The following is a 72089-nucleotide window of genomic DNA, read 5'->3' on the forward strand; positions in this document are numbered from 1 at the left end:
CCAGTCACACCCGATCAAAACTTTCACTGCCATTTTGTGCAACTAAACAACCTTCTCCAAAAGCCAAAATGGCACTTTTAACTCTGAGTTAGTTTTATCAACCCAGGAGTTGTAGATTGTCAAGGCAAAAAAATATAGATTTGAAATGTGGCACTGAAAATTTGGCATTTTTTTGTTTTCTCCACCGGACAGACTGTTGCAACGCTGCATTGTGAACCTGTGTATTACCTATATTGTGATAGTTATTATATATATTTTTATAAAAGTTTTGAACGAAAGGTCAAAGTTGAAAGCCCCGCCAGCATCTCGCGGTGCATGAGGTTGGAGTGTGTGGACTTTTTCTTCATTTCTGTAGCTTCTAAAACGGTTTTATCTGTGAAGGTAGATGCGGTTTCGATCTGGATGTGTTACAAGAACTGGAGGTGGGATTCCAAAATGGATGAAATTTGTTCCCATTTTCATCAATAAAGAATATTGCATTTTGCCATTTGATTTGTGTGTTTAGTTAAGAATAAAACTAGAATTCACTAATGGCAATTCAGTGGTTAAAGTGGAACTAAACACTTACTTAACTTTTTTTGCTACTAAACTGTGTATATGGTGTTTTAATAGCACTGTCTACTGTTCCTAGTCTTTTATGACAATTTTAGTAAACAAGCAAACTAGGTATATATTTGCAGCTTTCTGGTCAAAAATGTCTAAAAATGGGTGCGTCCTGGTTCCCATGGCCACTGCAATTTGAAGTACTATGTGACATAATGCAGGACCACCCTGATTACAGCCGGATGTTTCCGATTACAACCACCTTAGTCCTCCAGATACTGCCCAGTTTAACAACTCAATTTGAAATGTGGTTTCGGGTGTTGGGAGTTTAGGTGTTTAGTACTCCTTTAACCTCTAATTGAATTGCTGTATATTTATCAAGTAAATATTTCACATTTTAGGTATTTTTTTTTGCATTATTGGGAATAAATTAGCAAATTCAAAAAAAAAAAAAAAAGAAAGATAACTGGTGTCTTTTTCTAGCATTCTTGGTGCATACTTTTTACATTTACATTCAAGATGTGCCAGGTTCCAGAACTGAAAAGTATGTGGTATTTTGCATTCTCCAGTTTTTGTAACACATCTCTTGTATTTTAAAGCGGTCAAATCTCAGTCTGGACTCTGAGATTTCTCCCCTTTTTTGGCGGCTCCCCAGCCCCTCTCTTGCCCCATCTCCTGTGTCGTCAGTCGGGCCCTGTAGTGGAAACGGAGGCCTGGGGACCCTCTCCGTAGCCACCTCCTCCTCCATTGCCGTTGCCCCCCTCTGGCTCATCCTGGCTGGGAGAGGCCTCGTCGCTGGGGCCCCCTCTGGAGGTCACCATGGTTGTCTCCGGAGATGCGCTCTGGGCCTCCTGCGGGGCACAGCCGGGGTGGTTCTTACGGAAGTGCTGGTTCAAGATGGCCTGAGTGAAAGGAAGAAACATGATGTTTAAGGATAATTTGGTACAGCCGAAAAAATGTGAATAGTTTAAGTTGCTTTCATGGTATACAAAGTCATTTAAAAACAAGGAACACATGCAATTCACACTCCTACATGTCAGCTTTCATTGTAAAGATTGACAAGTGATTTTGTTAGTCTTTTTATCAAAAATAGTCACAAGAGAGGCCTGAAAGCCAATGAGTTGGTCACAGATTTACATGTGACTCTGCTTGAGAGCAGTTTTTACATTACAGACAATAAAAAACACACATTTATTTCATTGACCATCCAGTATGTTTGCCCATTACCTGGAGTGTGGGCGTGTACCCAAGAAGAAATGTGTACCACAGAGAGGGCATGTACTAAAATGGGCGTGTACGGCCACTCCATGTACATGTCCATATTAAGTATATAACCCCTTATATACCTTATATGGGCATGTGCATGGAGTGGGCGTGCACACAGGAGGGGTTCGGTACCGCATACACGTAGTGTGGCTGTGTACCCAGGAGAGGGTCCATACCTAAAATGGGTGAGTACCTGAAGTGTAGCGAGTACTGAAGAGGGGGTATACCTAATATGGTCATGTGCCCATAGGTCTTTTTACCTGGAAGGGGAAGCTCTTGCCGCACACATGGCAATGGAAGGGCTTGTTGCCCGTGTGCTTGCGGATGTGGTACTCCAGCTGGTCTTTGCGCGTGTACTTCTTCCCACAGATGCGGCAAACGAAGGGTGTGATGCCCATGTGCAGGCGCATATGGCGGTCCAGACTGCCCTTTTGGTTGAAGGACTTGCAGCAGTAGATACAGGTGAGTCTGGGGTTGTACCTATACCAGCGGTCACCCACCTGCTCCCTCAGGTAATCCTCATATCCCCCCATATCAAAGGCTGCGTGCTCCTCTCCCTGAAAGAAACAAAGTTAAGATTTATTTCACATCTCAATGTGCATGAATGTATCTACTGTATTAGGGTAGACTGATAGGCTGGGTTCTCGTCTAAATTTGACGTCATAATTACCAATGTAGAGCAGGGGCCTATTTAACTATCGGAGATTCACTGTTTTTGAAAGAAATATCAACATTTCTGATTCACAAATTTGAGCCTTATTATTATTTGTTGTAATCTTTTTATGGCTTATAATCCTTTCAACTAACAAGAATCACATCTATGGGGTTGAATAATGGCAACACTTTCTGAAGATATTGTGAATAAAGTATTAATTCATTGACAGAGAAAATGCTGAACTTGGTGCCAGTTTGTGTTTCATATGTACAGGCCTCCAGCCCAACTATAGGGGTAACATATTTTAATGTTACGTGAGTACAACCTAATCTATGTCTTCTTGAGCATACATACATACACATACACACATATACATACACACATAAGTGTTGGGTACCTGAGAGCTGGGCTGCCTGAGCTCGTCTGCTCGGTTGGGGGACTCACTCTTGGCTCTCTGCCTGTCTGCCAGCACCACCACACTCCCCGTGGGACTGAACCTGGACACCACCATTATGTCATCAGAATCAACACACTAACACACTTCATTAAATGATTAACACAATCACAAAATCTTTATGGCCATTGACAGTGTACTGGGAATCTATGGCTATCTCACGATCCATTTTAGTGACTACTTTTTTTTAAATGTGCAGAGCTGCAGGATGAAGTAATGGCTTTTATTTAACACAATTGCTTTCTTTATATGGCTAATTGCATTGTTTTTTTCTGCGACAGTGATTAGTTTAGCAGGTGGGAGATATTGGCGTTATAACAGCACATCTACTACAGAGTAGCTGTTAGCAGCACTTCATGCCATCTATTTTGCTTCTATGCAGACTTTTATGAGAGAAACTACAACCCACACGCCTCTTTCTTTTGTAAGGACACAGCGTAGAGTTGCTTTAGAACTGTTTATCTACAAAGCCGTTTTGTTGAGTGCATAATAGGCATCTCGGACAGGGAAAAAAGTTTATGCCACAAGCTAATGGAGTGGTGTCGGGTGTGAACATCTTTTCCTGAAAATTCCTTCCTCAAGAAGATTTTTGAAATTCAAGACATTTTTTCACTAGAGTGACTATCCACCTCTAACAAAAAATAATTAAATAACTGCGGTCATTATATTATGAAAACAATAACTTAAATGTGCATAGATAATTAGTGGGCAATTCTCGTAAATGTGCATATTAATTAGCCTATACAATGCATACAATGCACATTCACCAGTCACGACTCGTTCACAGGCCATTCAGTCATCCAGCAAATGTGACAGTGGTGTATCAATGTTACTGATGTGATAACAGGAGCCACCTGCGGTAGCCTAAACATTCACAGAGGCCTACCTGATGGCTGATTATGAAAGAAAAAAAACAATCAAAAGCAGACCATGAGCTGATTCACCATGCTGTGCTAGTGTTGCTCAGATATACATCATTTATGTATTATATAAATCACAGCTTAATCCTGGCATGTCATGTCCAATATAGTAATAACTAAGTAATAGGCTATTTGAGTCCTCTCGCCATCTTTCCCAAAACAATTATCTTCTTGGGTTCTTCATGCATTGCCCAAGACTTTAGATAAACTTAAGATCTCTAACTTTCAATCTAATCTGAAAAGAGCCATTCAAATGTACCTCAGCAGCAGATATTTTGCTACTATAGATCAAGAAAACAAATGTAATAGTTTGAGAGGGATATTTAGGCGACTGTAAACACAAGCCCTGTTTCTAATAAAACTTATTATATTATTTAACATATTATATTATTTTCAATATAAATGTATGGGCTCTTGGGGGCCCTCTGGTGGCCTCGGGGTCCTAAGCACCTGCTTAGTTGGCATCAGTTCAGAATCATTTTATTTGAATCAGTGATGCATCTAAAAAACTAAAGAACAAAAATGCAAAGTGGCATTGCTTGGCATGGCATGACAAATACACTTAACTATAAAGCTTTTTCAATTTTTTTAAAGGACACATATTAGCTTCATTATTAGCTTCCCCTCATCAAAAACATATCTGGAGCTGTATTTTGCTATAACCACGTTTGTTTCCTTAATCCGTTACCCCAAAGTTGTTTGCATTTTGCCCGGATTTTTGTGTCATAGGTAAAATAAAGACTCAGTTTTTAATCCCATAATCCATCTCTGGGTTTGCTCTACAGTGAAATTTTGTTCACAATGATTGCATTGCACAGCATTCACATTTCCAGAGGCTTTTATTTGCTTTCTTTGCCATTGTTCATTCCCGTTGCTAACAGCAGATGGAGCTGCAATGCCTAAATACCACATTGGAAATAGAAGTGTAGTTAAATGTGTTCTCCAATTGTAGACATTATTCCAGTTAAAACACGTGAAATCTTTACCCAAAGGTGACCAAAAGCATCTTTAAAAGGGAATTAAAGCCAGAAGAATGCACCATATGTAAATGAGTAATATATATTCTGGGATTGGGTTCCTTTCCTTCCCTCTCCCTCACCTCTCTGTCTCGCTGAAGCTGCTTGACGGCTGGATGTTGCTGCGCGTCGCTATGGCCCCTACAGCTGTTGCCGTGACAACTGTGCTGCGCCCCGAGCTGTCAATCATCACGGTACCCTCCTCCATTGCCCCGCCCTCTTCCTGTTGAGACTCTGCCCCCATCCACTCCTCCAAGCGCTCCGTCTTAATATGGACTCGGTCCACTGTAAAAGGAATCAGAAAACTGTTGTTATTGATCTACAAACTATCAGAAAACAAGACCTACAAAAATAGCCGTCCAAGTCAAAATGTTATACATGACTTTGACAGATTTAAAAACCTATTTCCTCCTTTCAGGGGTGAAAATCAGGTAGAGCACCTTTACTTTGACAGTTCATATTTCAGTCTAGAGTCCTATTATTAAAACATAAATCGCAAATCTAATTGTAATGCTTGTTATTAGATTTTTTTCCCTATAGTCTAGTGACGGTTACATGATCACAAAATCTCTTTTTATTATCACAATCAAAATTTAAAGCCAAATCGCCCTTCTTGCTATGAAGCGAGAATGCTAGCTAGAAGTGACTATTTTATTACAAATTATGCTCCGAAACATTACAACTACCACACATACAGTTAAATCCCTAACTGAACAGCTGCAGTATCCAGTGAGTGGAAACATGAATGTTACTGTTAAAGGGAATGTACCAGATTGTGCTAAAAAATTCATGCATGACATCTAAAACCTCTTCAGGCATGAAGGAATAGCATAATAACATGGTAGAAAGCTTAAAAAAAATCTATTTTGCATATTACCCCCTCTTTAATACTAATAATACTAATACTACTAATACTACTAATACTACTACAACTAATAATAATAATAATATCATGCACTGTATGGTAAAAGCTGCTAAATAAGGAAAGAATGATGACTTTAAAACATAATCTATTCATTTTACATAGCATTGTCTCAGGTAATAACCAGTACAGAAGCTACTGACAGGGTCACCTCTTTTCATCCAAAAAGGTACATTTTTCACTCAAGAATTATGAGAAACCAACTACCTGACACTCTCCCAGACACTTGATTCTCTAGCATGGTGCATTATCAGCAGTGACTAAAAAAATTTAAGTAGGCAGAGAAAAGGAAAGCTGTATGCAAACAACCCCATCCCATGACACCATTGTTTCTGTGTCATGGTGCAAGATTCATGGTTCAGGTACAGGTACAGGCCATTTAAAGCAGAACTATTATGTAAAAAAAAAAAAAAAGTCTCTTGAAGTTGTATTTAGAGTGAGTCATGCATATTTAAGTAATCTTTATTCTCCTGTATTCAAGACATTATTGCTTCAATCTACCCCCGTTTTTACCACCAACAGAACACGCCCACTGCTCTGTACTTACTTTGTTCTCCAATTTTATTTTCTTTATCCATGGTAAATGTAGGATTCGCCAGTGTCACATAGTCATTTTGATGCAAATGAAAAAACAAATCTGCTACTTGCCAGCGTGATGTGCGTGATGCGTGACTGCCTGCAGAGTTTTGACCTCCGTGAAGTTGCCCCCCCATCAAACACACAAATACACAAAAACTATGTCAATCATTTGTGCTTTGCTTGTGCTGGTTTGCAAAAAGTCTGGTTTATGCTGCTTTAGTTTTTGAGATATTAACGATTCTTTTATAGGTCAATTTGGGGTCACTGAGCCGCCTAGGAAGCTTACTAATGCTCCACAGCACCCCAAAATGGTGTCAGTCATTTGATTTATATTTTATACTTTCAGTGTTGCTAATATGTGATCAAGCAAGTAGTATCTCTGACATGTGGCCAAACTATGGAAACAGTGCCCTTATGCTACACCTTAATGCAGATACAAACACATGTTCATTTTTCACTTAGTTTGTCCTGTTATAGTTTAGGTCATGTTGACTAGACCCCACTGTCATGAACATAGAAGTGAGTTGAATCAGCCAGTAAAATGTGTCAAATGATTGTGTCCAATCATGTAATTTGATTAATGTTTTTTTTTTTCTGTTTTGTCAAGGGACAATACACAGTTTGGATTCGCCACCTATAACTTTAGGGAAGTCTATTTACTTTTATAATATTCCTCAGATAGCCTACTATTTATGCAATTAACTGGTTTTGGATATAATGTTTGTTGTCCGTTACAGTTTCCACTTCACGCCCAGTCCTTTCCAGGTTTTAGATACAGGGAGACACATTAACAGAAGGCACACATAACTGCATTCTTCTTTGTGTTTTTCAGAACAAATCCTTAACCTGCAGTGAAGCTGGAGCTGTAGGAGAAGAGGATGCCACTTCACCCCAATTCATCACCTGAGGGTGGAGAATGTGTTTTAAACATCACTCTTCTGCTGGAGTCTTTGCTGCTCTTTGGATCTTCTGGTTATTCCTGATGTGCCAGAGGCCCTTAACTGTCTAAGCTTCTGACTGACTGCAGTGTGTGTTCACACTGTGTGGGTGAGGGTTCACAGGAGTTCTTGAACATGGGACTGAATGACTTGTCCTTGTGTGCAGTGAGGACTGTTTCACATAGTCTCACTGGCACATCATTTTTAAAGTTGGCATCTATGGATAATAGTTTTAAAGCATGAAATATATACATTAAGGTCAGGGTGGGTTGTAAAGGCTCCAAGGATGGACAAAGAAAAATCCTTGATCACTTATGTATTTTGAGACAGGTACACCAGCATAAATGTACTTAACTATTGTTAAGTACAAGTCTAATATTATTGGGCATTCTGTTACATCTTTCAGGACATGCAATGTTTCTGACAGAATCAGCTCCTACATTTGATCAACTGAAAGCATTTATTTGTAATAAAATTGACAAATCACAAATCACTTCATCCTGTTTGGCTCTAGTAATGATAACTGTATTATTATTATAACTCTACACTGTCCTCAAACTAACCTTAAAGTGAAAGGCTTTGTAAAATTTGCTTTGTAAAATTTGCCTAAAATTTGTTAAAATACTATTATTTTGTGCTTGATTGTCCCACCATAACAATATAAAATTTCAGATCAGAGCATTTATGCTTGAGATTATGGTAGATTTGGCAGCTTCTAAAGCAAGATCCAGCATTCATAACATATTTTACGGACTTTTGCAGGAGTCAAAAACTAAAGCAGCACAAACAAAACTTCTTGTAGCACAAACCAGCACAAGCAAAGCACAAATGATAGACATAGCAGACATAGCAGCACAATGTCTTTAAGCCCTGCTCCTCACCGTCCTGGCTGCAGTCGTCCACACTGGCGCTCCTCTCCGGCTCGCTGCTAGTCTCCACGTACCACTGTCCTGCACGGTTGATGCGGAGTACGGGTTCTTTGGCCCCACTGTGCTCCACTGGAGGAGGAGGACTGGGTGGCTCCTCTGGGGGGGTTTCGGCCTCCTCTGCCCTGGGTCCCAACAGACGCAGACTATGCCCAGAGCGGACCACGGACTCCAGAGAGCGAGCCCGTGCAGAGCCTGAGAGGACCAGCACAGACCACAAGGTGAAACATACTTGTGTTTTGTTTCAATCACTTTAATGCACAAATCCTGCATATTTAGGCTGAGTGCAAGTGTTCCATTGTTTTTAAACTCCATACACCTTCAGTAGAGAATTGCTAGTCCAGGGCTGAAATCATCCAAATGATTCTAGTGAAGTAAAGGTAAAAGGTAGCTGTTAACTTGAAAACTACTACTTGATGGTGGAACAGAGCATTTTGAGTTTTGAAGATGTAGACAATAATAAAAGGTTACTCAAACATGTGTGAATGAAACAAAACACAACTCCGAATATAGCTTTTACTGATGATGACTGTAATGTTGACAAAAACACTGGACCTGATGGCCCAGTTATTTGGTGTTTAGGTTCTTCTTGAGAGGTTCTCTGAAGCCTAACCCAATAACACCAAGCTACATACAGTTCCTTTAAGAAAGGTTTATTTAAGGTTTATTTTTTTGTCTATGTTCATATCCCTTATTATTATAAAAGCCATATTTTCTTGATTTGTATGAAAAAAAAAAAAATATCTGAATAAATCTTAATAGAATAATATAAAATCCCTGGTTCTGACCTGTGCGCGGCCCCTCCTCCCTCTGCTCCTCCTCCAGGTCTGCCAGGCTAATCTTCAGGTGAATGCCCTCCAGGATCTGAGTACACCGGTCGATGATGTGCTGCATTTGGAGGAAACTAGCTGCTGTCAGGTAGCTAATGATATCAGCTAGCTGCAGACAGAGCCGCCCGGTGTAGCAGAAAGACAGCAGCTGCTCAAACACACATGGATTCCGGATGACGGTAAGGGAGACAGTGCTCATCTGGCTTAGAGACATGTGGTCGCGGAAGTACGGCGAGCTAGCGGCTAACACCACCTTGTGTGCCCGGAAGCTCTGACCCTGTACGTGCACCACGATGTCGCAGAGCCGGCCCTGCACCCGGAGCTGGTTCAGGTGGGTCAGGACCGAGTTGCTGAAGTCTGGGATGTCCACCTGGATGCTGCCCGAGCGCTCCATCATCTGACCTGAAAGCGGCGGAGAGGGGAGAGGGAAAGGTTTACACAGGACTTTCTTTAATGCACTTTTTTATAGCGCATTAAATGAGAGAAATACTTTGAAACAATTGGATCTCGATTTGATTTACTGCACAGCCATAACCGATATGATTTTCAACTTAAGTTTTGGGTCTTTTTTAATGAAGAGGTCTACAGCCAACCCTCTGAACTCTGCTTATACTAACAAAGTTTAAATTTGAACTCTTTTTTCATGTTAAATGAGACAGCAAAAACAACTTCTTTTAGTGGTAGGGGAAATTGGAGCACCCAGAGGAAACCTATGCAGGCATGGGCAAAACATGCAAACTCCATGAAGAAAGGCCCCGCATACCCCAGAATTGAACCCAGGACCTTCTTGCTGTGAGGCGAGAGCACTAACCACTACCGTGCCGAACAAATATTTGCTCTTGGTAAATATACAGTGCTGTGGAAAAGTATTTGCCGGCCTCCTGATTTCTTATTTTTTTGCATGTGTGTCACACTTGTTTGTGTCACAACTGTTTCAAATCATCAAACAAATTTAAATATTAAACAAAGATAAACCAAGTAAACATAAAATGGAGCTTTTCTGTGAGGATTTTGTTAAGAGAAAAATACTATCCAAACCTACATGTTCCTGTGTGAAAAAGTAACTGCTCCCCTTGTTAAATGATGAGGTAACAAGTAATTTAACATGGGGAGCAATATGATTAATCATATTTTTGTGAAAAGTTGAGTTCAATTTCATATCCACAGCCAGGCCTGATTGCTGCCAGACCTTTCAAATCAAGACAAATTTAAATAGAACCTGTCTAACAAGGTGAAGTAGGCCATACTGAGCCAAAGACATCATGCTGTGATTCAAAGAAATTCAGGAGCAGATAAAAAGAAAAGTAATTGACATGTCTCAGACTGGAAAAGGTTACAAAGCCATTTCTAAACCTTTGGGACTCCAGTGAACCACAGTGAGAGCCATGATCCACAAATAAAGAAAGCATGGTATAGTGGTGAACCTTTCTAGAGTGGCTGGCCTACAAAAATTAAAAAAGAGCACAGCAACAACTGATGCAAGAGGTCACAAAGGAACCCAGAACAACATCTAAAGAACTGCAGGCCTCACTTGCCTCAGTAAAGGTCAGTGTTCATGACTCAACCATAAGAAAGACTAGGCAAAAATGGCATGCATGCCAGAGTTCCAAGGCGAAAGCCACTGCTGATAAAAAAGAACAAAAATGCTCCTCTCATTTTTGCCAAAAAACATCTTGATGATCCCCAAAGCTTTTGGGAAAATATTCAGTGGACTGATGAAACAAACGTTGAACTTTATGGGACCTGGGTATGACAAAAAATGAGTGCACCTCATTACATCTGGCATAAAATGAATGCAGCATTTGATAAGAAAAACATCATGCCAACAGTGAAACATGGTAATGGTAGTGTCATGGTTTGGGGCTGATTTGCTGTGATTGAAGAAACTCTGGTTTCTTCCAAGCTGCTTTCCAGAACTGAAGAAGCGGCTTGGATGAGAAGCGAAGCGTCTTCACTCTTACAACGATTTGTCCAGTTGACAGATTTAAATTTTGTCTTTTGCTATTGGATCAGACCTGGATGACTGAGGGATTACACAGACAACAAATCCTGAAGGAAAATGTCCAGCCATCAGTTTGTGACCTCAAGCTGAAGTGCACTTGGGTTCTGCAACAGGACAATGATCCAAAGTACACCAGCAAGTCCACTTCTGAATGGCTTAAAAAGCAAAATGAGGGTTTTAGAGTGGCCTAGTCACACTTCAGATCCCAACCCAATAGAGCTGCTGTGGCATGACCTTCAAAAGGCGGGTCTTGCTAGGAAACCTTCCAGTGTGGCTGATTTACAACAATTCTGCAAATAAGAGTGGGCCAAAATTCCTCCACAGCGATGTGAGTTATCCCAAAAGCTTGACTGCAGTTGTTGCTGCTAAGGGTGGTTCAACCAGTTATTAAGTATAGGGGGTAATTACTTTTTCACCTGGGCCATAGTGGTTCAGATGGCTTTTTTCCCTTAATAAATAAAATCTGCACATCAAACTGTATTTTGTGTTTACTTGTGAGTTATCTTTGTCTAATATTCAAGTTTGCTTGATCTGAAGTGCTAAGAGTGACAAAGGTCCAGAAAAAGTAAGAAATCAGTAAGGTCGGAAATACTTTTTCACAGCACTGTAAATATAGTGCTAAATATGGAGTTTCTAAATTTCACAGCCATTTTTCAAAACTAAAAATATGCTTGCTACAGTGAAATGTTAGTATGAAGAGGCTGGCATATCAGTTCTGCAGTTTTGAACAGATAGTCAATGGACCTGTTTCTATTATTGAGCCAGTTTAGATGAATATTGTGTAAAATGGTGATCTACTTACTATAATCTGCTTACTACAGTTCAATAATGTACTTGAAAAAGCACATTTTATTTCTGTTTTAAATTGTACTGACTGAAAGTCTGTTTTGTACTGACTGAAAGTCTGTATTGTTATAATAAGACAAATAAAATTTAATCAAAAATCATGACTGATAAAAATTATTTTTTGTCATACCCAGGTCTTGTCAAAGGCTGATCTCACCAGATCTCAGAAGCTAAGCAGAGCCAGGCCTGGTGAGTACTTGCATACAAGACCTCTGGGAATACCAGGTGCCACAGTGGGGCACCAGTGGGAAAAAAATAAAACAACTTCGTTGTTGTGTTCTTAGGCAAGAAACTGCCTAAGAACACAAGAAACTGTATGCCTAGTATGAGTTTGAATGTTGGTCCCCAACCCGAAGGTCGGAGGATCGAGTCCCGCTCGGACCAAGTTCTGTCATTGTGTCCTTAGGCAAGACATTTCACCCACATTGCCTAGTATGGCAGTGGTGTGCGTGCGAATGATAGGTGGTGGTCGGAGGGGCCGATGGCGCAGATTGGCAGCCTCGCTTCCGTCAGTCTGCCCCAGGGCAGCTGTGGCTACAATAGTAGCTTACCATCACAAAGTGTGAAAATGAATGAATAATGACTATAGTGTAGCGCTTTGAGAGGCTTTGAAAAAGCGCATTACAAGTGTAAGCCATTATTATTATTAGTATGAATGTGGTATTTGTGTGGTGATCAACAGCCACACTTCTGTCAGTTTGCCCCAGGTCAGCTGTGGCTACAATAGTAGCTAACCACCACCACCAAGTGTGGAGTGAATGAATAATGCACTGTGGGTGTCTTGAAAGGCACTATATAAATCCAATGATTAATTATTTAATATGGATGGATTCAACTAAATTACTTTTTCATTTAAGATATAAGATTAAGATGGCAAAGTAGGAGGCTGATCCCAAACAAATAACAATACAGTTTAAGATTTGTGGATCATGTATATGTATATTGTATATTTCTTTTGAAGCGAGTAAATATGATGACATCATCAAATTCTAGAATCTGCAATTTATTTGACAGTGTTTGGGACAAAGCCTCAAAAATCCTGCGTCAGTCCTGGTTTGATGCTGGCTTAGTTTTACTTAAATTTCATCAACTTGACTCATCTGTGTCCACAGACACAAGATAGACATGTTCAAATCAAATTTCTTTTACTGATAATAATTCCTATTCTATTCTTAATTAAACAAAAAAATTGGACATGACATGACATCCCATTAATATGTTAAAACGTGGTATTGTGGTTCTCAAGACGATTATCCAGTCAAAAAGAGCCTCACATGAGTCTCTCTCTGAACTGAACTATCACTACCTAAACCCCAGCACCTGCAGCCTATCATTAATCAGTGCTAGTGCAGCCTCTGCAGCTCAGAGAGTGAATTCTGGACGTTCTGACCTTTCACATGAGGCATGGCCTGTCCATATACTGAGAATGAGTAAAACTTGTATGTGTCATCTATCTGTAAGTTAAGGCACTAGCAACCGAGGTTCAGATGTGATTGTTGTACCTTCTTTAATAACAGTAAGAGTGCAGGCTACATACAGTTCCTTTAAGTTCTTGTCTAGCCTTTGTTTCATCTTGGTTTAACTACGGTTAAGTCCTGGTTCAGTCTTAGTTTAGTTTAATCTAGTCCTTGTTTAGACTTGCTTTTTTTCCCCATCAGAACCACTTTAAAAGTAAACAAAACTGTCATGCTGTTCATGTCTTACTTACAACTGGAATACACTATACTATCCTACCAAACCATGTCAAACAGCCACTTTCAGTATGTATTCAGACAACCTACTAATCTTAGCCATCAGCTTTAATGGTTTTCTATTGTCTATTGTTGGAGGATTTCATGACTGAATTCTGAGGAAAAACATTTGGCATTAGTCGGAGGTATATGAGTGAAAGAGCCGCAGCCACAGCACCTCCTCCTCCTCCTTTCCCCCCTCCTTCTCTTCTCCCTCCTCTTCTTCCTCTTCTTCCACTCCCTCCTCTTCCTCCACTCCCTCCTCTTCCTCCACTCCCTCCTCTTCCTCCACTCCCTCCTCTTCCTCTTCCTCTTTTCCTTCCTTTCCCTCCTCTTCCTCCTCCTCGCTCTGCAGCTGTTTGGCACCAGAGCTTTGCCAAATCTTCACACATTCTCCACTCTCAGCTCCACTGCTCAGTGTGTGGCCTAGACCTACATGTACTGTAGCTTCATTTAAAAAGAAAACTATAGGCTCTGTGATAGTGAGAAGACTCAGCAAAGAAAAACAACACCTATAGGCCTGGAATTGGAATCCTTTATAGCCTAGCGTAAACCAAGATAGGAAAACTCAGCTGTAACAACAAAAAACAAATAGCATTTCCCATTAATACAGGAGACTATGGTGGCCCCCCATAGCCTAACATTCTCCCCCATAGTCTAAAATAAATTGGACTATATACTGGCAGCATAAAATGTGTTGCTTATTATCAAAACTTATAAAAGAGACTACACTGGTCAAAAAATTACTAGTTAAATACAGGCAGTATGTGATAATTGACTGAAATTAAATTAGTGAAATCAAATAAAATTAATTTTGCCACCACAGTCTTAACCTATGAGAAACAATAAATAATAAATATATATATTAATAAATATTAATAAATAAGTAAATAAAAAATAAAAAATAAAAAAACAAAAACAAAACATACCACTAAAAATAAATAAATAAATAAATATGAACTAGCTGGATGATTTTGATTCATTCATTGATCCATTTGTGATCATTCATACTTTTTGACACAATAAATGCCTTTTTATAATCTTATTTTCAAAAATGTAGTATTGTTCCGATTGATTTAATTTCCTTGCAATATTGATGTACATTATGTTGTTATTTTTGAGACATATGTTCATGCAGTTCTATGAATAATATGTCTCACACATAATATAATAAATTACAAAACTGAATGATTGGCGACGGTAGCCTTAGTCTATAAGAACAACAGTAAACCTCCATGTAACTACCAGTCCTGGAATGCAACAAAGCAAAAGTAGTAAAGTACTGTACTTAAGATCAAATTTTAAGAATATGTACTTGACTCGATATGTTTTACTTTTACTTCACTACATTTGAAAGCAGGTATCTGTACTTTCTACCCCACTACATTTTTTTAATTGGACTGTAAAGTAAAAGCAGTTTTTATCATTTGAGACCTGCTGAGGGTTTTCAAGTTCATAAATTGAGCAAACAAAAATATAGACCTACAAAGCACAATTTTTATCAAAATAAATACATTTGAAACCATATAATACCACATAATATGCACAAAATACTTTTACTTTTTACTCTTACTCTAGTAACTGTACTTCTACTTAAGTAGGCTAACAAAATTGAGTAGGCTACTTCTTCCACCACTGGACATGTAGCATATTTAAACAAAAAAAAAAAAAAAAAAATCTAAATAAGTTCAAAGTCAATAATCGTTTTATATGTTTTCCTTTCACTTTCTATGACACTTGCATAAAATGTTTGAGAAACAGTTACATGGATAACATTGTAAATTGAGAAAAGGCTACATGGACATGAAAAGCATAGCCTGGTTATTAAAGCTATCACCCCAGTCCCTGTTAAAAAAAAAGTTGTACTTAACAAGTTACAATTTGATCTTGAATCATAGAGCTGAAATGGTGGGCTATGCAGATATGTCTTGGTTTATTGTGCTTTCTTTGCCAATACCAGTCGTATCAATCCACCTAACAAAAGACGGAGCTCACACGGCTCCATGCAACTGTCCCATTGCGGCACCACAGGCCCAGGTAAGCGGCACTCACCTGCGGCGGGGGGCGGGGGGAAGAGGGCTCTTGTTCGGCTGCTGTGACTGTGGATCCCGGGTCTACTGTCGGAGCATCGCCAGCGGGACGGGCCCAGAGGTGTAGTCCGTGTGACAGCGCTCCTCTCCGGCTCGGGACACTTCAGGACACCGTGGGGGCTTCGGCGGTGCGGCTGCGGGGCGACATGCCGGTGAGAGGGCCTCGGTCGCGGCTTCGGGCTCGGTTCGGAGTCGGTGTCCCGTCGGTTCACACGGCAGCAGCAGGGCCCAGACTGCAGGAAGCGAGCAGGAAGGGAGGAAACGCCGAGGCATCATGGTCAGTGTAGTTCAGAGTGGTTAGAGCGCTCACACTGTAAAGGATACACCGCGTAGATAAAGACGACATTACCCACAATGCAACGCGGAGCAGCGGTGCATCTTGGTTTTTGAAGTTTGATAAAATTATGTTCTAAGTATTTTCAGTCTAAAAGAGCGCATATACAAACAGTTTTACATTTTTGTCATATTAATAAATTAAATTGTTCAAATAATAATAATAATAATAATAATAATAATAATGGCTTACACTTATAATGCGCTTTACAGGCTTGTCAAAGCCTCTCAAAGCACTACACTATAGTCATTATTCATTCATTTCCACATTTGGTGATGGTAAGCTACTATTGTAGCCACAGCTGCCCTGGGGCAGACTGACGGAAGCGAGGCTGCCAATCTGCGCCATCGGCCCCCCTGACCATCACCTATCATTCACACACCACTTTCATACTAGGCAATGTCGGTGAAGTGTCTTGCCTAAGGACACAACGACAGAACCAACACTCTAACCACTGAGCCACTGTCGCAAATATAACTTATAAGTTAATAAACACAGCTATTTCTGTTTTCTTTAAAGCTTAGGCTGTTGACGTTTTTTTCCTCAGAGTTTGCCATGTCAAATCTTTTTTTTTTTTTTTTTACCAGATTGCATTTGGTTGATGTCTAAACCAACAACTCAATGCAAGTGTTCATGCCTACAGCACTACACATACATAGAGTCATAATTTATGGGGCTGAAACAAAGAAGTCTAAGTAGTTCAAAAATATAATAGTAATACCTTACATACACAAATAGCTGGAGTACATTCAAGGTTGAAAAGTCCTATATTACGCAAAATTGAATCTTGTGAACTTTAAGCCATATTATAATGTTGTTACCTCCTCAAAAACATACCTAGAGTTGTGTTTTGTGTCATTCACACATGAAGTAATCCTTTATTATTAGTCTGTTTACATCTCCAAAGCTCAAAATGCTCTGTTCCACCTTGTGATGTCATGGAGTAGTAGTTTTCAAGTTAACAGCTAAGTTTTACCTTCAGTTCAGTAAAGATTGGCAATTCTAGGGCTGAAATCACCCAAAGGATTCTACTGAAGGCGTATGGAGTTGAAAAACACAGTGGAGTGTTTTCCATATGTGAGAAGAAGCAAATATGCAGGGTCTGTGTGTTAAACATGTGTGAATGAAACAAAACAACAATTCCAGGTCTGTTTGTGATGAGGAAACAACATTATAATATAGATTAGGAAATAGCGTAATACGGGCCCTTTAATTGAATACAACGTGTAATGGAGGGCTCTTTTCCGGAGTTTCACTTGTTTTTGAGTTTAAAGAAGACATACTATGGTCTTTTGGGTATATGATACTAAACTATAGACAGACCCTTTAAAAATGTGTAAACAAAAACATTCTAAATTCCGAAATGGAGGCAGCTGGAGGCAAAGTGAAGTGGAACATAAAGCAATTTCAATGGAGGAACTGGAATTAACCACAGAATATCACAAAATATGAAACATCCAGAGCCTAGTTTAAAGACATATAAAATCATGTTTTATTTTATTTTTTTATTTTTTTAACAGGAAATAATGACACTAAGCATTTCTGATGAAAGAAAAAGACAATCACTAGACAATTACTTAAAAAGAAATGTTGAGTCTACTATAGTTTTTCACTTCATCTTCAGATTTATTGTAACCTTGCCCAGCAAGATGGATTCTTGAGATATTTGTGAGTTCACAAACTCATGAGAATCCATCTTGGCATGCCTCTGCTGTAAGGTTAATCGGGCAGGTGAATCAATCACTGAGCAGCATTGAGGTTTGTGCCGAAGCCCAACTAAACCAAAACAACACTGACAGATGTACTTCAGCCTATTTTAGCATCAATACAGACTATTTTGAGTGGAAGTTGTGCAAAAGGTAAGTGCTTTGTGAACAGAGAAGAGGTCTTTGTTTTTTATATATTTTATATTGTTGTTTCACTTTTGTGGCACTTCAACCAATCAGATTTAAATAACTGTCATGACATTCCATGTTTTCTGATCGCTTTCAGTGCAAGCCACCCAAGATTGATAATGAGTGAACTCAATTTAGGCTGCTACACAGATCAATCTGACACGAGCCAGGTAAGTTATATTGTACCATTTCAACATAAATTATACTTTTTGTGAAGCTCAAATACAATTTTGAGTCTTGAAAATGGTATTTTCCCCATACTTATTAATTAATTGTTAAACTGTGTTTGTTGTATCTGTCCCTATTCAAATAAAAAATAAAATACTTATTCATTATTTGTTATAAAGGCTTAAAACTATTAGCAGTTAGATTTCAGTCAGTTAATCACTGAAAACACTTTACGGTCTGCTTCATTTTACCTCCATTCTGGAATTTTCAACATTCTGATGACATGGCGTTATAAACGGTGTATAACACACATAGATCATAATCTAGCATTTTGTGAATCTACAACAGCTTGACAAGAAAAGACAAGTGGGTCTGGAACTGTATTCTTCCTCCCTGATTTGACTTGGACACACGTGATTGAGAGGCGAATTAACCAATCAGACTATGAGCTTCAAAAACAAAAGTGAAACTTATAAAACATGTTAATACACTGATTTCAGCAAATATAGCATTTCCAAAACAATGAAAATAATAATGGACTCAGACTTGAACTTTAACAGTCACATCAAATCAATAACATCTGCATCTAAAAACACCGCAAAAAGGTATACTGTCTAAACCAGACTTGAAGAGACTTATCCATACCTTTGCCTCCAGTAGGTTGGATTACTGCAACGGCCTGCACACTCCAAACAAGCTCCAGAACATCCAGAACGCTGCTGCTCGGTCTTGTGCTCAGGTCTCTGCACTGGCTCCTGTGGCTCAGAGAATAGACTTTAAAGCAGCTCTGCTTGTGACAAGTCTCTTCATGGCCTAGCACCAAAGTACATCTCTGACATGTTAGTGTCATATGAACCATCTCACACTGTGAGGACTTCAGGGACCAGCCTCCTGCTGGTGCCCAGAGTCAAGGCTAAACATGGGGAATCAGCGTTTCAGTTTTATGCAGCTAAAACATGGAACAGTCTTCCTGAAGATGTGAGACAGGCCTCTACTTTGACAGTGTTTAAATCCAGTCTCAAAAAAGCTGTGAATATGACTGAAAGGTTTTTGTTCTGCACTCTTCTCTTTTAATGTTAATATTATGATGATTGTGAGTTTAATGTCTCTTTTATTCTGTAAAGCACTTTGAATTACTTTGTGTATGAATTGTGCTAAACAAATAACCTTTCCTTGCTTTGAGGGGTAAGATGATGATCTAAATATGTTAAGTGTTAGCATGTCTTAGTACCCCGTAGAAGTATTCTTACATATTCCCTCTTTAAGTTAAAAAATAACACAGAGGACCGACGCTAGATTTATACGGCAATGTGAGTCCAGTATGTTCTTTCAGCGGGTTACTTGCAGATTGCCTGTTATGTCAACTACGACAACTGCAGTGAGAATTACCTAAAGCAATGCAGCTTCACATGGGTTCACGCGATAACACAAACCTAATGACCTTAAAACCAGACCACTGCAGTGTCTGGAGAAAATAGAGTTGTGGATTCTTTCTACAGACCTGCACCTTACCCTGACCCGCACTCTGCCGGGGTCAGTGTGGCAGGCTGCACTGATTTGAATGACTTTCTAAGTCTTACAGGACCCGCGCGAGTCCTGAACCACAATGCAGTTGCAGTCCGTGCACACCGGCTGTGAGAAACAGCATGAATTTGTGCAGAATCAACAATCAAAGCACCAACAGAATTTTCGAGAGGAGATGTTTTCTGCATTTGAGAGACATGTGACACAAATTTAGGACAGATGTGTGTCACTCTCTATGGTCCAATTCCAGACTATTCTAGATTCAAACAGAATGTAAAAGGGACTGGACTCACTGCACTGTTTAGTATTTACCTTTTTCACCGCTAGAGGGTGGTATTGTGTTACCTGTTTTCTCTTTGTTCAGAAGAAAGGAAAGGATTTTATCCAGAGGAGAATTATTTTTATATGGAATGTATTTATCGTTTATGAATGTAAAACTGAGCAAAGGATGCAGAGGAGAGGGTCAGGTGGAGCAGAGGAGAGGGTTAGGTGGAGAAGAAGATCAAGAGGAGATGGGCAGATGCACTAAAGGATCCAGAGGATAGGGTGAGATGGAGCAGAGGAGGGGGCAGATGGAGTAGAGGATGCAGAGGAGAGAGGCAGTTTGAGCAGAGAAGAGAGTTAGATGGAGCAGAGGATGCAGAGGATGCAGAGGAGAGAGTTAGATGGAGCAGAGGATGCAGAGGAGAGGGTTAGATGGAGCAGAGGAGAGGGGCAGATGGAGCAGTCATCATGTCCAATGCTTTTGTAATTAAAAAAGAGAAATTTGTCCTCTGTATTTGACTTAACCTTCAAATCAAACCCATAACCTTCTTGCTGTGAGGCAAGTACTAGCCACTCAGCCACTATGCCCAGAGACACTGAAGGATGGATGGGTCAGATGCGCCATGGGTCAAATCTCAACTCCTCTTCCTTTCTACAATGGGAAATTCCACCTTACTTGTTATTTGATGCTTGCAGGAAGTTGTGTGATTCATCTCCTGTTTGGGTTCTCTTTCCCCAGATCTCTTCCTCCCTCTCTCCCTTCTTCTTCCTCCTCCCGTCTTCTCCTCACCCCCTTCTACCCCTCGCTCTCCCCCCCTTTCTTCTCTCTCCCTCCCTCTCCTCCTTCCTCCCTCTACCTTCCTCTTTCCTCCCCTCTCCTCCTCTCTCTCTCTTCCCTCTTCTCTCTTTATCTCCTGTTTGGGTTCAGAGGTCACCACACTGTTGACCCCTTCGTGAGCCCAGTCTCTTCCTAATTTTCTCAGGTAAATATGCCTTTATCCACGTCATCGCTCTGGTATAAATCTTGGTCTTTCGGAGAGCTGGGGACAGATTTCTTCAGACACATTTGGGGGAGGGCTGAAACCATGGTGCGAGGTACGACGCTGCTGCTCATCGGCGCCTCGTGCTGGCTCCTGGGGGTACTGCGCTGCGAGGAGGTGATGGAGGAGCGATCGGCCGCAGAGGACGCACTGAAGGCACAAGAGGAGGCGCAACTGGTGAGAAATATGGGTGTATGTGTGTGTTAGATGCCCTTCCATTGATCGATATCTCTGTGTCAGATGCCCTTCCATTGTCTGATATTGTTTGTCTGCTACCAGCCTATCCTCCTATATCTCTGTGTGTCAGATGCCCTTCCATCCATCTATATCCCTGTAGTCTGTGTGTTTCTGTGTGTCATCTACTTATAACCATGTAAACAAATATCATGTTTAATGGAGATGGTGGAAGGTAAAATGTCTATAGTTAAGCTGCAGATTTTTTCTGACATGTCTTGCCCATAGATACAACAATATGATCTGGGCAGAGTGGGATTCGAACCACAAACCACAAAAAAGACTGGATGGTGTTGATGAAAGTCTTTCTTTCTGCTCCACAGATCGAGGCTCTACAGGAAGTTCTGGAGAAGTTAAAAGGCAAACAGCTGCCCTCCTCAGAGAAGAAACTGGGCTGGGTCCCCTTGGTAACAATAACCATTTATAATCAACCTGCCATTTAAACTGCATCTGACCACTCATTTCACTAAAACACAGACAGACAAAAAAAACAACAAAAAAAAACAACAACAAAAAACAACATTTTCTTTTTTTCTTTTTGGTGTTTATAATTGTTGTACTTCCCGGTTGGACACGAGCACCAGATGACAGACATAGAGGTAATTCCATAACTGTTACCAAGCAATCATAATGTACACCAGGGCCAAAGTTTATCTTACACAATATAGTTATGCTAATATATAGTTATGATTAGACTATATATAATAATCTAATAATGTCTTCCTTGTGAATTTCCACAAGCTGCAACTCAATTGATATAAATCTATGATAAATATTTAGCTCAGGTACTATCCCACCAAACCAAGTCATAATTAGAAAAACATGAAAACCATAAAGTACCAAACAAGTGCAACACTCTATTTGGTCCATTTAGGAACACTAGATGAGAACCATGCAGAAACAACTGCCTTGGTCCATCACAGACAGAGTGAAAGAAGGACTTAGAGGGTGGAGCTAACTGTTTAAACCATGCCATGTTTTTGTTTTATTTATTTGTTTATTTATTGCTTTATCTTCTTCTCATGTTTATCTAATGTCTAATAACATGTTTGTTTTTTAACTAGTGTCTAAAAATGCTCATGTGAAATCTCCCTCCTCCCTCTCCTCCTCCTCCTCCTCCCTGTCTCCTTACCTGTCCTCCTCAGTGCGATGCAGGAGAGCTGTGTGCAGTGCGTAAAGGCGCTCGCATTGGTAAACTGTGCGGCTGTCCCATTGGAACTCACTGTGACTTCAGTGTCCTCAAGTGTCTGTAGCTCTGCCCATGACCCCATCTCTGGAATAAAAGCACATTTTTAAAAACCCCGATGTTTCAATCTATAAATCAAAATGTGTTTGTTTGGCAGTGCACAACAACTAATCCTTAAGTCATTACTTGATGAATCTGTCATTGAATTATTAGTGGAATTGTTTTATTGACATAAATGGACCAAAGCAGAAAGGATTTTTTACCCAGTTGACTACAGCTTTACCAACAGAAAAGCAACATGAAATTAACACCGCAAGCAGTGATAAAGGGCGCTCAGAACCCTTACAACCGCAGAAAGGTACACTTAAGTGGGAGGGCTGCCTCTCAACTCTGGCTTGACATGTCATTCAATATTTCCAGTGTCACGTTGGAAAAGTAGTGTCCAGCGCTGGTTATTAGATAGGTTGACATAGGCCATAATGCATTGCGGGAGTCAGCAAAAAAACAGTGGACTGTGACTTTAAGTGGATATAACATGACAAAATGAAAGCACAAGTGCTGTTTTTTTGCAAGTGCAGTTTTTTTGCACTGCTGATTCTTAATTATGACTAAAACTCTTTTTAATAAACTGTTTCTGTGTAAGTTGCTAGCTTTAGCTGTTTACCATAGCTTGAGCTGTGAAAAGAGCGATAACTTCCAGATCTCAGACACAAAGCTGAAGGATCTAGTCCCTTTAGGTAAGATGAGAACCGGCTTGACAAAAACATGTATGGTTATTATTAGTCCATAAATACTTGCATGCCTGTTGAGATAGATAGAGCCTTAATGTGCATGTCATTACGTCCAGCTCAGAAATGTGTACACACGCAAAAATTACATTTTGTTGAAAATCACCATGACCACACCCAACATTTTATTTAAAAGTTATTTGATAACGTTTTATCGCACATGGGTTTTGCGTCTTTTAGCCAAGTTTGAAGAGTTTCTGATGAAAACTGAGGAGAGGTCAAAAGATTATGATGAGTGATTTTGTTAATCGTAGGTTTGATCCAATGTGGCTGACTTCCTGTAAGGTTTAGCGTGGGGCCATAATATCATTTTTTACATGTCCTGACATTACCTATTTCTGAAGCTAATTTTTCTGGGCCAGGCTCCCATTGAGGCAATTTAAATACATTTTTTAGATGGCGCTACTTAGCTGTTTTTCAATACCACTTAATTGTCTATACATTATTGTAATGCTTGATGTGGAATGTTCCACAGTATGGCATATAGATTATACTTATATATTTTGCATTTATTCATGTGCTGTTGTTCAAAAATACCTTAAAAAACATGCATTCTTTCAGTGGGGATACTTGCCTCTCCACAGATCTTACTGGCAAGTTACAGGTGGCATTGTTACCTGCTTGTCTCTATGGACATATAAATAACTTTAATGCCATGCTTTGGAACATTCAAGGCAAAGCAGATGGATCCTCCATCTTTAACTGGTACGAAGAACATGGGAGATGCCACTTGTAGAATGCTCTGACAATGGTGTCCAGTGTGAGAACCTTCATTTATTCAACACAAATCCTGTAGATCTTATCTTTCAATTAGATCCAGCCCTCACATGTACAAATGCCATATTGAAAAGAGCCCCATATGGTTGTGAACGGTCCTCTGGAGATGTGCACTTATCTCAATGAATCATAAGTGCTTTCATTCAACTATGACCTCCTCTGTCCATGACACGCCCCTCTCTGAAAATATGCTAATCTGATTTTTTCTTCTTCTTTTTTCCCTGATAATTGATATGCTATTTATTCAACCACACAGCAAGAGCTGCAAATTAACTATTGACTTTAGACCTCCTCCATCTCAGTTACACAATAAAGTGATATAGAACGATGGAAGGGCATCTGACACACAGGGATATAGGAGGATGGGAGGGCATCTGACACACAGGGATACAGGAGGATGGGAGGGCATCTGACACACAGGGATATAGGAGGATGGGAGGGCATCTGAAACATGGGACATGATGGGACCTGTCTGGTGGTCTGTTCCCATCACATAAACAGAAGGGTAAGCCCCGCCCCCTGGCTCCTCAGGGACTGCTCTGATTGGATGAGATAGATATCAGGTCGTTACAGCACCCATTAAATCAGAGATAGAATCCTAACAATAGACAGGGCAATGATATTTAACACATCTCAGCACTGACACTTGTGGAGGAGAGATAAGACTCAGGTGCTACTGATTCACACATTCTCCAAAAAACATTCTAGAAATTTAGAATTAAATATTTCTGGCACTGATATTGTCTATAGACTAAGCTGTGTTTTTGAAATAAATATACGTTGTTGTTTTTTTAAGTACAATACAACCATGCATAACAACAGGTTAGACAACTAATTTCCCAAAACATAGTTAACCTGATTATATTTAAGATTTTACTACAAAACGTGCTAGTTTTTAAGTTTATAATTTGACTTCCTGATTGGACATGAGCAGTAAAAATTATATGAGGTTATACCATATTTCATAGCTGTTACCTAGCAACTATATAATGTTAACAAGGGCCAAAACTTGTCTAACTTTCAACAGTGGTTATGAATAGAATAAAACACATAACACTTTCATGTTAAATGCAGTGTTTAAGGTGTCGACAAAAAAATGCCTTCCTTGTATGTAAATTGTCACTGCATTTCGGATGTAATTTTCCATGTTAATAACATAGACTGAGGGATTCTGTAGAACTCAGCGCTACTTCCTGTATTTTTGTCCTTGTCTCCACATACTGCCACTTACGTGATGTGAAACTATGATAAGTATTTACCACACGTACTAGTCCACCAAACCAAGTCATAACTAGAAACACATGAAAACTTGTCATATGCACTTTTCATATGCATGCTTGTTGTTGTTATCAGCCACTTGCTAAAATTTATTTATGAAAAAATCAATTACCTAATGACTCAATTAATTGAAACTTTAGTGTCCCAGGACTCATAAAGATGCGACTCTGCCCCGCCCCTGGTGCTTAGGGAGCTCTGCGTTTGGCTGAGATGGTTATCAGTCAGAGCCATCCTCAGTAGCAGTGCCATCTCTCTCTCCTCCTCTTGTCTCTCTCCACAGAGCCATTTAATCAATACATTCCCAAATTACCTCAGTTTTGACGGTGGGAACGTCTCAGATGCGCGTTCAGACAGACATCCACAAAATGTTATCTGGAAAAACATCAGGTGAATGAAAAGAGGCACTTCATTTGCAGCAAGGGGGTTCTGATAAGGAGGGGTTCACACGTATTTACAGAGACACTTACCACATTACTGCACTAATTAGTTCAGTTTATGAATTACATTGCCAAAGGTTGTAGAAAAACTAGTATTAATGTGGTTGTTTTGACACCACATAATTATTTGACAGGGTTATATTGACCTATACTTTTCGAAATGAAGATTGTTTAGAATTTAGCTTTTATTAATTAAAAATGCCATAATAAATAGCTCAATAGTCCTGCCCACTTCGAAGTCAGCTCTGGTACCATTCATTTTTCCCATAGACATTTTGAAAAAAATTCTAATATTTTGAGTTCAAAACATTGTGGCATCGAGGCTAATCAGCTACCTAGCAACTAATATGCATAACGCGGTCCTAAGATCACGTTTAAAAGTTTTTACATAAAATTAGGTCCTGTGGTCATTAGATACCATATAGCTGATTAGCCATGAGCTTTCAGACTTTGAATATGAATTGTTTTACTTCAGGAACTAGGGGGTGGATGGTCACTGTTGAGCTCCATTGGGAAAGAAGGCCTGCAAAAGTGCTCAACTGTGCAACCAATAAAATTTTAATCAAGAACAATATTCAGTTCCAATCAATGAAAACTGTTTTTGTGTGTGTCAAACAGCAATTATTAAAGCAATTATTATTTTAGCAAAAAAAAAAAAAAAAAAAAAAAAAAAAAAAAAAAAAAAAAAAAAAAAAATATATATATATATATATATATATATATATATATATATATATATATATATATATATATATATATTATATATATATATATATATATTAATATTTTTAACAAAATAAAATAAAATTGGAAATAAATCTATCAAAAGGGAAAAAGCTCTGTATTTGTCTTCAGCCACACAGCACGGACTCGCTAGCACTGATGCTTCACAGCAAGAAGATTAATATCAGTCTGGTCCCCATGCTCCCTGTTGCATCTCAAACCCAGTCAAACATGATCCTGCAATCAGAGTGGTTTTATTCATGATTGGCTGATCCACCTGTCAATCACATCCATCTGAAAACTGGGAGATTCACCAGTGACCAGACTCACATCTCCATTAATTATTGTGTATAAGTCTGTATTCTGGATCCCAGGTAACAAATGTTAATTTATTACAGAATTGTTGAATTTTAATCATGGCAAAGTGCAATAAAATATTTAATTTTGTAATGATTACATTTCTTGAAACTTACAGTTGCCTATGACCTAGTGAAGATTAACACCCAGTCTATAATGCTATATACTGTAATAAATTGTTTAGCCTGTTGTGAAATCAATTAGACACCGTTTTTGGTTAGCTAAAGCCTAGCTAGCATAGTTTAGCATTTAATTAATTTATTATTTATTTTGACATGTGTACTCTTTGTGTGGTATTTCAAAGTTATAAAAAAATGTAACTGCACTGGGAGAGGAACTAAAACTCCTTAAAGTTATCAAAAAGTGCCTCAAGGTGACTTTTATAAAAAGATACGGAACAAACCGTAACAGGCTGAGCTGTGGCTGCGTGAGGCCGGCCTGAGGGGCATGTTTTCCGGTGAACCAGTTCGTGAGGTGTCGGTGCTTTAGATCGTGACAGGACACAGGAAGCTAAGACCCAGGAAACACGACTGCATCTGCGAGACCTGGACCAGACCTCGGACTGGGGGGTGGGCCGTGGGCGTGGGCCTGGGATGTGTTTTTCGGTCCCTGGGGAGTTTGCTTGTAGCCGTCTCATCTGTCTGTCTCCAAACGATATGTCACGTTTTTATAGCGTCTCCATGGAAACAGGGCGTGATTACGTACGGGAGGACGCAGCGTGCAGGTATATAAACCGCGACGGTCCGAGGACGGAGGACATAGCCAAAGTCCACTAACTAGAGGAGAATGCTGCACAGAGACGCACACTATCTGAGCGACTTCAACAGGTAAGACACTAATTATATAACTAAAAATGTGATGTTTGATAGCCTAGTTATTTTTTAATGCTTAGCTTGCCTATATTTAGTTCTCAGATTCAAGATTCAATATATATAGCATACTTTATATGAGCTAACATAACAAAACAACATTTTACAGACCCCAGCATTGTTCTGTTTTGCTAAATGTAAATGTATTTTTCTTTATTTGTTTGTTTATTTTTTTAAAATAACATTTTTAAATAATCTGATTGCTTTCTAAATTCGGTTCATCATGATTTTAATGTTTCTGTCCGTCTTAAAAAAAACAAAACAAAACAACATTTTTAAAATAGTCAATTAGTGTCAAATTTGTTAATGTTTTAGTTATGCAAAAAGTTAAGGCCTTTATCTGTTTTTTGCTTTCCATCTAAGACTGTAATATTTTGTGCTTTGTTTTTTTTAAATAACATATTTAAATAATCTGATTGTTTTCTCAATTTGGTTCATCATGATTTTAATGTTTTTCTCCATCTTAAAAAAAATCTACATTTTTAAAAATTGTCAATTAGTGTCAAATTTGTTAATGTTTTAGCTATGCAAAAAGTTAAGGCCTTTATCCGTTTTTGCTTTTCATCTAAGACTGTAACATATTCTATTGGCTTAATATTTGTCTTTTTATCATTGCAGAAGTCCAGAGCGTTCTGTCATGCTGAAATATAGACCCTTTCCTTATGAGACCAGCCCCAACTCTGGTGAGTTCAACATATTTACAAAAAATACAGTTAGTTAACTGCATATATAATATACAGTCTTGTTAAATCAGCTAGGCCATTTGTAGTTTTCAGATTTTAGAATGCAAGGATGTCATACTCCTAGATGGAGAACAAGAGACAGAATTTTCCTGAAATGTTTTCTCTAATCACTAGATCCTAGAACGCAATATATTAAAACAAATATTTGGAGTGGAACAATATACATTTTACAGTAGCTTTTTCGCATTTAAATGTTACTGGCCTAACATGTGATGTTGATTGAAACCCAGCAATAATATTCCTATTACCGTAATAGTCGTAGCTGTACAATTACTACTAGTAAAGCAGAACAGGGAGTTGTGATCATTGATTAGCCTTCGTTAAAAAAATGTATGGCCTTAATTTAATCCTAGTAAAGAAGTATTGGTAATGTACAGGTATATAAGTATTAGTAAGCAGTAGAAGTAGTGGCAGCAGTAGCAGCCACAAGAACAGTTGTAGTAGTTATAGAAACAGTAGCAGTTGTAGTAGTAATCATATTGAGGACCTCTGTCACAACAGAAAAACTGAGTTAATGTGCACAGATGTAGCTTGTAAACTGATGAAAGGCTCATTTAAAGTTCTTGATTAGTTTGTCTATGAGACAAAAAGCATGGGACACAGAGATGTAAATGTCTTTGTGAACGAGGACAGATGAGGACAAGGGGAAACTGGGCATTGTGCCTACTTACGACGGTGGTGTAAACTCAAAACTACTGTTCCAAAAGTGTGTCAAGGATAAAGCAGTATCCACAATCAAGCATGTGCTGTCCGGACCATCTGCTACTACTGTCTAGTTTCCTAAAGTTCTTCTAGTTGTTTATTGCTACTGTGGTACTACTATTACTATTACTACTACTGGCAATACAAAGCCAAAACATTTATAACCAGGTCTAACTTAAGAAAGAAAAATGAAAACTACAAAAATACAGGAAGTAGCACTGAGTTCTAAGACCTACCTACCTCCCTATGTAATCCACTCTGAAAATTCCATCCAAAATATGAATATCACAGTGGCAGAAAGGACTACGTGGGCAGGGCTGCAGTTTACAATCAAACATGTTCCTCACTCATGGTTACATTTTTTTGAACATTCAGAGAAAAGAAAAAAAAACATGCATAAAGTAAACAACATGAATCATGCTTTGTTTAAAAAGAACTGGGGAGAAGTTTTACCAACTGCAGAAGTTTGACAACTCAAAATAACTCAAAATGAGGTACAGGTTTTTCATCCTGACCATATCATGTTTTCCTTGTCTCCTCCAGATTTTCGTGGTAAAGGTCGCGTGGTCACAAACAGCCGCGAACGCTGGCGCCAACAGAATGTGAATGGGGCGTTTGGCGAGCTGCGGCGTCTGATTCCCACTCACCCCCCAGAGCGCAAACTCAGCAAGAATGAAATCCTACGGCTCGCAACCAAGTACATCCACTTCCTGGAACAAGTCCTACAAGACCAAGACCAGGACAGGGACCAAGACCAAGATCAAGAACTGGATCAAGACCAGGATCAAGAACTGGATCAAAACTTGGAGCATAGCATAGAACAGGTAAGCATCCAGTGGAAACTTTTAGGTTTTATGTGCGTCCTTCTATATCTGTATTTATCAGATGCCCTCCCATCCTTATATACCCCTGTGTATGAGATACCCACCCATTCTTGTATAGCCTTGTGTGTCCTCCTATGTTCTCCTCCTATGTTCTGCTATGTTCCTGTCTGTCAGATGCCTTCCTATTCAGTCCTCCTATATGCCTATGATGTGTCAGATGTCCATCCATCCTCTAGTATATTTGTGCATCACACGCCTTCCCATCCTCCTATACATCCTCCTATATGTATGTCAGATGCGCTCCCATCCACCTATATCCCTGTGATGTAGTTGAATGCATAAGAGTGGACCTTGATGATCAGTGAAAACATTTGTTAACTGCATGTTTTTCCTTTTGGAGTACTACTTTTTTACTGTAGTAGTGAGGCAAGGACAGTAGAGGGCAGCACTGTACTTGATAATTTTTTAACATTGGGAGATCTATTCCAATTTAAATTATGCATTAGTAAGAAAAATACAAGCAAAATATGTTGTCCTACTGTTTCTGCATGGTACACAGTATTTTATATAAAACTACCTCAAAGGGTTAAACAACCTGTACCCAATTATTTCCTGTATATTTGAGCTAAATTTGTCTTGCCCCAGTACAAATATATTATATAAGCAGCTCTTGAAGTCAAAATATGTGCACTGTGTACTGTCTGCATCTAATTATAAAGTCAGAAAGTGCACTGTTGGTATGCTAATTGTTGTTAACTTTAATGTGATAGCAAACCGTATTTAAATTGAAATAGTTCTGTTTTTTGTGGTTTTATAGAGATTTTATTAACTGAGACCTCTCTTTCTTCAGAACCTCCAGGAGAGTCAGAGCAGCGGCTGCACTCTGTCCCCAACTTCGAGCTATGACAGTGGGATCGACTGGAGCCCGCGTAGCCTGATGGAGGAGCTGGACTCTGTGGCTCTGAGTTTCAACTAAAAAAAACAAACTAAAATGTTTCGTTTTTTGTTCAAAAAGCTGGCTTCATTTTTGAGAAGTTTGGCCTGACAAGAGAAACACAAAGTAACTGCGTCAAAATGCAGGTTTGTGAATAGGCACAATACAACTGAAAAGCTGTCCGGGTTACAAATAATATGGGCTTTCTTCATATAATATGTTACAAATTCCAAATTAAGGGGCTGATACTATGCACATTTTTTATCTATGTTAAAATGTATTGTCAAGTGGTAGCCCTAATAATAATACTAGAAAAATCACTTTCTATTGTTTAAAATAGTGCATCTAGAATCTGAGAAAATAAAATCTTAATCCTTATAATTTTCTAAACCAACAGTTGACCATTTTATTTAAATTGGAATTAACACCCAAGCTCTCCTCACAACCACATTTCAAATAGAGCTGCTAAACTGGGCAGTACCTGGAGGACGAAAGGCGAGAGTGAGGGGGGAGTAGGAGTAGGGGTGGGGTCTGGACATATGAATAGCAGTGTGATTGGTCTAACAGGTATCCATACTGCAAACTCCGCCCATGCAGCCAGTTGTTTGTAATCAGAAAAGAAGTTTTGCATGATGTCACCAACTACAACTACTACCCACTTGAGCCAGGACACACCATTTTTTAAATACAATTTTGCTGCAAAAAATGACTAGGAACACAACACAATGGTATTCAAACACCACAAACACAGTTTAGTAGCAAAAAGGTTGATTTAGTGAGTGTTTAGTTCCACTTTAGATAAAATGAGATTTCTTTCAATTCAATATCACAAGACATCCAATGAAAAACTTGATATTTTGAAATTGTAATTTGCATTTTTCTTAACAATTTTTTTACCAAATGTGTGAATTCTTTGCATTTTACTCAAATTCATGTTGAATCTTGCCCTATTATTTGTGATTTCAGTGGTATTCAGTCAGTGCCAATTCATCGTTTTAAATACAACAGATTTGGTCTTTGGTTTTTAAAGACAGTTTGTTGATGTCTGTTTAGTGGCAGTGGAGTGGATTTGATATTCAAGTCGCTCCCTGTAAATGTTTGTAACTGATGTTCAGAGGTGGGTAGTACTCAGTCACATTTACTTGAGTAACTTTTAAAATAAATTGTAGTTTTCAGAGTAATTTTCTAGCAGCATACTTTTACTCCTACTTGAGTAATATTTTTATTGAAGTAACAATACTCTTGAGTAAAAAAATTGTTTACTCTTCTCAGTGTAAGTCCATGAGTAACAAAAGCTTTATGTTAATATGAAATGATTTGAACATCTGTGTTTTTTGTACCGCTGCTTCAGTTATAGTGCACTTTTTCTCATTTTTGTTTCTATCAAACAAAATGCAGAATTTGAGCATCATTTACTGTTTTGTCCTTCCAATTACATGAACTTCAAATTTCCCGACAGTTACTCTTTCAGTTACTTTTGAGAAGTACTTTTCCAAATACTTTTTTACTCTTATCTGAGTAGTTTCATGGACCAACGCTTTGCACTTCAAAATAATATTACTCAAGTAGAAGTAAAGTTACTCTTACTCACAATTTTTCTCTACTCTACCCACCTCTGCTGATGTTATTGAAGTATTTTGACATGATTTTGAATGTGTACTTGTATTAGTTGTAGTGTTCTGCTGTAGTAGAACATATGTGTAACCAAAGCCTGCTCTTTTATTTTGAAAGGAACAGCTGGTACTTCCTGTAAGATGTTAATTTTCTTTTAAACATGTTTTTGGTCACCTTGGGATAATATAAATTTAAAAAAAAATATGTCTGGATTTGGGGAACTCTTTATAAACTACATTACTACTTCCATTGAGGCATTTAGGCGCTGTAATTCCCTCTGCTGTCAGCAATGGCAGTTAACTGTTTCAGAGTAAACAACTGTAAATGTTTGTAACTGATGTTCAGAGGTGGGTAGTACTCAGTCACATTTACTTGAGTAACTTTTAAAATAAATTGTAGTTTTCAGAGTAATTTTCTAGCAGCATACTTTTACTCCTACTTGAGTAATATTTTTATTGAAGTAACAATACTCTTGAGTAAAAAAATTGTTTACTCTTCTCAGTGTAAGTCCATGAGTAACAAAAGCTTTATGTTAATATGAAATGATTTGAACATCTGTGTTTTTTGTACCGCTGCTTCAGTTATAGTGCACTTTTTCTCATTTTTGTTTCTATCAAACAAAATGCAGAATTTGAGCATCATTTACTGTTTTGTCCTTCCAATTACATGAACTTCAAATTTCCCGACAGTTACTCTTTCAGTTACTTTTGAGAAGTACTTTTCCAAATACTTTTTTACTCTTATCTGAGTAGTTTCATGGACCAACGCTTTGCACTTCAAAATAATATTACTCAAGTAGAAGTAAAGTTACTCTTACTCACAATTTTTCTCTACTCTACCCACCTCTGCTGATGTTATTGAAGTATTTTGACATGATTTTGAATGTGTACTTGTATTAGTTGTAGTGTTCTGCTGTAGTAGAACATATGTGTAACCAAAGCCTGCTCTTTTATTTTGAAAGGAACAGCTGGTACTTCCTGTAAGATGTTAATTTTCTTTTAAACATGTTTTTGGTCACCTTGGGATAATATAAATTTAAAAAAAAATATGTCTGGATTTGGGGAACTCTTTATAAACTACATTACTACTTCCATTGAGGCATTTAGGCGCTGTAATTCCCTCTGCTGTCAGCAATGGCAGTTAACTGTTTCAGAGTAAACAACTGAAGTCCTCATCCCCAAGAGTGCCATGCTAACAGTGCTGTGAGTTGTGAACAGTTTGACTGCAGAAAATTTAAAAATTGCGCAGGATGAGACGAGTTTTATCTATGATGCAACAAAACAAGCAAAATGTGAAATGAGCATTTTTGGGGCTCAGAGGACAATTTTGGATCAATGTGAGTGGACAAAAGTATGACATGGTTAAAAGCAAAAAAACTAAAACTAAAATTAATAAAAATACATTTTGCATAATCCATGTTCTTTAATATTTCTAATCTGTTCTCATTATGTAATATAGGAAGTCAAAAAACATGAAATAAAAATAAAACAAAACATTGAGATGAAATTGTTCGAAAATCTATGTACTTATTTCCCGATGCATAATTTAAATAGTATTGAATCCGTGGTGTGGTAATATCTAGTGGTGTTCAGTTACAAAGTAATACAGTTTTTGTTTTTTTTTTACAAGTTGTGATGTACATTATATGTATATGTATATGTATATGTATATGTATATGTATATGTATATGTATATGTATATGTATATGTATACACACATACCAGCAGCACAACCATCCCCCCCAGCGAGGGCTTCAGCAGCACCACCACCTTCCCCAGAGAACAAGTTAGCAGCACCCACACTTTCCCAGCATCACTTCCCCAGGGCCCTACGTAGTTTATTAATATTTGAACACTAAAAATATTGCCATCACTTGTTTATTTTCATCTATTAATGTGAGAAAAATAAACAACTCAAAATTTACAAATAGACATTTTTGACATAAACAAACAAACAAATAGAAAAAAAAAAAAAAAAGCCACCTTTGTTCTCAGTAATGGTCATAAGCCCTGCCTTCATGAAGTCTGGCAGTTTCTTGATCTGTTTACAATCAACCTTTTGTGCAGCAGCAGCCACAGCCTCCCAGACACTGTTCAGAGGTGTACTGTTTTCCTTCAGCATAAATCTCCCATTGAAGAAGAGCCCACAAGCTCTCAGTAGGGATTAGGTCAGGTGACAAAGGGATCCATATTGTTATTTTTTCCCTGACAAGGTGTGAAGTGAAAACCATTTCAGGAAACTTCATCATGAAAATGACTGAGGGATGGCCAAGGGTTTGCAGTTCTCTCGACAAATCAAAGAGTGTCTACTTTAAGCATTTGAATATCCATCAATTTCCTTGTGCTTTATTCGGGGCTGTGTCTGGAAGCAGCAGTCTAAGCAGGGACTACCAGACTTCCCTCACCCCAGACACTTCCTCCAGCTCCTCTGATGGGACCCCAAGGGGTTCCCGGGCCAGCCGAGAGACAAGCCTGGAACACCTCCCTAAGGAGGCATCCAGGATGCGTCTGCAACAGATGCCCGGGCCACCTCAGGTAGCCCCTCTCAAGATGGGGGAGCAACAGCTCTACTCCAAGCTCCTCCCATGACAGAGCTCCTCCACCTATCCCTAAGGGATCGCTTGTATCCACAATCTTGTCCTTTCAATCATTGCCTAAAGCTCAGGACCATAGGTGAGGATATGAAGGTAGGAAGGCCTTTTGTCTTCTTCTTTACCATAACAGACCAATTCAGCAACTGGTGACTGCACCGATCCGCCTCTCAATCGCTCCATCCTTCCCTCACTTGTGAACAAGATGACAAAAAATTGATATGTTATGTTAAATACTCTTACTTCATTTTCTTAACACATTAAAATATGCAAGGGGAAATGTAAATACCTGATTTAATATTTGCGTAAAGTAGATTTGATTGAAAAGTATAAACATTTACATTTTGCCTAACAAATAAATCAGATTTGGAATTTGAAAAAAAGACTGTAGTGTCCCCCCTTAAATAAAATAATCTGTAGGCTAGCAGCAGAACTTGACAGTTAAAACGATGACACACATTAGAGTGTATGTTTTTTGTGTGTATTTTTTCATCCCTTTCTATTTTGTCATACATTAAAAACAAAGGAAGTGGTGTGAGGGGAGGGCGGGCAGTACTAGGTGGGCCATTTAGCTAATACAAATAATAATTTAACGACAACAACAACAACAACAACAACGATACCCCCACACATGGAGCTCTGGAGGGGTGAGAATGCCCACCTATCTCCCCTCACTTGCATTGAAGGGGGCGTGGATCCAGGACATCCCAGAGGAAGACACTGACAATAAGCACAGCAGCAGGGGGCTGTTTTTCATTAAAGACATGTCACTAGGCTGGACTTAGATTTGTGGGAATGATACGGCTTTAAAATGACTAGAACCCAGATTTTGGTGTTTTGACATTGATATTACAGGGACAGGGATGTCTTTGCTTTCATTTTTGTTGTCTAGTTCCCAGAGGCAGGATATTCTTGGATGTGGGTAATTACACCATATTTATGTATTGCACTGATTCTGCTGAAATGTGTGATTATTTTTTTTTATTTTTGTTGCCTGTTCAGTTATTGCTTTTTTGTTCCTTCCACTTGCAGAGGTCTGATCAGATTCTCCAGGACACAGGTCTGCTTTTCTGTGTGTTCTTCATAAGCAGTTTTGGGGAGTAAATGAATACATGTACCACAAATACCTATTCTGAATATGAATGTTGTGTATCTGTGTTCTGGTACAATTACATTTTAATGAGCATTTTAACTTTAATTTGCTGGTATTCAGAATACAGAAGTAGATTGTAATTATATGTTGTATTTTTTACATTATAATTTAAATGAAACTTGGTGTAAGTATTAGTTTCAAGTTTTCAGAATACAGTACTTTGATTGGACCATGTATCAGAATATGTTACAAAATACATTTTACTTTGGGTATCCCGTATTCTGCAGCTAAATACATTTTCAAAGTATTCTTCCTATCACTGTCAGCTAGCTGAGGTGTGGTGGTTGTGAGGTAAAGCCCCATGAATACACACACATGTGCTCACGTCTCTATGGTCTCTACAGTGCTGTACGTGGTGGTCTTTTCTTTCACCTGTGCACGATACGTGCTGGTGACAACAGAGAAAGAGTTTTTTGAACAACACCCGAACAGGCCCAGTCTCACCTGCACACATACCGTAGACAGATGCAGGCGCACCTGTGCAGACGGATGCAGGAAAAGCTGCCAATATTAAGTTCCAAATTGTCTTGTCAGATGAACGTGTCAAACGGCTCCTCTGCAGCTATTCATACAAATATATCTGATCCAAGCAGTTGTTTCCCCAATTCCAAACACTCTTACTTGCACCACAGACTGCGTAGGTGGTCTGAGGTCGGTCACGTTCACACCACACTTGCCCTGCTCCACAGTGAGAGAGAAGCCACTCCAGGAGTGGAGCTGCTCTGACACCACCTGTTTGAAGTGCTCTCAGAGTGACCGTTTACTGTAGTTCAAAATGCGACTGTTGAGTTCTCACTGGCCTAAGCACCTCTCTCGGAGCAAATGCTAAGCAGTGGCAGTGTGAAGATGACCCAAGACAGAATTGCACTAGAGGTATATCGCTGGAAGGAAATTGTAAAGAGATTATTAGTAATTGTGTAACATACAGCAGAGTGCAGCATTGCTTTCCTTGGACACTGGCTAGCGAGCAGCAATGGGTTTTTTCTTGATCAGATTGAGTTGGTGACCAGAGCTACACCGTGCACCCTTTGAACCAAGGGTGAGACACTGCTTTGTCTATCTTACAGAGAAAAAGATGTAGGGAGAGTGGTTTCACCTGTGCTGTGTTAGGTGCCTGGGAGAAGTTAGAAAAAATACTACTAGCTGACCAGAAGTCCATAAAGGAAAAGGAGGAGAAACATATTAGAAAACTAATTTTTCAATTAGTGGATAGAGCTCAACGAGGTCAATGGCCACATTTTTATATAGCGTTTTTCCACCTTCAAGGCACTCAAAGCACTTTACATCAAAGAACCACTCACCCATTCACACACACATTCATACAAGTGTCAACGCCAGCATTCATCTGTGGGAGCTCGAATCACACCACCAACCTGTGGGTCAGTTGATCAGACCACTCTACCAACGATGTTTATGACGAGAGTGGGATTCGAAACACCAGCCTTCGGATCAGTGGACAAACACTTTTTCAACTGAGGTACTGTTGCCTTTTTAATCAATCTAGGTTAAAAAAAAAAAGAGGACACAGATATTTAATGTTTATGAACATCAAATGTAATGAAAGAATACATTTCACACAATTTGACCCATTCAAAGCTTGTATAATCTGCATTGTCTGTTTTCTGGTGTGTGGACATTTTGATCAGATACATCATATTGCCCGTGATCTTAACTTGCCTAACCCCATTGAGTCTTCTCTAATTAGGTTCCGCCCTTTTGCTGCTCAGAGACCTGATCTTGCATTCTGATTGGTTGACCTCTTTATCAGTCATCAACAGGACCCTAATGACCTCATCAGCCCAAATGTACCCTGGGAAAGATTCCAGGTCGGCCTCTCATGCTGATGTCCCTGATAATCTCTGAATTCATTCATTCTTTGTGAGGTTATCTGTTCAGGAATGGTCAGGACGATGGAGATGCTTGGTGATGGTGACTGCCAGGTCTCCCTCAGTCTTCCCCAGGGCGTGTGAACGAGGAGGACATGAATAATAATCTTTAGTCCCTTATTTTCAAGACGCCATATCACTGATCAACCCTCGTTTTCACTGCCACTGACACATGCTGCTCTGTAACTTTCCTCGTTCTTCAATTTTATTTTTTTAATAGTGATACACGTAGGATCCTGCAGTACTGCGCAGTCAATTTGTCAGAATCAGAATACCTCGTCATCCGTGGTTGCTATGGTCGTGGTTGGCTGCTCTTGTGACTGACTGGCTGGCACACTGAGCGGTTTTTAAACTTTGTCCATTTTTATCTTACATTTTTTATTTAATATTTTGTCACATTATCCTGACACTGGATCTGATGAGTGTTGAGCAGCACTAAGGTCTTTGTTTGAGCTTTCTATTATTATTGTATTTTAATGCTCAGTGTACTTAAACAAATACAAAAAGACTGAGATTGATTGATTCAGCAACACAGAAAATTCCATGCAAAACGCAGGGACAGCTTATGAGCGAGGAACACATTTTATCTGACAGTTTAATTAATTCATATAACACAATAAAAAATGTTGTCATTATTTGATTATTAAATCATAGACTAACTACTGTATAAATTAGACGGCTGTTGGCCTGTGTTTACAGTATAGTTTCCAGGTTAGGTTAACAGTGATGGAATTACCTCTTCATATGCCATAGCTCCTGCTCACGTCCAACCAGAAAGTAAAATTATAGAGTTAAACAGTCAAATGAGAGAAAACTAGGTGGGATTTTTTAATAACATTTTAAATATGATGTTAATTATGTTTTAATGAAATGAGTAGTCTAACCTATCACATGCACGTTGACTGAGAGGTTGTTTTCTTTCCATTCATAACAGCAAACCTAGTTAGGACTAAATAGGTTATATGAGGGTTATATGATTGTGTTGGTGCATGCCATCATTTTGAAATGGGTTATGTTTTAGACTGTACATTTCTTTCATTCTCATCTTAAAGAGAGAGTATTATGCAAAATTGATTTCTTGAGCTTTCTACCATGCTATAAAGTTGTTTCCTCATCAAAAACCTGCCTGAAGAGGTTCTGTGCAATGTTCAGCCTATAAACCCATGTACATACTTCCACAAGACAATTCTCCATAAATATACAAAAGCATGACACAAAACTATACACAGCAATGTGACAAACATGCAGTAGCTTCTTTAGTGGGATGCAAACTGTGTCGTGGTAGAGCTGTGAAGTAGGAGTAACAAAAGTGATACTTATAAAACATGTTAATATGTAGTTTTCAGCGAATATAGCATTTTCAAAACAATAAAGGTTAACATGGTGATCTAAATGTGTCACGTGTTAGCAGCTAATACCCCATAGAAGTAAACTACTCATTCTTTAAATAACTTAATAACATATATTTTCATTCTGTTTCATCAAACAATATAGTTAAACCTACTATAATAAATCTGAAAGTAAATGCATAAAAAACAAACAAGAAAAAACTAAAATAAATCCTGCCTGTTTTTAGCTGCAGAACAATGAAAGAATTTGGACAAAGGAGATTTGTTTTTTAGGGAGCGGAGTGGTGTAATGTGGGATGTGCGATTATAGAGGAAGGGAAAACTTTATTCTAACAGAGAAGTACATGTTCCAAATTTATGCAATTCTTATTTTGACTGCATTGGTTCTGTTGCACTTTTCTTGTATGCTAGATTTATAATTGATCATTTCATTGTGAGAAAGAATAAGAACTGTGCATTTAATAACATTTTAATTGCGATTGCAACCATAGCTTCAATCAATAACATTCAATTTTCTTGCAAACGATATGGGCCCCTGAAAAACCTGGAGCAAAACCACTAGTCTTCATCACAATGGATTTCGAACATTAATCTACATTGCAGTGACATCACTCTGGGGATAGGGGGAGCTAATGATGCCTAATGCTGATGGCTAATGAATAATGACTGCAATGTTATTAGAGAGGGACTTGTTTCACAAATGCACAAATCAACTCACCACAGCTCAGATTAAAGTCTAATTTAACAGAGCTTCAGACAGAGCAGTGCCTATAGTTAGCATCACACCCCCAGGGAATATTGATAACATCAGCTGCAAAGTATCATTAAACTAAAAGGTAGCTGGACTTTTTCATTTTAAGACTTTTTGTATGCCCATGTTCTACCAAACTAATGTGAACAAATCTTTAAAACATATTTTCTTTTTAAATGTAATTATTATTTTATAGTTTTAGGCTAATCGTGTAATAGCAGTGTAAACAGAATAATTACAATGGTTGTGTCCCTATGGCGTAATTTCACGGGGCAATTATAATTCATATCAATCATAATTTCATTCACTTTTGACAGTATAAATGTTTCAAATAATTGCATTTTCAATTTAGCATTTTCTTCCACACTAAAGCATCCATAGATTTTAGTACCAAAAATACACAAACTGACAATTTAAAAACAACATTCATTTTATTGCGTTGAACACATTTGGCTGGTTTGACACTTGACACCAAAAAAGAGGCAATCTGGAAAGGAAAAGTATTGAATAAGAAAACTGAACATTTACAAAGATGTCATTATATTTCACAAACATTTGACACTTTCATTTTAATAAACAAATGTGGTTTAAAAACAAGAAACACTGTAAGCCCGCCCACTCAGGCGATACTCTTTTCCTATTGGTCAAATCAGATTCATTATTCAAGGAGACATATAATGATCACTTTTGGTTATCATTTTGAACGTATGGGAAAAGTCAATACACTCAAATTATTGCTAATCACTGTCCTGTTAATAGTTGGATTAGGGTCTACGCCTTCTGCTGGTGACAGTGGGGAAAATTAGCAAAAGACATGCAGATCAAAGCTTTATAGTGAAGCCGTAGTCTTTAATTACTAATGATTAAAAGGACCTGTACCCGATTTTATTCTATGAATTTGTACAAAATGTGTCTTGGTGAATAATCAAGATGCTCAGAAGGTAAGTGAGGAATAACCTTGGACCACTGCAAAAATGAACTGATTTTGTTTTTCACATATTTAACAGTCAAAATAAGGTACAGTGCCTTTAAAAAAAACAAAAAAAAGGCTTGACTTTTCAGCTTTTAACCATGTTATAGTTGTTTCCCCTTCTCACTTGTATTTGGAGTGATTCGTGCATGTTTCAGTGATCTTTAATTATTTCTTTTCAAGACGCCATTTTCACCACCACTAGTACACGGCCACTGCTCTGTACTTATCGACTTTAAATGTTTGAGAAGTACAGTTTTCTAATGCGGAAATCAGCGGATTTGTTTTGTTTATTAAGTCGTTTTAGATGAATATTGCGATTTAAAATGTAATTTAAAACAATTATCCACTGGTGTTTTAGATTATACCTATACAGTGGACACAACCACAATAGGTCCACTTTAACAAACAAAACAAAACATAACTTCAGGCATAAATTTAAGAGGAAACAACATTTTAACATGGCGCACAAATTCAAAAATGCTTATTATATGTCTCCTTTAACATGAACCTTTAAAATGTCAAAAAAATTGGCCATTTAAGCTTGAAATGTAATATAGCTCCTGTCAATGGTAACTGTGCTGTATTATATATTGGCACAAAATAAACACGCATCCATCATATTTGTCATATCAAAGTCTTTCATTTTTATATAAATTAAATACTTTCTTTTAACCATTTGGTCAGAAATTGTCCATCAAAAATTGGACCAATTCAAAAAATATTGTCAAAAATAGTTCCATTTATTATAAACAGGAAAACACAAGACTCCCAGATCATACCACTTTCAGAGCAGCAGAGCAATAGATTTTTTAAAATGAATTTTCATTTTGGTTTCAAGATTTTGGTCCTAACTAATTTAAAGTGGCTCTATCTGTTTTTTCGATGTATTTGAGCAAAATTTCAAATCCACTGTGTCCTGTCTGCATCTAATTATAAACCGTTTCTATCCTCTGAGAATCAAGAAGTACACCGTTAGCATGCTAGTCGTTGTTAGTATTACTGTGAAGGGAAAAACTGCTCCTGGGCCTCATTTATAAAGCCTCTGTATGCACAAAACAAGACAGAAACGTGCACACGCGGCCTGTCACGTCAAAGTTGATCTTTAGAAAAAACAACATGAACGCTTTTCAGAGACACCGCTCAGTGTGTCAATCAAGTGAGGAACAACTTTGGGCTGCTGCAAACCGTTAAAAATTGATAACATAGTAGTATTAGTAGTAGTAGTAGTAGTTTAGTAGTTTTTAACATTTCAAATCACACTGCATTAGTTCTGAAGTTTTTCATAAACATTTAGCCATGTTATTGCTTTCCTTAGAATGTTCCACAATATGGTATTAAGCTGGAGACATGGAGGTGATGCAACCAGCCCAAGTTACAGGTCATAAGGAGAGGCAAAACCACTCAGTCACTTTTCAAAGTATAAAAATATCTCTAACTAAAGTTGCACTCTATCTTTTCTAATCCACCTTGCATTTATTCAAAGGTTCTGGCTTAACTCTTTTAAGCCATGGTACATACATCCTGTTATCTCCTCAAAAACAGACCTGGAGTTGTGTTTGAATAACCTTTTATTATTAGTCTTTCTACATCTCTAAAGGTCAAATTATTCTGCTCCACCTTGTAAGGTCATCAAAAGGTAGTTTTCAACAGCTACATTTTACGTTTTGTTCTGTAGAGATTTGGATAATTACAGCCCTGGAAATGCCAATGATTCTAGTGAAGGTGTATGGAGTTTAAAACACAGTGGAGCACTAACACACCCTCTTGTGATGTCGTGTAAATGAGTGTGAATGAATCAAAACACAGCTCCAGGTCTGTTTTCGATGAGGAAACAACATTATAACATAGTCCGGAAAAAGGTGCAATATGGGCCCTTTAAAGAAACACTGGAAATCGTACAGTTTATTTCTGCCCAGATAAGGTCCATGTTGTTGCTCTACTGCTGAAGTGCACTGTTAATCTGGAGTCTGTTTAAGTAGTTTTAGCACAAAGTGAAAATAGATCAAGACAAAACAAAGGAATCAATAGAAAAGTTACACAGTCCGCGGTCTGTCCACTGTAAACTGTTTAAGACACACTTTGGAATTTTATCAGCCGTTTGCTCCTCCCTGCGCTCCCATTGGTCCAAAAGCAAGTCAGCTGACCCTGGAACAGTGGCTTGTCCAATCGAGAAGCAGGACATTCATCTGCAAGAGACGACAGCAAACAACAGGTCGATAGAAGTTGATATTTCTACACCATCCGTGGTTAGAGTACAACTGTTAGTATTGCTGTGAGCTCCTCTGCTACTACAAATACTACCATTGCAAAACACTACCGCCACTACTATAATTGCTGCTACTACTACTACTACAGTTACTTCTCCTCCTTCTGAAACTACTGCGCTATTATAAACACGGTCTGATAATAACAACAACATCAGATCAATATAAGTTTCTACACAATCTGTGGCTACTGGCTAAAGTACAACTACTAGTATTACTATGATCACTACTACTACTATTACTACCACAACTACAATGACTACCACTTTTTAAGGCTACTGCTACTACTACAATAACTACCACTACTACTACTACTACTACTACTACTACTGGTAATACACCAACAGTTCAATAGAAATAGATATTTTAACACGATTGGTGGCTAGAGTACAACTACTAGTATCACTACTACTACTGCAACGGTTACTACTACTCCTATCACTGATACTACTAATACAGTTATTACAGTTACTACTCTGAAACTACTGCACTGCTATCATTCCTTTGTGGTAATACAACAACATGTTACTAAAAGCTGATATTTCTACAAGATGCGTGGCTACAGTACAAGTACTATTACTATGATCACTACTGCAACTGCTACTACTAGTATAAACAACCACTGCTGAAGCCTACTTACTGCTACTACTGACACTGTATAGTACAATACTGCAGAGGTTGAAATGAATAATTCTTAATTTGGTCATTTTTATTGACACATACTCGATGATACATACTTAACTGATATAGGAATTAACATCTATGACTCATTATAAACACAAACTAACTACTCAAGTGTTTCATTTTGCTATTAAATGTTTTACTGTGTGTATTTAGATTTGAAAGTTTTTGAGATAATCCTGCTTTATGGTTATTGTGTGAGTGACATGAAGTGTGTTATCGCAACAGGCGAGTGTCATAGTGATTTACCATGTTCAATAAATGTTAGATTAATAAAAGTGTACTGAAGTATATAAGAATGTGTGTGTTTGCTCTGGTCTGACCTGCGCAGGCTGCGGGCTTCATACAGCGTGTCGTCCTCCTCACTCTCCACTCCCTCCATCTCCAGTGAGTCGTCATAGTTGGAGAGCAGACCGTACTTCTTCTTAGGAGCTGGCTTCTTCAGTCTGCAGCACACAGATAAAGCAATCGTCTTAGCAACACAACATACTCAGAGCAGCAACATGTGGTGAATATAGTTCAATTGTTTTTTGTTTTTCAAAAATGAAACAAAGTCCCATATACCAGTCAAAATAAAGAAAAGGCTAAATGCTGCTCGGTGTGCATATAATGTTTGTGGTGGGGGTGGACAATTTGTCTCTGTGTCAGTGCTTTAGCTTGGATGTTCCACAGTGTGGTATTAAATGTATCCATTTCACATTTATTCTATTACCAGCGAGTCTTCATTCAGTCACGCCATACCTTGACAAAGCATGTGAAGAGTCTTGCCCAAGGACACAACAACAATATGCACTGTCAGAGCTTGGATCAAACCAGCAACCTTCCCATCATAAGGCGGCCTACAGTTGATCTTAATATGAAATCTTTGTTTATTGATAGAAAGTGGAAGTGGGTCAGACTTAGAAGGGTCATAAGATTCAGAGAAAACAAAGGGATTTTAATAATCACTCTTGTGAAGGGGGGAATGGTTTGATAGTTTCAGATTTCACTGATTACAGTGTTTCATAATTATGTACCGTAGTTATATTTGTATGGTAAATAAAGAATTCAACTTTTGCATGCCTGTCTTTTGTTCCTAACTGGGAGAAGCACTAAGCAGAGTTGAATCAAGCTACACTATACCAATAATAATTATTGTGATTATTGTTCAAATGGGTTACACCTACCATACATAGCTCCTGTCTGCTGCTGAAAAATGAGATACATAAACAATATACATGGTAGGTAAGTCGATTTCTATTAAGAAATATATTTTTAAGGTTTCCCAAAAGTCTTAAAAATGTTAACTGCCCGTCTGGCATCCCATCAAGCCAAACAACTCAAAATGAGTCAAGGGCCTGTGGTTTAAACAAAGTAGTAATATCACAATAAATATTGTAACATGAGATGCAGATTGTGAAAATCTTACCAAGAGATTTGGATATCGGTACAAAATTAGTGTAACACCACATAGTATGGATCATTCTGCGAAATCTGTGCCTTTTGTGTCCCAAAGAAATTCCAATTCATAAAATTTATATTAAAGTAAAAGTTAAAATGTGAATTATTCCGTAAACTCATGTTTTCTTTTCTATGTTATATTTATTTATTTAACCTTTATTTTACCAGGCAAAACATTAAGAACAAATTCTTATTTACAATGATGGCCTGGGCATGCCAGAGCAGCCAAGGGAAGGGGAAGGGGAGTGAACACAATTAGACTCACATCATTTCATTAAAATATAAAACAAACATTTACATCTGTCACAAAAAATCTCCTTTTGTATCATTAGTAAAATATTTACACATGTCTTTAAAAATTACCTTCAGTTTTATATTAAATCACATGTGTCAAACTCAAGGCCCAGGGGCCAAATGTGGCCCTCCATATCATTTTATGTGGTCCTCGACAGGGTAAATTAAAAGGTATGATGGTCTTAAATGTCGTTTTATCAGGAGATATGCAGTTACACAGCCATATTTTTATATCTATGCTAATGCATATGCAATATTTGTAATTTGAATAAGTAATAAATACAGAAACAGTTAATTAACAAGTAGTACATCTGGCCCTTTGGGGGCATCCTCATCTTAAGCAAGATGAAAGATGTGCAAATTTTTGGCAGAACCTTAAACAAACCATTTTTTTCTTACTGCTCTAAATGTAATCTAAAATGTTTCCAGCATAAAAGTGATTTTATTTAATACTATTATAATTATTATTTTATATCTGTCCATACGTTTTTGTTACCATCCTTCAAAAAAACACCATAAAATAATGGCACATTCTAGTGACGTCATAGTGTGACAACAAAAAATTGTTACATTTAGAAAATCCTTTCGAACAAGAAAGTGAGGGAATCTCTTTCTTTTCAATATTTTGCTTATTTTGTTTCAATGTTTTAGAAAATTTAGGGGGCAGGGTCATTTTTGTCATGTCATTCCTGTTATCATTTTTTAAATGTATTAATCAACATATTTTGCTGATCAAATAAATTTTATTAATACAGCTGAAACCACAAATTTACATTAACTATATAAAAACATGAAATCAGACAACACCTTTCCTATTTTAGATCAATTAGGATTACCAAAGAATTTCTAAATGCAAAATAATAAGACCTAGATTTTTTTAAAAGAACATTTTTCATTACTTTCTTCCAAGTCAGTTTTTTACATACATTTTATTAGTACTTGGTATCATTACTTTTAAACTGTATGACTTGGGTCAAACATTTTGGATTTCCTTCCACAAGCTTCTCACAATAGTTGGCAGGAATTTTGGCCCATTCCTCCTGACAGAACTGGTGTAACTGAGCCCAGTTTGTAGGCCGCCCTGCTCACACATGTCTTTTCAGGTCTGTCCATACATTTTCAAAAGGACTGAGATCAGGGCTTTGTGACGGCCACTTCAAAACATTGACATTGTATTCCTTTAGGCACTTTGTAACCAGTTTGGCAGTATGCTTCAGGACATTGTCCATTTGAGAAACACATTTGTGCCCAAGCTTGAACTTCCTAGCTGATGGCTTGAGATATTGCTTCAGTATTTCCACATAATGTTCTTTCCTCATGCTGTCATCCATTTTGTGAAATGCACCAATCCGCCCCCGTATTTCACAGTTGGGATGGTGTTCTCAGGCATCCAAGCTTCCCCCTTTTTCCTCCAAATGTAATGTTGCTCATTATGGTCAAACAGTTCAATTTTACTTTCGTCAGACCACAGGACATGTGTCCAAAAATTAAGCTCGATATGCACATTTTGGATAAAAGCTCGTTCATTTCTGCGACACCAAAACAGTCTCCTTACAGAGCAACATGATGGTGTTTATACTTGCGTATAATTTATACTTACACTATAATTGTTTGAACCCAAGGATGAACCAGACTTGTGTAAGTCCACAGTTCTCTTTCTGATATCTTAACTGATTTCTTTTGACTTTTCCATGATGTTACACAAAGATTCACAGGTGTGTCTCTCATTAACTCAAATGTTGTCAGTAAACCAATCAGGAGCTTCCAAAGACATGACATCATCATCTGGGTTCTCCCAAATTGTCTAAAGGCATAGTAATCTTACTGTATGTAAACATCTCACTTAGAAGAAAGTAATGGAAAATTCTTATTATGGTATTTAGCAAATAGAAATAATTTTGGTAATCCTAATTGACCTAAGAGAGGAAACATTTAGTCTGATTTCATATCAGCCAGTGAGCCAGTGTGTACAGCGTGTGCCTCTGTACTAGCTAGCATAAACTAGCAAATGGCAAAATAGTTAAAAAATGTCACTGCTATTACCGTGATTCCTGTTACCAAACTGCTGATTTTTAATAGCACGATCCCATTCAAAAAATAAAGTAGTAAGTTGGATATTTTAATGTTCTTATGTGTGAGTTCTTGAGTCCAGTCAACAATAGAAATTATCAAATCTTTACAAGCAAACACAACATTTCTACATTTACCTTTTGGATATTTCATGGTAAAGTACAGAGTTATCAACATGAAGAGCTGGATCTTGCCCCCCATCCGGGACTATGACATAATCACAATCTACAATCTGATAACCTCCCATTTAATGCTTTTTTTTTTTTTCTTTTTCTAACAGCTTTAGACAGAATAATTTGAGTTGTATTAGAATTGTTTTTAATGATCTTGTTTCTATGTAATAATCCCCATAGGAAACACCATCTTAAATCTCACTGTTCTAGTACACATATGGTTTTACTCAACAAGAAAATAAAGACAAAGTAGTTTCATTTCTTGAGTTTTTGGGCTCTCACCTAACGGCTCTGATGAGGAAGTAGAGCAGCCCAGTGAGCGTGATCCCGATCAGTACGTACAGGGCCCGCTGGATCATGGAGCTGTCCACGCTGAAGCTGCCCAGGACGCCTCTCCGTCTCCCGCCACTGTCCGTGGAATTGGTCGCGGGGCTGCTGCTGTTCCCGGCCGGCTTCACGGTCGCGGTGGAGATGGACACGAGTTTCGGAGCAGTATCCTCGGCCGCAAACACCAGCATCCAGCAACATACGGAAAGAGCCAGAGTCGTGACAAGTCTGTAAAGTGACATTCTGGGCTCAAATAGAAGCGAATAAAGTTAGAAAAATAAACGGGATGTTAGATGAACGCGGGACTGCTCCGCTATCGCGTTTTGAAGCCAATTTGTCACTGATCCACGTCGCTTTAGCCCAGACTGGAGTTTGTGCGTGCTTTGTTTTGTTGACATAAACCAAATCCGAACGCGGAAGTGAACACGACCGCTTCCTGTCCACGTTATAGTGATGACGTGGCCACGCACGCACAGCTGGGTCATCTGCAACTGTCAGCAGAGAGCTCAAAGTCCGCTCACTTTACATATTAATCTTCAACATACGGTTTACAACGTGTGCATAGGACCTATATAATTCTTTCATTCATTCATTCATTCTTTTTTTTTTTTTTTTTTTTAAAGCATGTCGAATACAATTCGTAAAAAAACACTGGAGGGCAGCAAAACTCCATTGCATAATACATGAAATTGAGTTTTGCTGTTTATTTTGGGCTTTTTTTTTTTTTTTTTTTTTTTTTTTTTTTTTTTTAAATGGGTATTTACATGAATTCTTCATCAGCATAATCTGACAAATTGTGGCTGGTCAAGGTTCAAGACTCTAAATTGATCAGTAGAGAGACTGTTATCTTGTGGTTTTGACAAAAAAATAAAATAAAATAAATAAATAAATAAATAAATAAATAAATAAATAAATAAATAAATAAATAAATAAATAAATAAATAAAATCATCACAAAATTCGCAACAATGAAGTTATCAGAGTATATTGACAACATCAGGACTCCATCAGTGCTGGATCAGGACTAAACCCGGGGTAAATCAGAACTAAACCCGAATTGAATTGGGACTAAATTAGACCTGGGCCAGGACTAAATGAGGAATAAACCAGATCTTATCCTGGACTAAATATATCACCAGAACAAAACCAATACTAAACAAGGACTACAGGTCTGATTTAGGAATAAATCAGGACTAAACCTGGACTAAATCAGACCTAAACCTTGACTCATTCAGGGCTAAACCTGGACTAAACCTGGATTATACCTGGACTAACTCAGGTGTAACCTAAAAAATAAATCGAGACAAAAAATATATCAAATGTATATTCATGTTGATATTTGGCTAGCTACCGTACATTCTATAGGACTATAAAATTATTGGTCTCTAAATGAACACTGTACTTTAATGTTGCCAAAGAATCTCATATAGTTTTATAGGAGCAATATTTGTGTAATTTTCCATTATTCTGAGGCAAGGTTTTCCCAGATGGCTCTGAATATTCACATTGTGCTCAGTTACACTCTGTCTCATGTCTGTGCAGTCTGAACTGCTCCATCTGGCGTTGAGTGTGCAAAAACTGGATAATATATCGGCAAATGAGACACAAATAAAAGCTACTATACTACTTATTGGAAAAATTCTATTGCAGTGCTGTATCCAGAGCACTTACTGCCAGCTCAATTCTTTTTTTTATTTTTTATCTTGGCCTAAGTCATCAAGGGTATAATACTCCCTACAAAAGACACCTAGCCAGACTGGACTGGACAAGACTAACACAATCTCTTGAGGGTTCATATCTTCAGGTGCTGGGTCTCCCTCTGATGGTCAGTGAACTTCTGCATTTGAACTCCAGCGTCATACCTCTTCTCTTCAACTCTCGAGCTACTACAATTTATTCTACTATTACTACTACTAGGACTAGTATTATTCAACTCACACTACTACTGCTGCTACTATGACTACAACATGTCTGCGCAATCTGAACATCTACTATTCATGGTGCAAAAACTGGCCAATATCAGGCAAATGAGACACAAATACATGCAACTGTATTACTACTATCACTATGTTTAGTACTACTAACACTACTACTGCTGCAACTTCAGCATGTCTGTGCAATTGAACCACTCCATCTGCCATTCAGTGTGCAGGCTCAACAAAACAGTATCAGGCAAATGTGACAAAAATACAAACTACTACTACTACTACTACTACTACTGCTATGACTAGTACTATTATACTCTGACTACTACTTGTTGAACTAAATAATCTAAAAAGTCTCTTTGTGACTCTCTGTACTGTACCTTTAATGTCACAGAGGAGACCTATTTAATGATTCCCAGTGAGGTCTTTACCAACCCACCAGACACCGAGGGTCTCTCCCACAATTTTCTTTACCTCCTGATTCTTTTGGTACCTGAAGTGAAACCCTTAAATGAGGACAATAAAAATAATCTTTAGGCTATTTGTTTAGGTTGAGGAGTCAGAGTGGTTTACAAAGTTGTTCTCCACAGTGAAAAGTACAGCGCTTGGAGGCCGTGTAATCTTCTTCTCTCTCTCAGATCTTCTGTACCAAATTCTCATATTATTTCTGGTCCACCCACGCGGGGCGACCGTAACCTGACATGTATCAGTTCTCTATGTGTCAACCAGTTCTGACTGGTTCTAGCTGATTTCAACTGTTATTACCCTTTGACATAGAGGATGTGAGCATGCATGTAAGATGGAGGTGCAATGGAAATTTATTTTAGCAGCACAGCAGTAGAAAGACATTTGTTCAAATGTCATATTCTCAACATACTGCTCCTGCTACAACCACTAGTCCGTATCTGTGCAATTTAAACTGCTCCATCTGCCATTCACTACTCAGGCTCAAAAATGGGCAATATCAGGTAAATGAGACAAATACGAGCTACTATACTACTGCTACTACTAGGGCTAGTGCTATACTGCCATTACTACTGCTGCTGCTACTACAACTTACATGTCTGTACAATCTGCCATTCACTGCTCAAGGTAAAATTGGGCAATATCATGCAAATGTGGCACAAAAATAAGCTAGTATACTGCTGCTACTACTACCTATTACTACTACAACTACTACAACTACTACTACTAGACTACTCTACTCCCACTACTACTATTGCTGCTACTGCAACTACAGCCTCATTTCCACTGGTTTGCTTTAGAGCAGATCGGTACGGGCTGTCTCTGCTGTCTAAAGTGAACTGTATCACCCCGTTTGAGGGGTCTGAAGTGGACCCTGGAGGGTACTAGCTCCCAGAGGGGCCCAGCACAGTATGGGTCAGTTTAGCTAAGGTGTGGCTAAACAAGAAATGAGATGACTGGACAAGAGAGAACGCGGACTCAAGACAACAAAAAGCAGATATAAAAATAAAATAACAACCTCTCACTAAACGCTGAGTTGATGCCGTATTTCCAGTTGGCAACTTTATATGTTGAGCTGATATGCATCGCAAAAAAGCATGAACGCAACAGCAGTTTCCTGTATATCGATGCACAGCACTCACATATAAAGATTGATTTTATAATATTTCCAGTGCATAATGCATCTAACATGAGCCAAACCCAATGCATATGCAATGGGAGAAGAGGACGATAAACCAGAAGCAGTTTTGTGTTTATGCTAGCTTCAACCACATATCATAATGCCACAAACTACATTTTATACTATTATATTATATAGCCTTATAATTACGACTATGATTAAAATATCTTTTTTAATTTAATAAGAAAACTTTATTATATTTAATAAAAGCATTACTATATGTAATAGTACTACTGTTGTTTACTAATGTGGCTGCAGGGAGCTAAGAATAAGGAAGTTTTACAACATGCCGATTGATATGTCAGGGCTTTGGTTGCTACCTTTTATAACAACTGTTTTTCATTTATTTATATATATATATATTGTCAAGATCCTAGTCTGCCCTGCCTTTTGTTGTACTGCCCCCCCTTCTGTGACAAATTTTGTTTGTCATAGACTAATGAAATTTGGTACACACACCCTTTTATTAATCCTGAACATAAAGTCTGTGTGGACCACACCTTAAGACTGATGTAAAGGCAGCCATTTTGGATCTAATTATACATTTTGCACTCATACAAACAAACTTTAGCGCAGGTACTTTAACAAACTTGTCCAAGGGTTTTTATCTGACGGACTCCAAAACTGAGGCAGCATCACCAGGACATATCTGGGGTCAAAAGTTGTTAACAGAATTGACTCAGGTTGTGGTCATGATGAGCTCTTAACGATGTCATGATGAGCTGTTAACAACACAGCCATTTTGAAAGCATAAAAATCACTATAACTTTTGTAAACATCATTGGAATCAGAGAAATCCAATATAGCGTCTGTGTATTTTGATGAGCTGTACAAAGTAAACATTTATCTCAAACATGGCACTGGAAATATTCAGTCACGTGTCAAGCTAAGGTTGATATGCAGCTCTCACACTGTGGTGTGCCCTTCCGCGATCACAAGGGTTGCGAGGAGCTTTTTAATTCATATTACCTTTTTGTCAATTCTTCTGAACGTGTTTAAAATGTGAACTTTGAACAGAATCCCTACCTGCAATCCTAAATGAAATCACCAGTACAACAGGTATCTGCAGCTCAAAGGTTTATTTACTAGATGTTCATTTTGACTCCACAGGCCTAGCTCCTCCTGTCTCTCCTCTTGTCGCGTCATTGGTTTGCTTCTGCCCCAACATCTACAAATCCATCTTCAATGTTCCAGCCTCTTCAGACTGATGATTAATAAAATGTCCCAACCCCAAGTCTGGCTCCAGGGTGGGCCATACTGGGCGACATCATGGTCCATTTTTGGCTTTGTTCATTCTGACCCATCACTTAGGACCCTTTTACCATGAGAGACCCTACCAGGAGCATAATGGGTTAACAAGGTAACAAGGTGTAACATTGGTCCTAGGATCATTCAGATATACAAACTCGCTCACCACAATAAGTTGGCAGTTCAATGGGGAGACTTTGGTTAGTGTGAGTTATTCAGTGTCAACATTAGGCTCACAGTGTTTCCCCGGGTGACATAAATATCGGTTGGGACTGTCCCCGGTCACCTTAACATTCAGTCCTACCAAAAGTTACATGGTGCTGCAGTGCTCCAGATATTTTCCTCTGGGAGTCTATATTTATTGCCCTACATTTTTGTATCAGGATATATTCACATACATCACCTCAACATGTGTAAATTGTAATGAGTAATAATGAACCAAGGACACCATTTAAAAAACTAAGCATTTTGAATGTAAATTAAATCCTTAATTAGCTGCATATTGTCCAGCTAAACTGTGCTGTACACCAGAGGCCCCTGTCTGTATTGTCCAACATTACAATAACCTTGAATTATACACCCTTTATTATAATTAGACTGTGAATTATTCTGATTGGATACCTTATATGTGTGAAAAAATATTAGTCACGGAACTGTGTACACAAAGGTAGACTAACCCAGAACCTTCTTGCTGTGAGGTGAGATTGTTATATCACCACAGCCACCGTTCCACTTAGTTATAGTGAAGCAAGTTTGGACAGAATTTTAAAAAGGTATAAACATGCATTGTTTGCAAGATAATATTAAAATAGTTATAGAAAATCTGAAAATTGTAAATAGTAACAAAACTGCGAAACAGTTAATATATTTGCAAATCCCACATCAGTGACAAAGGTGATATTAAATACATTAAAGTCTATTCACTTTTTGGGTAAAACATCTCCAGTATCATTTTGATCACCTATTACTATGAAGACAGTGCAAAGAAAGCATGAAAGATTGGCCTTATTGCATACATTCATCTCCATTTGATGCTTGAATAACTCAGCTTATAGACTCACTGGTGGATTTATTAATAATTTAATGAAGGATATCGAGAGCTGTGACTTGTAGCACATTTCCATATTCACTTGTGGTGCCACTTACATTGGGACTAATGTGCCATAAAGTGTGTCAAACTGCCGAAATGTTCCTCAGTGGGTTAAATAATGAGAGAATGGGTTTTTGCAGCAGGTTTGACAATGAACTGAACCTGGAGATATTTCAACAACATTAGCATGAGCATTACTGCGGCTAATGAAGCGCTAACATCACATTTTATATTTATGCAGATCATTTGGTGTCCTATATACCAGCTTAATTCAGAATAATGCTAATAGAATAGTTTCCCTGTAAATTCAGTGGTAATATGCAATTTGTGACAATCAACTTTGTAGAAGTTCGTTCTTTATTGATAATAATATCTAAAGATTTCAAAACACTTTTTAAAGCCCTTGTATGCTCGATGTTTCCCTTGTGTTTGAGCAAAATTTGGCTTTCCCCAGGACAGATATATTGTATAGGCAGCACTTGGAAAAATAAATCCACTGTGTATTGTCTGCATCTACTTAGTCATCATTGTTTAAAGGCATAGTAATTACTGTATGCAAACATCTCACTTTGAAGAAACTAATGCACAATTATAAAAAAAAAAAAAAAAAAAAAAAATCATTATTCCGGTATTTAGGAAATAGAAATAATTTTGGTAGTCCTAATAGACCTAAAACAGGAAAAGTTCAGTCTGATTTCATGTCAAGACAGTGAAAAAAAAAGAAAAAACGTATGCTTTTTTTTATATGGTATATGCAAACTTCTGGTTTCAACTGTATGTTTGTTCTTACAAACTTTTCAAGACCTCACAGATACCCTGTATACCTCACTTACCTTCCACCCTTAATTCTGAACATAAACGTGATGATTTTTCAGAGCAGTTTGCTGTGATGGTAAAGCTAACACCCTCTTCCTGATTACTGGACAGTAAAACGCTTTATACAAAGTTCAACTGTATGTATATCAAGGTGAACAAAAGGGGCTTAGAGAAAACATACTAAACTAGGATTCATCAAACAACTACAGGTATGTTTTTTAGAACAATGTTACAACATGTCTATGTAGACCCTTAGTCGTCCAGGTCTGATCCATAGCAAAACATCGAAGTTAAATCTGTCAACTGGACAAATCTTGTAGGAGTGAAGACGTTTCGCTGCTCATCCAAGCCACTTCTTCAGTTCTGAATCAGAACTGAAATGTAGTCAGTTGAAAGCAGCCTCAGATAGATAGCATCATCATATATATATATATTTAGTTTGTTGATCAAAAACAGTTCTTTGTTGACCATAGTCCCTTTAAAAATACATGCTCCCCACCTTTGCTGAACAAAGCATGGCCTCCGGGTCTGCAGAGGTTGGACTTCAAATGAATCAAAGCACCCCCGCTCGTACACCTTGCTCTGAAACAGAATCCGAAGTGTAACCAGGGTTCGTAATGAGAGCGCTCTGAAATCTAAATTCAACACAACACTTTGTTTGTCCACGCTGATCCTTCGAGACGCAATTAAACTTATATTAACAAAGTTTCAAATGCCAGAGGACATGAGCCAGCAAGAGAGAATTAGTAAAGGATTTAACACATTTGAAAATGAATATGCAAAGTAAATATCTTAATAATAGTCTTGTTTTGATACAGACCAATATTCTGCCCTTTATGCTTGAGAATACAAACGGCTTAAAGGCGTATATAAAAGAGAACTAGCAGAGAGAGATTAAAACAATAAAAAAAAAACAAAAAAACAAAAAAAAAAACATTTCCATGTTAAAGATTTTAAAGGGCCTGTGCCACACTTACTACTCACTACTTCATCTGTGTAATAATGTTGTTTTTTATTATACCCATAATAATTAGGCCTGTCTCTGTGATTCACAAAAGGACGTTTAGGAATTACAGTTTTGTGGCATTTAAGACACGGCTTAAGTGGTAATATAGTGCTCCACTTTGTTTTTAAACCCCATATACACCTTAACTAGAATCATTTTGATCAGTTCAGCCCTGGATTTGCCAAAGTTTGAAGTTACAGCTTTTGTTTTACCTGGTTGAAACTGCTTCACTCCCTCGTGCACCAGCAGATCTGAGAGACTTTCTATTGACAGTGAGGGGCACCCTGTATGTATGTATGTCTGTATGTATGTATGTATTTATGTATGTATGTATGTATGTATGTATGTCTCTCTCTCTCTCTCTCTCTCTCTCTCTCTCTCTCTCTCTCTCTCTCTCTCTCTCTCTCTCTCTCTCTATATATATATATATATATATATATATATATATATATATATATATATATATATATATATATATATATATATACATGAAAGGTAGGGCATGGCATGTTTTTGATGAGGGAACAACGATACAACACTTAAAAGTCCATTTTGCATTATATTAATGTGGTTTAAATCTATCTATCTATACAATTACATCTAAAGAGTTTTAAAGTAAAGAAAGTAATCAAAACACTCTTTCTTAGCTTTTAACCATATTTGTGTAATCCCTCAGTCTTTCAGGTATGATCAATAGCAAAAGAAAAATTCAATTCTGTCAACTGGACAAAAGTTTTAGAGTGAAGATGTTTTGTTGCTTATCCAATCTGCTTCTTCAGTTCTGGTCAGATTGCTGGTGGATACTGTTTTATATTTTATCTGAAGGGAGGAGCTAACTACACTGAAACCAACACATCTATTTGTATACAGTTTTTGTTAGCTAGATCTGTTGAACAAAGATAAACTGTGGACTTGGAGAATGTCATATGGTCAGATGAAACCAAAATAGGTTGGTTGGTAAAAACTCAACTTGTCGTGTTTGGAGGAGAAAAAATGCTGAGTTGCATCCCAAGAACACCATACCTACTGTGAAGCATGGGGGTGGAAACATCATGCTTTGGGGATGTTTTTCTGCAAAGAGACCAGGACGACTGATTCATATAAAGGAAATATAAAATGAATGGGGCCATGTGTCGTGAGATTTTGAGTGGAATGACAATGTATGACAATGATCCCACACACGCCTCCCAGGCAACGAAGGAGTGGCTTTGTAAGAAGCATTTCAAGGACCTGGAGTAGCCTAGCCAGTCTCCAGCTCTCAACCCCATAGAAAATCCTTGGAGGGAGTTGAAAGTCCGTGTTGCCCAGTGACAGCCCCAAAACATCACTGCTCTAGAGGAGATCTGCAGGAGGAATGGGCCAAACTACCAGTAACAGTGTGTGAAAACCTTGTGCAGAAAACGTTTGACCTCTGTCATTGCCAACAAAGGGTATATAACAAAGTATTGAGATCAAATACTTATTTTCCACCATAATTTGCAAATAAATTCTTTAAAAATCAGACAATGTGATATCTGGATTTTTTTTTTCCCATTCTGTCTCTCATAGTTGATGTATACCTATGATGAGAATTACAGGCCTCTCTCATCTTTTCAAGTGAGAGAACTTGCACAATTGGTGGTTGACTAAATAGTTTTTTGCCCCACTCTACATACTATGTGACATTGTACACTGATACAAAGGTTTTGGCATGCAGGGGATATGTGAAGAATGATAAATTTTGGTTCTCCCTCTCAATTCCTCTATACCCTCACTGTGTCTGTTAGGACATGTTAGTGTACTTAGGACTGAGGTAACTATAGTGCCTACACTCTTGACTGCTGTATGTATTGCAAAAAAAACAAACAAACCCTATTCTGGTTAACTGGAAATTTAGAGAGAAGGTCACTCATGCTGGAACCTCATGCTGGAACATATTACCTTAGAGAGTGAATCTGCCTCCTAAAAATAAACAGCAAACTTAATTCAGCTCCCTTTTGTCCACAGTAATCAATAACTTAACTTAGGAGCTGGGCCCCCTTTTGTTGGGGAGGGGTCAATGCTGGGCAGGAGACACTGTGGGCCAAATTACTGCTAATGTCCTAGGTTCAGTGTGTGCACAATAAAAAATTTATGCACCTCTTCATTTATTTTTTCATTATCACACAATGAGAAAGGCAATCTATGACTAAAATTGAATTGATATGGAATTAAATTGAATAATATCACTAACTATTAAATCCCTTCCTGGGTTGGATTGTAAATCCCCCCCAATACAGGAGGAGCTATCCACTACCCAGTGGTGCTGACCCCTGCCCTTATCTGCCTGCACTCTTCCACACTCAAAATACACTGCTTGTGGGACTGGTGCGAATGGGTCCCATTGCCTGCAAACAGTGGAATCCATTCCATGCAGTTTTACAATTTTAATAGCATCTTAACATGTCACTTTGCAAGAGTCAATCCAACCCCAGGCCAACCTATCTAAAAAAAAACTTTCAGTAAAGCACAGCACTGTCCTCCACATGTCTTGCCTTGTCTGCAGTCTCCATCCTCTCACATCCTCTCTTCTCGGTCTCTCTCTTATGTAATTACCTTAGTGTTATGCTGCCCTTTTTTAAGATCCCTCATTTTATGTCTGAGCCCAGCAAATTTCCCCTAAAGCTATTTATAATTTTGTTATTATACACCTAGCCATCAAAACTGACAATATCAATTATCTTTCAAAATTAATAGGAGTCATCTGTCAATTCTTAAGTGATTGTTTTTCATGTCAATGTGATATTTATGAATGTGATTGTGATGTTTATGAATGTGATTGTGATGTTTATGAATGTGATTATTGTGATGTTTATGAATGTGATTGTGATGTTAGTGAATGTTAATATGATGCCCATTAATGTCCATATAGTGTTTGTTAACAGTTGCCATTTTACGTTGTGTAAGTTGTGTTTTTTTGTTTTGTTTGTTTTTTGTGAAATTTTTATCAAAAAATAAATAAATAAATAAAACTTTTGTTGATAGAGCACAAGTTTCTCTTTGTTCAAGCTCTCAGAAGTTTCTCCTGATTGTTACGCAGCACAAAATATATTCTGAAGTCCATAAATCACTGGACTTGTTCTGAGAATTTCTACTCTCAAATTGGTGTCACTACACATACTATATTAGCACACTGGTCACGTTTCTCAATGGCTGCTTTGTTGTTTTTTCATGAGTAATGCCTATTGCTGTCAGTCAGTACAGTGACAGCTACAATAACAGCTTCTTGCATTAAAAGTGTGTTTTCCAAATATAGGCATTATTTAATGTCTTGAAACATTAGATGGAAATGTCAAGGAGATTGAAGGCATGTTTAAGAATAAAAAAAAAAAGTACAAAATACAGTGTAATATGTCCGCTTTAAGGTTTGTAAGCACTTTTTGCATTGTCATGTATCATTAAAAACAAGTATTCTTGTGGCTTTATATTAATAATATTCAGATAATATTCTGCTCAGTGTGCTTTTGGTCAGATTGTCATTATTTTTAACTTAAATGTCAGTATTTAGAAAATGCACTTTTGATGAGTAGAAAACAATATAACATGGTTAAAAAGCTCAAAAAATAAAATAAATAAATAAATGAAGAGTGGAACGATTGGAAAAAAAACTGTCCTTTAATCTGCCGGTTCTATCCCAGAGGCTCTTGTAATGCCTGCCTGAAGACAGGAGGGTGAATAGCCTCTGGACAGGTGAGTCCTTCACTATGCTGCATGCCCTTCTCTGGATGCCCTCAAGGGCAGTGAAAGGAACTCCAAATCAGGATTTTTAATACTTTTTCTAATCTATTCAAAAATTCTGAGCTAAATTAAAATTTTTGAGGAATACATTTGAATATTTTTGTGACTAAATGTCTTTCTTGTTTATGTTAATTAATTAATGAAATGAATGGTAAAAGGAGGAAAGGAAAGTGTGACAGGTCTAGCAGGCAGTTCTTCTCTCCTCTGAGTTGGACCCCAGAGGCAGCCCGTCATTTATGCATCGCATCAGCACCACACTCTCAGTCGGTCTGGACCCCAGTGTCTCCACAGAGCTCCTCTTCTCCCACAGCCTGGTGCTGACTGCGCCATGGAGTGTGACTGACAGATTGAGACCAGGGGAAGGACTTCAGAAGCATCTGAAAAAGCAGTGTAATGAAGGAAACTTGGGGACAGACTGGACCAGAGCCGAACATGAGTCACCTGTAACCCAGTGACGGTGAAGCAATAATGATTTTCCGGCCGAAAGGGTTTATTTGACATTCAGAGACATTCAGCAGTCAGGGCTAGGAAGCAAAGCTCCAATGCCAAAAGCAATGCCTTAAAGGTGGACTATGTAAATTTAAAGAAAACATGTGTTTTTTGCCTGTTATAATCTTTGATAACCTTACTGTGTTATATTTTGGAGATATGATATTGATCTAAAAGAAACAGCTCTGCTGACTTCGGGGTTGCAGGTCCCAGCGAAGTTTCACTCTTTTGGACCATGTTCTGCAGATCAAAATGGCTATATGGCACTGCCAAATCCTATGTGTATCACCAATTATGAAAAATTGGAGAAAGCAGTGAGTACAGAACAGAGGGCGTATAGCGGTGGTGGTGAAAACAAGTAGATCGGAGTTTAGGTTTATATGGAATGTCCATTGGGACACTAGCCAAACATTTCCACGACACATTTCAAGCATTTGGTGTGTCGTGATCATTTACATGGTGTGTTTTGTGTTTTGTGCGTTCATGTCCCACGTGTCAAACAGCTGAACTTTTGTTAAAAGTAAAAGAAATTACTAAACATATATTATTCATTGACATTGAGCAGATATTTTTTCTTCTTTACCTGCCTCCTCTGACCACACGACGCTGCATGTATATTCTGCACAGAAATTCAAAACGTTGGCAGTATTTATAGCCCATGCAGACGCAGACAGTACAAACCACAAAAAAAATAGATTGGGACATCACATCACAAAGCATTATTGGATACCCCCTTAGGCAAACAAACGCTAAGCAAAGCAATGCCGTTGTGTTCTCCTCTGTCAAAACAACCTCTTCATTTCCAGTTTAACATTCTGTAACATACATTTACTGAATGTTTAAATGTCATCTGCGTAGTTAGAAGTGTTACTGTCACACTGACGCTGCTGGTTTGGAGATTTTAGTTAAAGTTAGAGGGCTAAGGAGAGGGTGGGGATTTTATTTATTTCAGGGCACCTTCCTTCAGACTCATATATATATATATATATATATATATATATATATATATATATATATATATATATATATATATATATATATATATATATATATATATATATATATATATATATATATATATATATATATATATATATATATATATATATATATATATATATACACATATATGTGTATATATGTATGTATGTATATCTTAAGCCACTTTAAAATAAAACCAGAATGAAAAACTGATTCCAATTGGAATTGAGAATGCAAAAATTTAATCACCAGTCACATAAAGATTCACACTCTTAATTGACACTAACGTAGCTGCATCAGATTGCTACTGATCACACAAAAACTGTGTTTCCAATGTGTTTATTGGAATCATAATAGTAATGTTCTAAACTCTTCTTTCTCTCCCTCTTTCTTTCAATTCTCTCCTTTCTGCATGTTTTCACACTTGCTCAAACAACACTTCAAAACTGGCACTAAGCTGGGACTAAACCTGGAACAAAACCTTGCCTAGACCAAGACAAGACTAACCTTGTTCAGCAAAATAGACTCTTGTGACATTTTGGAGTTTGCCAACTCACGAGTATCCATCTTGGCAGACTCCCACAACTGCAATTGGCCCCAGCCGCTGATAGGCTGGAGACTGGACCAATGACAATGACAGACCAACATTTTGGTTTGAACAGAGCCCAAGGCACAACTCCCAAATGAACCAAAACAAACATGGCAACACCGATGCTCAAGTGGATGTAACAAAAGTCTGACTTTTTCAGCTTGTTCCGTTGTTGTGGTGCTTTGACCAATCAGCCTGGAGTATTTGTTTGTAGATAGGCCTCAGTTGCTTTCAGCAAGAGCCATCCCAAATGAACAAACATGTAGAACTCAAATCAGAGTGCTACATATCAGCAGTGACTGTACCTTCTATCTACTTTGCCTCAGTTTAGAACTCGCTAGATTGAGCAAGAAGGAACACCTGGGGCACGGGGTCACAAGACAGGAAATGAAAAAGAGGTGGAAAGGGGGCACAGGTGATGGGAGAGCAAACGGGCAAGTTGAAGGACCAGACGGTGGGACGCACCATTGAGGGCAAATATATCTCTTTACAAGAGCTAAGTTAAGGAATGTGTTTTAAAAATCCCGTGAGCATGAGTGAGGCCTGGTATGTGCAGCAATCCAACTCTGACATGTCGACAGAGTCCAGGAGGAGCAAGAGCAGAACAGATGCAAGAGATATGGTGGCACTGATGAACGCCTTCTACAGTTTAGTAAAGGAACGTTACTTGTTGACACCCTGGTGTGTGGTGGGACCAAGCTAGCAATGGGTTGAGACGCTAAAGAGCTCTCTCTTATCCACAGTTGAACGTGAGGTGTGGCAGCAGCGGGACTTGGAGGGCTAATAGTACACCACACACAAGCACACACAGACGGTGGCACCATTTCTGCTCCCATTGGCGGACCTCCTGCAGACCAGAGTGTCTATTACACTCTTTGGTGTACCTCAGGTTCAATGGTGAGTGGTCTACCTGTTTTAAATAGGGCTCCTGCTTGACTAAGTTTTTTTTTTTTTTTTTTTTTTACCCCCAACTTGGTTTTAACTCATTTTTAAAAATTAACTTTTACTGTTCTTAGTGATACTTTTATCAGCCTTCATCCGGGTACTGTAAATACTGTGCTTAATTTATTAAATTCAACTATTAAACTATTGCACTGTTGAATACGTTGACAAATAACGTGACACTACACATATCAATCTGATGTGAGCCAGTTTAGTCCATATCTGGACCCGTGTGAACACTCTGTTCTTTCTCTCTGCCCTTGCTCTCTCCACACCTGTCTGTGACCACCACAGCAGTCTCACCTCTCTCTCCCATCCGGCTCATTGGCTTTATGATGTTTACGCACATTTCACAGATGTCCCCAATTTGAGAATCACTTCTGCGCCAAAGGATCCCGTTTGAAAAGAATCTCATTCACAAAAAGGTGAATTTAGGACAGCATTGAAAGTTTAATGTTTTTTTTCTTCTTTTTTAAAATCTATAATTCTGACTCTCATTCACAAGTCCAAACGTTTAATTCTTTTGCCCACTAACTTGTCTATCTCCATGGATACGAGCAGGTGATGTCTCAAGTTACCAGTCATACATGTGGAGAAGCGACCCCACACAAAAAGCATGTTTTTTTGTTTGTTTTGTTTTTTCACAACTACACGTGCAAAGACATACTTGGAATATCCCAGGCAAAGCAATAGAAGAGAAGTTACAAAATCGACTTTTTAAACATGTTTTTGTTGTTTCTCTTCTCATTTATTCTCTACCCTCATTTTCACCACCGCTGGTACACGGCCATTGCTTTGTACTTACTTTGTTTTACAATTCACTGATGCTCGTAGGATTCTGCAGAGTCACATAGCAATTTTAGCACAAATGAAAATAAATTCGCTACTTGCTAGTGTGATGTGCAGCTACCCATAGGAGGCGCCAACAGCATGTGGCACTTTGTTGTGATGACATTTGCTCCATTGGACATCCCAGTTTTCTAACATGGATATCAGTGGACTTTATGCATTGACATCCACTGATCCAAGCTCCAATTAAAACAACTAAATTCAAATTTAAATTTTGGAGCCTGATGAGTATTAAAAATAATGCCACTCACTGAAATAATCAACATCTAAAAATAATCATGTAGTCTTCTGATAAAAACGTAATTTTATTGTTATGTTAGATTTATTGTTTTAATCGAAGTTAGCATTAGCACTGAAACACACTTTTTAAAAGCAAAAGTGTTTTTTCCATGTATTTGCAAATTGTCAGTGACGTCCACCTGCAGCTCCCTGTCCATTGCCTGATCTGATCGGAAGAAGCCAGCTGCCTTTGTGCACAGAGCCTATTGTTTCTCCATTTTGGATAGATGTTGAATGTTGATGACTTACAGAGATGTATTCCATTTTAGAACTCAGCACTACTTCCCGAACTTATTCCCCAAACTGCGACTTAACTTACCTAAAATTATGATAAATATTAACCACAGGTACTATCCCACCAAACCAAGTCATTATTACACAAACATAAATACCTCTTATATGCACTTTCAGTCATTTTAGTTCAATTTTATGGTTTAAAATGAACAAAATGAGAAATAATATCTAGTATAGTGATTCTTTTTTCTTTTGACTATAATTACTTAATATATCTTCGGTAATTATTGCTTTCTCCCTTGTAATAATCTTACCAAATGTACTAGTCTGGGTCATGACCGCAAACTGTGTCTCCTCTAAAGTGGGGCGGCCTTAATAACCTCAGCTCCTGCATATTTGATACAATGGCTTCTTCAGTTAGCGTTAGCACAGTGGCTAATTCACAGCTAAATTATTTAAGAGGCTTTTTATTCTGCGCCCTCTACTTTCCAATGAGCTCCTCTGCGGAAACATCTCTCCTCCGGCCTCGCGTCTGTGGTTGTATCTAGACCACAAAATCAAATTCACGGGTGTAAGTGAGGTGAATGGGAAAAAGTTTTACACTTAGAGATATCAGATTAAGAAGAGATATAAAAAGTATATAAAGCCGTAGCAGGAGCTCTTCAAAAATTAAGTTCAAATCTTCGCAAAATGTAGCCTTTGGAACATCGGGGGGGCAATGAAGTCCGGCAACTTTCACAGAATAAAACTTTTTGGATCATAACACTTAAGGCCACTCAACACCTGGGCCCGAAAGACGATTTGTACTATTCCATGTTTCTTTGAAGTTATAACTCATAATGTAGTACCAAACTACTATAATAATGTAAAAATGAGTATTTTAGGGGGCATTTTATTTATTTAATTTTGTATTTGTTTGCATTCTACCATGTTATAACGCTGTTCCCTCATCAAATACATGCCTTAGGAGGTTTTAGATGTCATCCTCCATGTTTGAGTAATTTAGTGATCTCGCCTGGGCCCTATTTGAACACACCCCAGCAGTACAATTCTGTCCAATGCTCAGCCTATGTCACCCACGCTCACCACACAACAATTCTCCATAAAGATACAAAAGCATGATATAAAACTGTACACAAGAACTTGCCAAACCTGATACGATGTGCTATAGTTTCGTTAATGGGTTAAACTGATTGTGTTGTGATCGCGCGCTGAAGGGAGAGTGACTTGGTGTGGAAAGAAAGGGGAGGGGGCACTCAGAGCGTCAAAAACCAAAGTGAAACATGTTAATATGTTGTTTTGGGCAAATATATCAAGGTGATGATTTAAATATAAAGTGTAATAAGCCTTTGTGCCTATGTAAAGGGCATGTCTAGTTACTGTCAGCATGGTAGTTGAATCTTGTTGCTTTTCCATAGCTCATCATATTATATATACGTTCTTCTAGTGTTATTGCATGCTATTTATTGACCAATGTTTTTTTTTTTTTTTTTTTTTTTTTCTGTGTGTGTGTGTGTGTTCACGTCACTAGTCACAAGATATATGCATGCATGTAGGGACACCTGTATGCTCTTTTTTTTATTCTCCTGCCCTGACAAAAATACAGCCAGTTGGTTGAAACACATCGGCGTCCTGTCTTATGTAATACAGAATTTTAAAATATAATCAGTCGATGTGCCTTGTGATTGTAAGAGCCACATGTTGTTAAGTTTCAGACACATTCATTTCAAACCTCTCCTGGATTCACAGGAGCTGTCCAGGGTGCTAAACTGTTTTAACAGCAACAAAACCAAGAACCACAGATACAGTATTAGCGGTGACAAATCATGCAATTTCCTAAATGGATACACTGGATGCCCTGGGGTGGACTGAAAGTGAGACTGCAAATTTGTGCCATCTGCCCACCATCACTCACAATGAGAGGGCATCTTATACACAGGGTTATAGGACGATTGAATGGAAGGGCATCCGACACATGAGGATACAGCAGAGCGAGAGGGCATCGGACACAGGAGGGCAATGGGAGGATTGAACGAGTGGGCATCTAACACGTGAGGATACAGGAAGACAGGAGGGCATTAGACAAGCGGATGTGAGAGGATTGAATGGGAGGGCATCCGAAACATTTGGATATAGGAGAACAGGAGGGAATCTGAGGTCCATCCATCAAAACCATAGCTGTAATCAAAGTGGGGTTTGCGCTGTAACAGGATCAATGCAGAGTAAAATGAAGCTGGGGGTGGTGACAGAGATGGAGCTACTGGCCACAAATGAGATGAATTCCTATTATGATGAACAGCGGATCAGGAGGGAGCGCTTGTTTGGAGGAAGTGGGGCGTTCTGCACAGCCGGAGTTAATCAGAGCAAAATGTGTTAGCCTTGTAAAGTGTATACACCATGTTTTGTTTTGCTTGAATATGTCTGATGCTGCGGTGAATCGATGAGCAGATAAGTGCAAGATGAATAGAGGTGGGTAGTGCTCAGGTACATATTTCATGAACAATATTGATTTTTGCAACAGCATACGGTCAGTATCATATTCGATACATATTTTTTATGGAAACTGAAAGTAAGTTACCTATCCTACCCACCCCCACTCTCATTTAAAGGTCCTATACACAAAATTACGCAAAAGTGACTAATATTTTGCCTCAAATTTAAGCCATGTTAGAATGTTTTACCTCATCAAAAATATACCTTGACTTGTGTTTTGATTTATTCACACATGTTTGAATAATCCTTTACTATTAGTCTGCTGTATCTCCAACACTCAAAATGCTCTGTTCCAACGTGTGATGTAATGAAGTTGTAGTTTTCATGTAAACAGCTACCTTTAGTCCAGTTCGTCAATTGCAGGGCTAAAATTATCCAAATGATTCTCGTGAAGCTGTTTTTTAGTTTAAGAAACACAGTGGAGCACTTCCTGTATTACTACATGACATCACAAGGGGGGACAGAGTGTTTTCAATTTGAGAGAAGCCTCAGCCTAAATATGCAGGGCTTCTGTGTTAATCATGTGAGACTGAAACACCTCCGATGGATAGCCTCAGATCAGGCAAGCAAGCAGCAAATTTTTTCAAGCACAAAACAGTGGCTTGTGAAAACGAAAGTAGATCAGACACACTAACACTATATATAACACTATACCACCAGAATCGGGTAAAAAGCTCTGAAAACTTTGCATAATACATCCACTTTAACAAAATACAGGTGTTGTCATTTATTTTTATTAGTCTAATTATAAATATTATTAAATTTAAATTAAAAGTTTTAGCCATTGTTACTATTATGGTAGCTATAAGAGTTATGGAAGTACCTCTACGTATAGAAGTACGTACCAGGAAATGAAATGATAAAATTCCCCAAACCCACAAAAATGCAGAAAAAAAAGTTCAAATTTTTAAATTAAAAGTGCAATATAGGCTCTTTAAAATTGTATGTTGTAATGTTCTTTCCTCGTCACAAAGATACCTGGAGTTGTGTTTTGTTTCATTCACACATGTTTAACACACATATTTAGGCTTAGTTCTTCTCTCAAACGGAAAACACTTGGTTCCTCCTTGTGATTACATCAAGTGCTAATACAGGAAATGTTCCACTGTGTTTTTAAACTCCATACCCCTTCACTATAATCATTTAAGTTATTGTCTTAACCCCTTGAAACTGCTTCACTCCTCGGTGCACCATCAGACATTAGAGACTTTTTATTATAACATGACTAAAAGCTCACATGAGTCAATTTGTGCACTATAGGACCTTTAAATGCTAACTATATTTTAGGGAAACAAGTAGTCTAACCTGTCATATTTACTTTATCTGCCTTAGAAAATATACCGTTTCTTTAGTAAACAGGTTTCAGGTTGTGGCCCAGATCTGTCAAAGTTCTGCTAAACGTCATCAGACACTCACGGGTTTGGAGCAGAGCTGAACATGTTTATAAAAGAGCTCCAATAATTCCCCCTCGTCCATAAATGTTTAATTTATCCGGTCTTCATCTGAGGGAGGCTTTCGCGAGGAGAGAGCCACGTCACGCCAGACTTTCATTTCAAATTCACCACATAAACTTTGGGCTATTTTTAAACCTGAAACTGCAGCCTGCTGTCAGTAGAGTTATAGGTCTTAGGGTGGAGGACTGGAGTGAATAACAAGATTTGAATGTTATGAAACGGTCTCTTTACTTTTTGTACCTGCAGAGGAGGAAGCGGAATGAATGAGTAAAAGGGCCCATATTACGCTATTTTCTGATCTATGTTAAACTGGGGGTATTTTACTTCTATGGAGTATTAAAAGATATACTTACAAGGGCTGTTAGTAGTGTAGTAAGGGCATGGTTACAGATTGGAATGCATAGAATAGATTAGAGTCAACTTTATTGTCAATAAGGAAATACAATTTCACATATAACCAAAACGCAATCAAGCTAGTACAGGAGTTGCAGCTGGATAACACTGGATTTTGTGTATTAGATTATAAATGCATGGGAAGATTATTATTATTATTTATTTTATTATAGGTAATATACATTTTTATTTTAGGTAATGTAAATTACATCTTTAAAAAAAACTAAATTTTTTGCTGTTTGTGAAAAATACTTACTTATACTATAGCCTCTTACAAGAAAAAAATAAATAAATGCTCCACCTTCAATCCTCGATCTTCACTTTAAGAGTTTGAACTGTAGGTGCATTTGCTTTACATAAACCTTAATAGACAATAGGGACAATGGAACAAACCATGTGGTTTTTCACCAAGGTCTTTGAGGCTGAGAAAGGCGCAGGAGAGGCAGTGGGCTGGGGAGAAGTTGAGACTCCAGGAGAAAGAAGAGACCTGTAAAATTAGATATGAACAGCAGCAGCAGGAGTTTACTAAGGCTGCTCACCAGTGGAGGTCAAGGGAGCAGCTCCATTTGAATTTGCTGAAAGAGAGCGAAAAACCTCGTATCTATATTGACATTGAGGAAAGGTTCAACATCTCAGGTCTGGAGCCAAGTATCACTCACCTCAAACAACAGGTGACTCAAATTGAACTTGGCACAGCAGCTGACTGTTTGACTGGGGACAACTATTACCGCAGTGTTGTCACCATCACTGTGGAGAACTGTACCCCACTAGAGGAGGAAGGGACAACAGTGGCAGAGGTTGAGAAAGTCCAGGGGAGTTTGGTGATACTGAGACACCAGCAGTTCAGGTAAAGGAGATCCGGAAGTTGTCGTAGAAGGAAAAACTTGCAGCCTACTGGAGGATGAAGTACCCGTTTAAAGACCAGGATACATCATGGAATTAAATGAGGTCCAGGCCACTGCGGGGACTTCTGGAGAATCCGCAAGAAAATGAAGAGCCAGCAAATCAGGCTGAGGGGGGCTTAACCAACTCTGAATATGACTCCACCAGCTCTGAACCACAAAGTGAGCAGTTTAAAGTCCTTCAGGAGACTGATATGGAGGACATCTCAACACAGGAGTAACTGAAGCTACCTGCGTGGTTGTGGTGCTGTCATCCAACTCGAAGATGCGAGTATTCTTCTCTACTGCATGATCTCCCAAACCTCCCAATCTGAAACTGCCAATTGTGAGGATCAGACAATACCACCATTTGAGGTAAATGAGGTTCAGGACACTTGGGAGATGTTACTGGAAGGCACCATGCTCAATCAGGATGAGGGTATTTCAGAGGATTGGTTGACCTGCTCTAAATACACAAAGGAAGAACAAGAGGAGAACACTACACTATCAGAGCCAGAAGCTACACCTATCAATGTGGCTCAGATATTGCAATATGAAGAGGTAAAGATCCAGGCCTCAGCTGTTACTACTCCAGCTATGAACACCACCAAAACAAAGAAGAAAAAGAACAAAAATAAGAAGGTCGATGCAGTGGATTTGACCTACAATGACTCATCCGATGAATATGGCCAAGGCTCTGGGTGGAGTATAGGGCTACAGTAAGTGCAGTAATAGTGAACCTATAGAGTGCAGACATTTAAACACAATCAGTGAATGAATTGCACCCGATATGAAATACGGACCCAATGCCGGTTGCACAGCACAGACATGATATGCTCTCGTCATTTAGCTTTTTGTCAGCACATGAGCTGCAGTGTTCTGGACATTCTGTAGCGCTGTAGGGCCTGGTCCAGCCCCACATACAAAGAATTATAATAATCCAGATGCAATGTTAAGTGCATGGATTGCTTTTTCAAACTCTGCCTGTGGAAGGTAGGGCTTTACTTTAGCAGTCAACAGTTAAAAGCAGGTCATTAAAAACTTTTAATAGAGCTGTTGTGCTGGGATTTAAAACCTGATTGGAATTTTTCATCCATTTCATTCAGAGTAAGCCTGCAGTTGGTCATGTGCAACCTTCTCTAAAACCTTAGACAAAAAGGAAACTTTGAGATGGACTTAAAGTACAGTAAGGGTATTTGGGTCAAGATTAAGTGTGCCCTGAAGCATGTTAGGTCACAGCATGCTTCAGGGCAGAAGAAAAACAACCAGGCACCAGAGACAGGCTCACAACATAAGCAATATGAGATCCGATAGAATCAAAAATGTCCTTAAACAGACGACTTGAAATAATATCTAGTGGACACAAGTAAGGCTTTAGCTGTTGAACATATTAATGTCAAGGCTGTGGTCTCTTGAACAACCACCACAGGAAGTCTCAGTTGGAGAGCTGACCAAAACGGAAGAAACAAAACAATAAAAAACAAACATGGAGGTGCACATACCAGTTTTTAGATCACATTTGTTGGAAAAGAGCTAAGATAGAGCTAAGGTGAGAACAGCATTTATTTGTTTTGCAGCTTGTTCTAGTCACTTGTTTAAAAAAGTTCTGATAGTTCTGGTCAGCTTTATTCACTACTGTCCTCAATGGTTAGCGGAAGTACAGCTCTGTTGCTAAGATTCCACATGTTCTGAGGAGGCAGACCAAATGAGAGACCATCCCTCATGTGAAAGATAAGAACCTCCAGAATTCACTCACTGAGCTGCAGGAGCTGCACTAGCACTGATTAATGATTGGCTTTGGTAGTTTAGGTAGTGATCCAAACCACTTCATAACACTTAAACTCTAACTCCATTTATACTGTTACATTTGTAGGTGTGGATACGATTTAAAACACAGGAGGATCAGCATTGGAATTACTGTAAAAAGTTTTTAATCTGACTGAATTCCTGCATTCTGCAACCCATAATGCATTGTGACCACACTAAAACCAATACTGAGTGCATAGTGACCATTTTAAACCAAATTTTTTTTAGCACGAAATACTGACAAATGAGTTCTGACATATTTATTACTAATTATTATGAACAATTTTAACCATTTACTCAGTTTTATTACCCAGCATGCTCTGTTTTTCACAGCTGGGACCAGTTGACTTGATTGTGTGACCAGAGAAACCTTCTCCAAACAAAACACCTTGAGAGTTTGCTCTGTTCCATGTAAGCTGTAGTGTTGTTGTTACATCACACAACAAACCTAAGATCACTGGTTCGAGACTAAACTTTGACATTATCACTGACTGCAATCACACGCAATGGCTTCAGCAGTACAACTAATTATAACTCATGCATTTGTTTACAGATACAACAAATACATATTTTTTTTTTTGTTGTTGTTGCTTACTGTTCCACCGCCTCTAAACCAAATCAAAATTGTGCCTCTTCTCAGTCCCTCCTCTCTCTCCCTCCCCTCTGTCCCTCCTCTCTGTCCCTCCTCTCGTTCCCTTCTCTGGGCTGTATTCTGCGGTTTGTTGTTTATCCGAGTGTCCCATTAGAATGAAGTGAGTGTCCAAATGCCTCAGGCTCCTGCCATCCACTCAGTCATCACATACCTGCTCCCTCTCTTCCTTCTCCCTCCCTCCTAACGCTCTCTATTCCTTTTCA

The 72089-nt window shown here is 38.3% G+C and overlaps 4 protein-coding genes across 4 annotated transcripts; 2 read left to right on the forward strand and 2 right to left on the reverse strand.

Moving 5' to 3' along the window:
- Window positions 1-1014: 1014 nt before the first annotated feature.
- zbtb37 (zinc finger and BTB domain containing 37) lies at window positions 1015-15978 on the reverse strand. The gene is made up of 7 exons (XM_033965555.2): window positions 15680-15978; window positions 9008-9451; window positions 8175-8414; window positions 4938-5139; window positions 2862-2961; window positions 2070-2366; window positions 1015-1445 (listed from the first exon to the last, which is right to left on the reverse strand). The coding sequence occupies exons 2-7, from the start codon at window positions 9444-9446 to the stop codon at window positions 1227-1229; spliced, it is 1497 nt and encodes a 498-aa protein (XP_033821446.1). The 5' UTR covers window positions 9447-9451; window positions 15680-15978; the 3' UTR covers window positions 1015-1226.
- A 4994-nt stretch (window positions 15979-20972) lies between these two features.
- On the forward strand, window positions 20973-22429 carry LOC117370166 (cocaine- and amphetamine-regulated transcript protein-like). Its single transcript, XM_033965547.2, has 3 exons — window positions 20973-21119; window positions 21500-21583; window positions 22322-22429. The coding sequence occupies exons 1-3, from the start codon at window positions 20988-20990 to the stop codon at window positions 22427-22429; spliced, it is 324 nt and encodes a 107-aa protein (XP_033821438.1). The 5' UTR covers window positions 20973-20987.
- Window positions 22430-27476: 5047 nt separating this feature from the next.
- LOC129456186 (T-cell acute lymphocytic leukemia protein 1 homolog) lies at window positions 27477-32618 on the forward strand. Its single transcript, XM_055221260.1, has 4 exons — window positions 27477-27549; window positions 28210-28274; window positions 29580-29860; window positions 30711-32618. The coding sequence occupies exons 1-4, from the start codon at window positions 27509-27511 to the stop codon at window positions 30834-30836; spliced, it is 513 nt and encodes a 170-aa protein (XP_055077235.1). The 5' UTR covers window positions 27477-27508; the 3' UTR covers window positions 30837-32618.
- A 7931-nt stretch (window positions 32619-40549) lies between these two features.
- fam174c (family with sequence similarity 174 member C) lies at window positions 40550-48772 on the reverse strand. The gene is made up of 3 exons (XM_033965072.2): window positions 48315-48772; window positions 44379-44501; window positions 40550-43296 (listed from the first exon to the last, which is right to left on the reverse strand). Exons 1-3 carry the CDS (start codon window positions 48599-48601, stop codon window positions 43293-43295), a joined length of 414 nt encoding a protein of 137 aa, XP_033820963.1. The 5' UTR covers window positions 48602-48772; the 3' UTR covers window positions 40550-43292.
- Between the last annotated feature and the right edge of the window lie 23317 nt (window positions 48773-72089).

Source organism: Periophthalmus magnuspinnatus, chromosome 4, assembly GCF_009829125.3.
Source record: "Periophthalmus magnuspinnatus isolate fPerMag1 chromosome 4, fPerMag1.2.pri, whole genome shotgun sequence".
In the NCBI taxonomy this organism is placed as follows: Eukaryota; Metazoa; Chordata; class Actinopteri; order Gobiiformes; family Gobiidae; genus Periophthalmus; species Periophthalmus magnuspinnatus.

Coding starts and splice junctions, on each gene's coding strand:
- LOC129456186 (XM_055221260.1), top strand. CDS start 27,509: ATGCTGCACAGAGACGCACACTATCTGAGCGACTTCAACAG. Junction 28,275..29,579: donor TGAGACCAGCCCCAACTCTG/GTGAGTTCAACA, acceptor TGTCTCCTCCAG/ATTTTCGTGGTAAAGGTCGC. Junction 29,861..30,710: donor TGGAGCATAGCATAGAACAG/GTAAGCATCCAG, acceptor CTCTTTCTTCAG/AACCTCCAGGAGAGTCAGAG.
- zbtb37 (XM_033965555.2), bottom strand. CDS start 9,446: ATGATGGAGCGCTCGGGCAGCATCCAGGTGGACATCCCAGACTTCAGC. Junction 8,415..9,007: donor GGAGGAGGGGCCGCGCACAG/GTCAGAACCAGG, acceptor TGGTCCTCTCAG/GCTCTGCACGGGCTCGCTCT. Junction 2,962..4,937: donor AGCTTCAGCGAGACAGAGAG/GTGAGGGAGAGG, acceptor GGTGGTGTCCAG/GTTCAGTCCCACGGGGAGTG.
- fam174c (XM_033965072.2), bottom strand. CDS start 48,601: ATGTCACTTTACAGACTTGTCACGACTCTGGCTCTTTCCGTATGTTGC. Junction 44,502..48,314: donor TTCCTCATCAGAGCCGTTAG/GTGAGAGCCCAA, acceptor TGTGTGCTGCAG/ACTGAAGAAGCCAGCTCCTA.
- LOC117370166 (XM_033965547.2), top strand. CDS start 20,988: ATGGTGCGAGGTACGACGCTGCTGCTCATCGGCGCCTCGTGCTGGCTC. Junction 21,120..21,499: donor CACAAGAGGAGGCGCAACTG/GTGAGAAATATG, acceptor TCTGCTCCACAG/ATCGAGGCTCTACAGGAAGT. Junction 21,584..22,321: donor AACTGGGCTGGGTCCCCTTG/GTAACAATAACC, acceptor TGTCCTCCTCAG/TGCGATGCAGGAGAGCTGTG.